General features: G+C 37.0%; 1 long non-coding RNA gene across 1 annotated transcript; it reads right to left on the bottom strand.

Annotated features, from left to right (window-relative positions):
* Positions 1-14,559: 14,559 nt before the first annotated feature.
* Positions 14,560-56,800, bottom strand: LOC122672999. Its single transcript, XR_006334562.1, has 3 exons — positions 56,439-56,800; positions 21,404-21,496; positions 14,560-15,122 (listed from the first exon to the last, which is right to left on the bottom strand). It is a non-coding gene; the product is annotated as an uncharacterized LOC122672999 (long non-coding RNA).
* Positions 56,801-72,089: the final 15,289 nt, after the last annotated feature.

The following is a 72,089-nucleotide window of genomic DNA, read 5'->3' on the forward strand; positions in this document are numbered from 1 at the left end:
TTTTTGTTTTTTCCCCGCTTTGGTCACAAAATCTGTATATCAGCCTTTCTCCTTGGGTTTACGGCATGCACCACTCCCTTCACGACTCTGGGAATTCATATTGAATAGTGTTGCATGTGCTCATTCTTGCACTTGCTTTTCCAGCTATGAATGTGCTTCCCCTGACATCTCCTTTTGTAGCTCAATGGGTACAAATTGATGTTTGTGATGAGAGTCTACACATTCCTTCACTCAAGCAGGATGTATTGAAAAAAAAAAAAAAAGTCTGTATTTGAATCTGTGCTAGGGTTATAAAAATGGCACCAATTGCTTCCAGAGAGGGTTTAAGTTTACCTTCCTAGAATGGGAGATACTTAACAAATAATATCAATAATGCAATCTTTTTTTTCTGAAATAGTATACAGATGAAAAATTATGTCAGCCCCAAGGACAAAGTGACTTTTGCTTGGAGGAATTTGAAAAGGGAAGATCTAGGGGAATATGGGTTGCCTGCTATCTCCACCAACCTTCTTCATGTCTCCTTCCCATGAACATATTCAGCACCTCCCCCAACTTTACAACAAATAGCTGCCATTAAGATAGAAGTTCTGGAGCTGCTCCAACTTGAAACTTGTCAGAATATGCCAGGTGGTCAAGCAAGGTATTGCATGGTGCAAGGACAGCACATGCAATGATTCTGCTGTCTAGTTGCTAGGAGGGCTAGTAGTGCTTAGTTGCTCAGTAGTATCCAACTCTTGGTGACTCTTTGGACTGTATCCCACCAGGCTCCTCTGTCCATGGGATTTTTTTCAGGCAAGAATACTGGAGTGGGTTATCATTTCCTTCTCCATGGGGTCTTCATGACCCAGGGATTAAGCCCATGTCTCCAGCATTAGCAGGCAGATTCTTTACCCCTGAGCCACCAGGGAAGCCCATGTGTACATATATGTATATACTAAGGTTTGATTCACTGAAACTGTGTATAAAGAAGCAAAAGGTAAATTATAAATCATTACATTTTCACTAAGATTTGAGTAAGATAATGTTGATAATTGAAAGTGTAGTCAGAAAAATAGCTGGTGAAGTGCCATTATTCTGTGCATTATATGCTGAGCAAAGGAGTCCCATCCTATGTGTACTATTTTGGAAAACTCATGTCACATTGCCAAAGTTTCTTTGATCTGTTATGGGAACTAAAATGACCATTGATATAAACTGATGACAATTTGCCATTCACTAAAAATGGCTACTGCCAGAACATGCTCTGAAAAGGAACTGAAAGTGTTTATCCTCTTCACTGTCAATTAGCCAAAAGAATTTCCTTTGTTGGCTTGCCAAGATGTATAAAACTCTAAGTATAGAAAGTCAGTTCTTTATGGCTTTATCTTATTTCTATAAACATTCATTCAGTGTCTTTAGCAGAGCTAACAGATGGTAATTAACTAATGACTTAGTGGATAAATTGATGACTGACCCCTGAAAGAAAATGGCTAAACCTTGGGGTCAGGAAGTACCATGAAAGAACAAAATGGAGATATTGGGAACACTTTGTGATTTGGCCAATGGCCAGATACAATTGCTCTCATTCATCTTGGGAATTATACTTTTGCACTGAAAATGTTCTTTGCAATTTTGTTATTTAATAGTAATTTACGTCATTATCCTTAAGCCGTAACAGAGTGAAATTGCAGTAAATACAAAGATATAAACTATAATGCAAGTCCTATCCTTGACAAGAAGAAAATGAAAACATGCTATCTCTCAATATTAGTACCTTCTTTGTGACCTCTGAAGCTTTAGTCATTCATTTTACAAAAGATGGAAGGCTGCCAGATTCAGAAACAACATGTATGAGTCTGGGCACCATTGCAGAAAACTGAGTCAGTAGCTAGTTTCAGTAAGAAAATATTTACTACAGGAAAATGAATAGCTTAAATATTTATTGGGAGAGCTGGAAGGACAGATTTCAGATGAGAAGTTCTCAATCCTGTCTCTGCATGGGAATCAACTGAAAAGATTTTGAAAATATCCATATCCTAAATTCATTCCCTGAGATGATAATGATTGTCTGGGGTGCAGGTAGTGGAACTTGACAGCCCCTTTAGGTGATTGTTATCTGTGACTAAGTTGAGACTGCTCCAAGTTGAGTAGTCATTGTACCAAGAACCATACTACAGAATCAAGCCACTAAGGGAACTGCTGCTGCTTCTACAACCAGGAAACTTCAGGCTCTGTTATCTCACTGCTATCATCATGATGAGTTCCACGCAGTTCTAAACTTCTGACATTACAGCTGGTGCCAGCATGCTCTTCAGCAGCAGAACAGATTTATTGTGCCTTACCTGCAAAAGTAAACGATACTAGAACTCAATTATTGTTAAAACAGTTAACAAATCAGATGACTCCATGATCAAATTTATAGAAGAAAGAGAAAAACTTGCAGAAATGTGGCTTAATTTTCCCCTCTCAGACCTGGAAGGAATGCATTTTATTGACTAAAACAAAGTTATATGCACTATTCTAGCTGCAAAGAAGCCTAGAATATGCAATTTTTGCTCTCCATTCTTTGCAACACCAGAAGAATCAATAGAAAAAGAGTGACATAGAGGTCAAGGACCAATCTATTTTATCCAAACACAGCATATGCAAGAGAATCAATATTTATATTAGACATTTTAATTTAAAAATTATTATTTATTTAGTCCTGCTACCGCTAACTTGCTTCAGTCATGTCTGACTCTTTTCGACTCTATGGACAGTAGCTCACCAGGCCCCACAGTCCATGGGATTTCCCTGGCAAGAATACTGTAGTGGGTTGCCATTTCCTTCTCCAATTTACTTATATGAATAATCAATATTAATTTAAAACTTGACAAATAGATTTATTTTAGTACATTAGGAAGTAGAATTGTTCAGAAGTATCTGCTTTCCACTCCAACATTAGTTTGGTTGTTGTCACTACCGTCTTCATAACAAGAAAATATGTTAAACAATCAACTGGATCAACTGGAAAAGAGAGGGCAAACTGATGTGTGAAAACATAGAAATAAGTGAATACAGAGTATCATAGCTTACTAGGACCAGAAGCTGCCACTGGAAATAGGATCTGGTAGGAACAATTAAATGGTAACTGAAAAATTATAGGAGGCTAAATGTGAGCTAAATTGGAAGCTAACAATTCCTGAAAACCTAGTCATAGGGAGCCCCACGCTTTCATAAGCTTGGCCAGATCTCATGGTAAAGGTTGTAGAAAAAAACCCCTGTGCTTCAGGAAGGGGAAATAGAAGTAGTTATTTTAAAATGTGACCAAAGAATTTTGTTCTCCATGGCATGAACTTGTTTTTGGTAGAAAATAATTTTGGAGAACTTTGCTTGACACAGCAGAAGGACAACCAGCTGTCTCAAGACCTTTCCTGACTTCCTATCTCACATAACAGAGACAAATATTGCAGCTAAGAAAAACTTCTGAAGGTCACAGCCCAGGAACTCAAGCCCATTAATAAATAGATTTCAACATAAAGATTATGCCATTCTTTTTCTCCTCCCTGATATCTTAACAACATATCAACAGAACTCCAATAACATAATACAACTGAGAGAACTGCAGGACACAGACTCTACTTAAGACAGAAACCTAAAGACAATAAGTAGATGACATTAATAATACTAGAGGAAATAGAAGCCTCTCACATTTATAGCTGCAGCAAACATTAAACACAGCTTAACTCTTATCTAGATAAAAATAAAATGAAAGTGAAAGCAAAAGTCTTAATTGCTCACTCAGTTCAGTCACTCAGTCATGGCCGACTCTTTGTGATCCCATGGAATGCAGCACGCCAGGCTTCCCTGTCCATCACCAACTCCCAGAGCTTGCTCAAACTTATGTCTATTGAGTCAGTGATGCCATCCAACCATCTCATCCTCTCTCGTCTCCTTCTCCTCCTGCCTTCAAAGTTTCTCAACATCAGGGTCTCTTCAAATGAGTCAGTTCTTCACATCAGATGGCAAATTATTGGAGTTTCAGCTTCAGCATCGGTCCTTCCAATAAATATTCAGGACTGATTTCCTTTAGGATGGACTGGTTGGATCTCCTTGCTTTCTAAGGGACTCTCAAGAGTCTTCTCCAACACCACAGCTCAAAAGCATCAATTCTTCGGTGCTCAGCTTTCTTTATAGTCCAACTCTCACATCCATACATGACTACTGTTAAAACCATAGCTTTGACTAGATGGACCTTTTTTGACAAAGTAATGTCTCTGTTTTAATATACTGTCTAGGTTGGTCATAGCTTTTCTTCCAAGGGGCAAGAATCTTTTAATTTCATGACTATAGTCACCATCTGCAGTGATTTTGGAAACCCAAAAAATAAAGTCTCACTGTTTCCATTGTTTCCCCATCGATTTGCCATGAAGTGATGGGACTGGATGTCATGATCTTAGTTTTCAGAATGTTGAGTTTTAAGCCAACATTTTCACTCTCCTTTTTCACTTTCATCAAGAGGCCCTTTAGTTCTTCTTCAGTTTCTGCCATAAGGGTGGTGTTATCTGAATATCTGAGGTTATTATTATATTTCTCCTGGCAATCTTGATTCTAGCTTGTGCTTCATCCAGTCCAGCATTTCTCATGATGTACTCTGTATACAAGTTAAATAAGCAGGGTGACCATATACAGCCTTGACATACTCCTTTCCTGATTTGGAACCAGTCTGTTGTTCCATGTCCAGTTCTAACTGTTGTTTCTTGACCTGCATACAGATTTCTCAGCAGGCAGGTCAGGTGGTCTGATATTCCCATCTCTTGAAGAATTTTCCACAGTTTGTTGTGGTCCACACAGTCAATGGCTTTGGCATAGTCAATAGTGCAAAAGTAGATGTTTTTCTGGAACTCTCTTGCTTTTTCAATGATCCAGTGGATGTTGGCAATTTGATCTCTGTTTCCTCTGCCTTTTCTAAATCCAGCTTGAACATATGGAAGTTCATATACTGTTGAAACCTTGCTTGAAGAATTTTGAGCATTACATTACTAGTGTGTGAGATGAGTGCCATTATGTGGTAGTTTGAGCATTCTTTGGCATTGCCTTAATGCCTTTCTTTGGGATTGGAATGAAAACTGACCTTTTGCAGTTCTGTGGCCACTACTGAATAGTATGGCCACTTAATTGCTCAATAGTGTCCAACTTTTTGCCACCACATGACTATAACTTGCCGGGATCCTCAGTCCATGGAATTTTCCAGGCAAGAATATTGGAGTGGGTTGTCATTCCCCTCTCCAAACTTTACACTATAGGGCCTGTTTCCCTCAGCCTCTATTACTGGATACATCATTTACAATGCTCAAGAAAAATCACAAGGCATGAGAAAAGGCAAGAACAAAAGGGTGTAAAGATCAATACCAAACTCAAACATGGCAGAGATTTTGGAATTATGAGAACAGAAATACAAAATAGCTGATTAATATGGGCTTCCATGCGGCTCAGACAGTAAAGAATGGAAAAACGCAGCAGTGGCCACAGGACTGGAAAAAACACTAAGCCTTCTTTGTTAGAACTGTTGGGATGTATCATGCCAAACAACAAGTTGGGTGGGGAAACAGCCTTACCCATTAACAGAAAGCCTGCCTAAAGACCTCTTGAGCCCACAGTTGCCTCTAGACATGCCCCAAGACAGAGCCTTGCCCACCAGAGGACCAAGACCTGGCTCCACCCACCAGTGGGCAGGCACCAAAGCAGGAAAACTATTGCAAGACTGCAAAGTCAACACACTCAAGGCAGACACTATCCTTGGATCAACTGGTTACTGGCCCTTGAGTGACAAGTAGGAACTGCACTTCTGGGATGCATAAGACATCTATACAGAGGACAACTTCTCCAAGTTGAGAAATATAACTAATCTATCACACACATAAAAATACACATAACAATGGAAATAAAATGAGACAACAGAGAAACACATTGCAGACAAAGAACAAGATAAAACCCTAGAAGAACTAAGTGATGTTTAGATAGGCAATCTACTCAAGGAGCTTAAAAGTTTAGCATAATGCTTATAAAGATGATCAAAGAAATTGGGATGAGAATGATTGCAAAGAGCAAGAAACTAGAAGTTTTAACAAAGAACTAGGAAAGATAAAGAACAACCAAACAGAATTGAAGAATACAATAACAGAAATGTTTTCACTGAAATGACAAATACACTAGAAGTTACCAATATTAGACTAAATGAGACAAAAGGACAGATAAATGATCTGGAAGACAGAGTAGTGATGCTGCCAAAGATAGAAAGAAAAGAAAAAAAAAGAACGAAAATAAATGAGAACAGTTTAAGAGATCTGTGGAACAACAGGAAGAACACTAATATTTGCATTATAAAGATTCCAAAAGGAGAAGAGAGAGGAGAAAGGACCTGAGAAAATATTTGAAGAGATAATATATGAAAAATTTCCTTAACCAGGGAAAGGAAACAGTTACCCAAATCCAGAAAGTACGGAGTTCTATATAAGATTAACCCATAGAGGAACACACCAAAGCACACTGTAATTAAAATGATAAAAATTAAAGATAAACAGAATATTAAAAGCAGCAAGTGTTAGTCACTCAGTCATGTCTTTGCGACCCCGTGGACTGTAGCCCATCAGGCTCCTCTGTCCATGAGATTTTCCAGGCAAGAATATGGCAGTGAGTTGCCTTTTCCTTCTCCAGGGGATCTTCCCAACCCAGGAATCAGGCCCAGGTCTCCTGCATTGCAAGCAGATTCTTTATTCTCTGAGTTACCGGGGAAGCCCCTAAAAGCAGCAAAGGAAAAGCAACAAATAATATACAAGGAACTCCCATAATGCTGCCAGCTGATTATTCTGCATAAACTCTGTAGACTAGAAGAGAGTGGAACAATAAACTTACAGTGATGAAAGGGAAAAACCTACAACCAAGAATATTCTACACAGTAGGGCTCTTGTTCAGATTTGGTAGAGAAATCAAAGCTTTGCAGATAAGCAAGAGCTAAAAGAATCCACCACCATCAATAACCAGCTTTACAAGAAATTCTAAAGGAACTTCTCTAGAAGAAAAAGAAAAGGCCACAACTAGAAACAAGAAAAGTGCAAAATGAAAAACCTCACTGGTAAAGACAAACATACAACAAAGGTAGGAATCATTCATGAACAAAACACATAGGGAAATTAAAAGACAAATTATAAAAATCATTTGTACCCACAATAAGCACTTAAAGGGTACACAAAATACCTAGATGTAAAATCTAACATCAAAACCAGTAACCATGAAGGGATGAGAGTACAAATGCATGGTATCTAACATGCTTTTGAAGTTTAAGAGATCAGCAACTTAAAACAAGCACATATATCTATAGGATCTTATACAAAAACCTCATGGTAACTGCAAATCAAAAATCTATAATAGATAAACACTCAAAAAAGAAAACAGAATCCAAACTTAACACTAAAGATAGTCAACAAATCACAAGAAAACAAAAGAAGAAAGTGGAAATAACATCTATAAAAATGAATTCAAAACAATTAAAATGGAAAAATGATCATGCATACTGATAATTATCTTAAATGTAAACATATTGAATGATCCAACCAAAGGACGCAGATTGGCTGAATGAATACAAAACTAGGTCCATATATTATTTGCTACCTATAAGAGAATCGCTTCAGATATAGAGACACATACACACTGAAAGTGAGGGGATGGAAAAGAGTATTTGACAGACACGGAAATCAAAAGAAAGCCAGAATTACAGAGTTACAATACTTACATCAGATAAAATAGACTTTAAAATAAAGACTGTTACAATAAACAAAGAAGGACACTTTATAATGATCAAAGGATAAATACAAGAAGATAAAATAATTTTAAATATATATGCACCCAACATAGAAGCACCTCAATGTACAAGGCAAATGTTAACAGACATAAAAGGAGAAATTGATAGTAACAAAATAATAATAACACCCTATTTACATCAATGGAAAAAATCATCCAGAGAGAAGGTCAAGAAGGAAACACAGGCCTTAAATAACACATTCGATCAGATGGGCTTAACTGATATTTATAAAGCATTCCATCTGAAAGCAGCAGAATACACATTCTTTTCAAGTGTACATGGAACATTCACCAGCATAGATTACATTCTGGGCCATAATATAAGTCTTGGTAATTTTGGAAATGCTTTGCAAATGCATGGAAATCATATCTAGCATCTTTCTGACCACAGTTCTATGAGGCTACAAGTCAGCTACAAGGAAAAAAAAACTGCAAAAACACAAATACATGAAGGCTAAATAATATGCTGATAAGTCACCAGTGGGTCATTGAAGAAATCAAAGAGGAAATTTTAAAAAAATACCTAGAGACAAATGAAAACCACACAATGATCCAGTCTATGGGACACAGAAAAAGCAGTTCTAAGAACGAAGTTTATAGCAATACAGTCTTACCCCAGAAAACAAGAAAAATCTCAAATAAACAACCTAACCTAATCTTATACTTAAAACAACCAGAGAAAGAACAAGCAAAACATAGATAAACAAACATAAACATAACTGATAAACCTTTAGCCGATAAACATAATTGATAAACCTTTAACGAGATTCATACTGGCACATTAAACAGACATAGATAAATGCAACAGGATAGAAAGCCCAGAAATAAACCAATGCACTTGTTATGATTAAATCTATTGATATAACAAAGGAGGAAGGAATATACAATGGAGAAAAGACAGTCTCTTCAAGAAATGATGCTGGAAAAATTGGGCAGCTGCATGTAAAAGAATGAAATTGGAACATTCTCTAACACTATATAAAGAATAAACTCAAATGGATTAAAGACTTAAATGCAAGTCTGGATACTATAAAAACTCCTAGAGGAAAGGCAAAATGCTCTTTCACATAAATCATAGCAATATTTTTTTTGATCTCTGTCAGAGTAATGGAAAGAAAAACAAAAAATAAACAAATAAAAAAATAAACAAAACTAAACTTAAAATGACCACAGAGGAAACTATAAACAAAACTAGAAGATAACTTATGAACTAGGAAAAAATATTTCCAAACAATGCAACCAACAGGACTTTATTTCTAAAATATACAACAGCTCACTCAGCTTAATATCAAAATACCAACAACCACACCATTAAAAAAAAAAAGGGCAGAAGACCTAAATAGACATTTCTCTAAAGAAGACATACAGATGACCAAGAAGCGTAAGAAGAGATGCTCAGCATTGCTAATTATTAGAGAAATGCAAATCAAAACTATAATGAAGCATCACCTCATACCAGTCAAAATAGCTGCATTAAAATGTCTACAAATAAGAAATACAGGAGAGAATATGGAAGAAAGGTAACCTTCCTACAGTGTTGGTAGGAATATAAATTGGTACAGTCACTATGAAGAACAGAAAGGAGGGTCCTTATAAACTAAAAATAGAGTTGCCGTATGATCCTGCACTCCCAGTCCTGGGCAATATCCAGAGAAAACTCTAATTCAAAAAGTTACACGTACCCCAAAGTTCATTATACCATTACTTCAGTAGCCAAGGTATGGAAACAACGTAAGTGTCCATCAACAGATGAGTGGATAAAGAAAATACATAATGGAATATTACTCAATCATAAAAAATAATGAGATAATGACATTTGCAGCAACACAGATGGGCCTGCTGCTGCTGCTAAGTTGCTTCAGTCGTATCTGATTCTGTGCCACCCCATAGACGGCAACCCACCAGGCTCCTCCATCCCTGGGATTCTCCAGGCAAGAACACTGGAGTGGGTTGCGATTTCCTTCTCCAATGCACGAAAGTGAGAGTGAAGTCACTCAGTCGAGTCCGACTCTTAGCAACCCCATGGACTGCAGCCTACCAGGCTCCTCCATCCATGGGACTCTCCAGGCAAGAGTACTGGAGTGGGGTGCCATTGCCTAGAGACCTAGAGACTATCATATTCAGTGAAGTAAGTCAGAGAGAGAAAGAAAAATATCATATGATATCACTTATATGTGGAATCTAAAATATGACACAAATAAACTTATTTATAAAGCATAAATAGGCTCACAAACATAAAAAAAAGCTTATGGTTAATTAAGGGAATAGTAGAGAGAGGTGGCCAGCAGAGATAAATTAGGATTTCGGAATTAACATATACATACTATCATATATAAATTAGATAAACAACAAGAAACTACTTACAGCACTGTATCTTATATAGAGCTAGCAGAGGAAATAATGATGAGTAAAGACTGCTGCAGTAATTACAGAAATAATAATACTATAATAATCACTTCATGGAAAATAGATGGGGAAACAATGGAAGCAGTGAGACTTTAGTTTTGGGGGCTCCAAAATAATTTCAGATGGTGACTGAAGCCATGAAATCAAAAGATTCTTTCTCCTTGGAAGGAAAGCTATGACCAACCTAGAGAGCATATTAAGAAGCAGAGATGTTACTTTGCCAACAAGGGTCCCTCTAGTCAAAGCTATGGTTTTTCCAGTAATCAGGTATGGATATGAGAGTTGGACTATAAATAAAGCTGAGCATCAAAGAATTGATGCATTTGAGCTGTGGTGTTGGAGAAGACTTGAGAGTCCCTTGGACTGCAAGGAAATCCAATAAGTCCATCCTAAAGGAAATTAGTCTTGAATATTCATTGGAAGGACTGATGCTGAAGCTGAAACTCCAATACTTTGGCCACCTGCTGCGAAGAATCAACCCATTGGAGAGACCCTGATGTTGGGAAAGATTGAAGGTGGAGGGAGAAGGGGACGAGAGAGGATGAGATGGTTGGATGGCATCACCTACTCGATGGACATGAGTTTGAGTAAGATCCGGGAGTTGGTGATGGACAGGGAAGCCTGGAGTGCTACAGTCCATGGGGTCACAAAGAGTTGGAAACAACTGAGCGACTCAACTGACTGAGGCAGTTCTCGTGAAGATATGCTATGAGTATAACACACATCCCATCCTATTACATAAAGTTTTGTATTGTTTACATGTTAAGTGATAATATTGAAATATATTAGGCAAAATAGAATTGAAAAATCATTTTCATCTCTTTTGTTTTGTTTTTTACTTTTTTACTCTATCTAGTAGAATGCTTAAAATTATCTGGCTTGCATTATATTTTGTTTGAACATCGAGAGTTCAGAATGTACTTTTCTGTGTGCTGAGACAAATAAATTACCTGTACTTTGGTATTTTATATTCTAAACAAAGGAAACAGACCAAAACAAAGAAAAATGTATAAGCAAGATATTTTTTAACTGTTATGTTTTATAATTAGAGCAAAATTATGTGATGTGAAAGAAAGGAGATGTTGGTGGTTCTTCAGTAGAAAGATTAAGACAAGAAGACTTCACTGAGATGGTACCTTTTTGAATTGTGATAGGAATGGTGATGATCCATCATGCTCTCCAGCACCCAAATATTGATGAAATCTATGAGTAAAACAGACTCGAAGTTTGCATGTCTCTGCCAAATGGCCTTAGGGAATTCCCCATGACTTCTGAGGTCAGGTTGAAGAGTAGCTGGCAGTGCCATGGGGCAAATAGCTCCCACTTTAGGACCAGCATGAGGCAGGTTTTATATATGACACTCTTGGTATGGAATGCTGTTGGGCCTTCTGATGTTACTATTGCTGAATTACACAGAAAGTTGTTCAAGATGACTTCCTCAGTCCCTTGGTGACCTCAGGTCTCAAACACTCAGTCTCTGCTAGATGAATTATCTAGGGACTGTTTCTCAAAGGAAAAATAGTCATAACTGAATAGGTTTTGCTTAAAAGTTGGAAGGCCTCCCCTGACTTGCATCTTTAGAGTGAGTGTCCTATTGTCTGCTATTATTTTCCTGAAGGTCCCACTTGGACCAATGACAGGGTAGCAAAGCAATGCACCTAAGCAGTTTCTTGCTTAGGGAAACACTCAAATCCATCATTTCAGGTCAGAGTATAACACACAAGTTACGCTGCCTGTAAAATCCAAGGAGGCTTCCTTGGCATTAGGAGTGAAGGACCACAAGGACTCTTACCTTTACAAAGGATGTCCTTATAAGCCCTAGATCAGTGATCCCCATCCCCTGGGGCCATGTACTGGTACCCATTCAGGAATCAGGCTGCATAGCAGGAGGTGAGCAGTAGGCAAAGTGGACAAGTGAGCAAAGCTTCATCTGTATTAACAGCCACTCCCCATCACTTGTATTACTGCGTGGGCTCCACCTCTTGTCAGACCAGCGGTGGCATTAGATTTTCATAGGAGCGAGAACCCTACTGTGAACTGTGAACTATGCGTGCAAGGGATCTAGGTTGTGCACTCCTTATGGGAATCTAATGCTTGATGCTCTGAGGAAGAGCTGAACTGGTGATGCTAGTGCTGGGGAGTGGCTGCAAATAAAATTATCATTAGCACAATAAATGTAATGCACTTGAATCATGCAGAAAACATTCCCCATCCCCCTGCCCAAGTTTCAGTCCTTGGAAAAACTGTGTTCCACAAAACCATTCTCTGGTACCAAAAACATTGGAGACCATGGCCCTAGACCATAGTATTTCAGTTAACTTTACTAACTCTTTTCATGGAATTTGCTTCCTCCCTCTTAGAAACCTAGGACTATTCTACACCCCAGATCCTATTAGTGAAGCATCAATATGATAAACTGGAAAGAAGATGTAGTCAAGGTCACACATGGCTTAACTGTTGACAAATAAGTCATGTGGCTATCGATATATAAGATTATGTGTGAAAATCAAGCTGCTGTCCTAGCTCAGTGAAAGTTCTCTGGTTTTGACGTTTTGGGGGCATTTCCGTGGGAAAGAAAATAGTTCTACCAGATTGAGAGATCTATGCCCAGGACCAGAGGCTTTGGAATAAGTAGCTAGAGTAAATGGAGTTGTTTCCTTTCAGAAGCAGTCAGGCTAGGGGTTAGAAGCACAAGTCCTGACTACCTGAGTTCTCTTGCACAGTTTTGTTCAGGCTTACTCCATATATGAAGTTTTTGATGCTTGTATAAATGATCTCTTTACATTAAATTTTATTTTCTAGTATTGTATGGCTAATATAACCAGTTTCCTTGACAATTTTACTTATTAACAATTTTGCTTGTTAATTTAAATAAACTATCTATAGATTATTTTGTATTTTTGACATAGACTAATCATATACAGAATAATAACAATTCTATTTCTTTCTTTTCAATTTATATATAATTTTTCACCATCTTATTGTGCTGACTGAAATCTTCATGACAGGGTTGAATAAAATTGAAGATAGCAGGCATTCTTATCTTGTTTCTGATCTCAGAGAGAAAGTTTTAAACCTCTGATTTTATTATGGTTGCTTGAATTTTTCTGTTTGTAGATCTCCTTTATCAGATTTAGAAAGTTTCCTTCTATTTCTAGTTTGATAAGAGTACCTATCACTAGTACTTAATCACTGCTGCTGCTGCTAAGTTGCTTCAGTCGTGTCCGACTCTGTGCGACCCCATAGACAGCAGCCCACCAGGCTCCCCCATCCCTGGGATTCTCCAGGCAAGATCACTGGAGTGGGTTGCCATTTCCTTCTCCAATGCATGAAAGTGAAAAGTGAAAGTGAAGTCACTCAGTCATGTCCGACTCTTTGCGACTCCATGGACTGCAGCCCACCAGGCTCCTCCGTCCATGGGATTTCCCAGGCAAGAGTACTGGATTGGGCTGCCATTGCCTTCTCCCACTTATCACTAGTGCATGCCAATTTTTGTTACTTTTTTTCTGTGTATATTGAGATGGTCCTTTATTCTATCAATGTGATGGCCCTCATTAGCACGTACTGCAGTCTTATATTTAAAGCATATGTTTCATAACCTGTAGTTAATTAGGTATATTTTTATCCAGTTTGACAATCTCTGAGTTTTAACTGAAGTATTCCATTTTCACTTAATGTATTATCCTCTTTAGAGCTAATGAAATTAGTGATATTTTCAGGTTAAATCTACCATCTACTTGCCTGTTTTCTATTCTCCATGTTAGAGGAAATTGAAAATTGATTTCAAGTCAAATTAGAAGGTATAAAAACTAGTTACAAGAGAGAAAGTTTAATGAATAAAATAATATCAACACACTTTCTTCAATTTCCTGAAATTTAAGATAGTCATAATAAAGAATATTAAAAATTCTTCTATAAACATTCATCTACCACAGGTTGTCCACCTACCACCATCGTGTGAGGAAGCGCCAAAAAATTAGCTTTCCAAACTTTTTCCAAAGTTTTCCTATCATCAGTTCTCCAAGCTACTGTCTCAATTTGATATATGTAAATATGTGTGTATATAAAAACATATTCAGTGTGCATGTGTGTGTGTGCACACATGTGCATGCGCACATGTTCTTTTATGTACTTATCTTCTTGGAAAATACCATATCTTTACTGGCAAAAAGGTATTTTATGCTATGAGGTTCCAAACATTACTGGGTATTAGAATCGAAAGAGGATCGCTTAAAAAAAAAAAAAAAAGACAGCTTCTAGATTCAATTTATTTTAATTTCAGATTCTAGATTTTATTTTAGAATGACTTTGGTTCTTGGTGGTTCTGAGGTTCACTCTACTTTGAAAAACAATGCCTTAAAGGATTCTGAAATAAATTTAAATGTTAATGGTAACAGAAAAGCACACTATGTGTGACTCATATCACTTAAATCTCAGTCAAAGGTTGTTTTTTGTTTTAACCAGAAGAGCTAGAAACTGATTCCAAAAGAGATATACATTTTCCCAAAATTCACTTCTATACAAATATAGAACTACTATATGCATAGTGTAGGTATGGTTAAAGAGATTTAGATCTAAAAAAAAAGGGAACTCCTTTGGTGCCATTAGAATTTCACCCATAGCTTACATTGTCATAAAGTAGACATCATAAACAGTTCTCAGACTGCTTGTGTGGGAGGCCATGAGGATGATGTTTATTTTCCATGTGGGATAAAGGGCAGCCCCCACTCACCTACCACAGAAAAACAAAACAAAACAAACAAACAAACAAAAATCAAACAAAATCTTGATTTAGAAAAACAGAGCAACTGAGACCTTTCCCAGGATACTCAGGATCTTGTGGCAATCCCGAAGATGTGCTCCCTCCTTTTCTAGTTTCCTTGTATCCTCCTTTTCCTCTATGAAAAAAAGAAAATAATTTGGTTATTGCTGTGGGAAGATTTTCAAGTATTGCTTTTTAAAGAGCAATTAAAAGTGAATTGTGGGCAGTATTTGAAAAGAGTGTTTCATTTCTACAGCTATTGAGATAAAAGTTAAATTAAGCCTACAAAAGTTCTCTCAAAAGCTATTTTGGATGAGTGCTATGCAAATTGCAGTCACGAGGGACCCTGCATAAACTCAACATTGAACTCTATTGTTCAGCAACTGTGTTGAACTCATTTTAAAGCTATTCGTGACATTTCGATAATAACAAATCCGAAAAGAATTTCATGACAAAATGCAAATCAGAACAGGTCAGAAACCAGAGGAATTGTAAAAAAAAAAAAAAAAAAAAAGTCAAGTTCACGTGGCAAGTTGGCGCTTGCAACAAACTGTTGGCAGGTGCAACAAATAAGGATCAAAAATGTTCTATCCAGCCAAATATACAATGGAAAAAGACAACCTCTTTAACAAGTGGTGCTGGGAAAACTGGTCAACCACTTGTAAAAGAATGAAACTAGAACACTTTCTAACACCATACACAAAAATAAACTCAAAATGGATTAAAGATCTAAATGTAAGACCAGAAACTATAAAACTCCTAGAGGAGAACATAGGCAAAACACTCTCTGACATAAATCACAGCAGAATCCTCTATGACCCACCTCCCAGAATACTGGAAATAAAAGCAAAAATAAACAAATGGGACCTAATTTAACTTAAAAGCTTTTGCACAACAAAGGAAACTATAAGCAAGGTGTTTACTTCATCTTCCAAATTCAGATTGTTATTCAGCTCTCTGCTCCAGGAGGCTACCCCAGTGGGCTCCTCTATCTATGTAGCTCCCATTGGATTTTTCCAGTGGGAAGTTCCAGCAGGAAGTCAGAGCGAGGGCAGACAGAAGTCAGATAGTCACAAGGTAAGGCCAAGCTGGAAGGACTGAGTTCCTTCCCTGGGCATTACTGCTCTTCCTAAGCACGCATCTCAGTTTTTATTGGCCAGACCTCCCAGTCTTGTTACCTCTAAGGTTGGTAATAATACTTATGTTGTGCTATCCCTGTGGCATCTCTACAAACTTCCTGTATATTATCAGTCCTTTAAAAAAAAATTCTCTTCAATTTATCCTAGTTTGGAATCTGACTGTTTTTTATCAAGAGAGATAAATAGTTAAGTATAGACATTAATTACAGGAAATAAAAAGAATGGAAACTGAGTGGAAAATAATTTACAAGCATATAAAGAGAAGAAAAAGATACTTTGATTCCCCCTTATTTTCCTTTCTTATAGTGAAAACTCTACCTTCTTCAAACTCATATTTATAATTAAGTTCAAGTAAGGTTTTTCTGTTTGTTTGTTTGTTTGTTTTTATGTATTTATTTATTATTTATTTATTTATTTATTTATTTTTCTTTTTTCTTTTTTTTTTTATTAGTTGGAGGCTAATTACTTCACAACATTTCAGTGGGTTTTGTCATACATTGATATGAATCAGCCATGGTGTTTGTTTGCTTTTTTATGAAAGCCATTTATGCAGACAGCAGCAGTTCATGCTTAGCTGACCAAAAGGACACTGAACAAATGACAGATATTTTACCTCCTCATTCTCAAGCACTTGACAGTTTTAGGTAACTATTTATCTATTTATTGATTGTTCATCATTCAAAAGATACAGAAATATATTTTTATCCTAAAAGATTCCAGTGATCTCAGATTATTTAAAATAAAACTTAAAAGAGTTCGTATATCCTGCAAATCTCATATCCTTTTTTCTACCCCCTATTCTCTAAAAACAATGTTGGCTATTGAATATGTGGTTTTTTATTTTTTACTACTTTTGCACAAATTAAAAGAAACACTTTAAATAAAAAATGATAGTATGGTATGTATTGTTGTTGCTCCGTCACTCAGTTGTGTCTGACTCTTTGTGACCCCAAGGACTGCAGTATGCCAGGCTTCCCTGCCCTTCACTATCTTGCAGAGTTTGCTTAAACTTTAGCCCATTGAGTCAATGATGTCATCCAATCATCTCATCCTCTGTCGCCCCTTTCTCCTCCTGATCTCAATTGTTCCCAGCATCAGGGTCTTTTTAAATTAATTAATTCTTCCTATTAGAGTTTCATCTTCAGCATCTGTCCTTCCAGTGAATATTCAGGACTGAATTCTTCTAGGATTGACTGGTTTGATCTCCTTGCAGTCCAAGGGACTCTCAACTCTTCTCCAACACCACAGCTCAAACGCATTCATACTTCAGCATTCAGCATTCTTTATGGTTCAACATTCACATCCATACATGACTAATGGAAAAACCATAGCTTTGAACATACAGACCTTTGTCAGCAAAGCGATGTCTCTGCTTTTTAAGATACTGTCTAGGCTTGTCATAGCTTTTCTTCCAAGAAGCAAGTGTCTTTTAATTTCATGGCTGCAATTACCATCCACAGTGATTTTGGAGCCCAATAAAATGAAGTCTGTCACTGTTTCCATTTTTTTCCCCATCTATTTGCTATGAAGTGATGGGACCAGATGTCATGATCTTAGTTTTTTGAATGTTGAATTTTAAGCCAGCTTTTCACTCAAATATATATGGTAAGTATATATTTGTATAAAACTGACTTTTCATTTAATCACTGTATTTCAGAGATTGCTCCTAATCAGTAAATATACAGAGATTTTTACTGTATTCTTTTGAGGAATATATATTAAGTATATAAGAATGTATAGAAGGATACAAGCAGTATAGAAGGATGCCATTTAATTTAGTTGGTACTGACATATTTTATTGGTTTTACATTTTTCCTCAATTCAGCTGTGAAAATTTTCATATATAATTTTTTCATAAAATAGTTTTGCTGAAATTAATTCACATAACACGTGTTCATCTATTTTTAGTATATTTACAGAGTTGTGTGACTATCACTACAACTGATTTTAAAACATTTTTACCATCCACAAAATAAACATAATAACCTAAGCAGTCACTCCTTAGCTTCAAGCCCATAAGATGTAGGTAACCTTAATTTACTTTCTATTTCTATCAATGTGTCTATTCTCTACATTTAAAGTAAGTGGAATCAAATAATATGTAGCTTGCTTTCCTTTTCATTGTTTACTTCACATAATGTTTTCAAGTTTCATCCATATTATAGCATGTATCAGTACCTCCTTTTTATTGCTAAATAATATTTTGATATATGAATATACTGCATTTTAAAAATCCATCCTTTGATGGAATTTTGGGTTGTTTCAACTTTTCTACTATGAATAATAATACTATGAACATATATGTATAAGTTTCCAAATCTTGCATATAAACCTAGGAAAGGAATTGTTAAGTCATATATTAACTCTATATTAACTTTTTGAAGAAGTGCTAAACTGTTTTCCAAAATGATTGTGCTATTTAGATTCCCATCAAAATTAGTCATTTTCTTTTAAAAATAGCCATCCTATTGGGTATAAAGTGTATTTAATTGTGACTTTGATTTGTATTTTCCTGATGACTAATGCTGTAGAGCATCTTTTCACAGACAATTTGACCATTCGTATATTTTATCTGGGAAAATATTTGTTTAGATTCTTTGCCCATTTTTAATTGGGTCATACATTCTTGTATCACTGAACTATTTATAAACACTAGAAATAAAACACTCATCTGATGTATGATTTTCAAATATATTTTTCCCATTTTCTAGTTTTTTTTCACTTGCTTGATGGTATTCTTTAAACATTAAATTTTTAAGAATTTTGATAAAGATAAGTTAAATTTTTAATAATTTTGTAAAGTCCACTTTATATTTTCTTGCTTGTGTTTCTAGCATTATATCTCAGAATGCTCTGTCTAACCTAAGGTCACAAAGATTTAGACTTATACTTTTCCTGTAAGTTTTATAGTTTTAGGTCTATAATTTGAGTTATTTTGAAAGTTCAAATATAATTTTGTTTCTTCTAAACAGATTCTTTAAAAGAGAATTGCTCATCCAAAGGTCACGTGGATTTTTTTAAACTTTGAAATACAAATAAACTTCCAATGCAGTTTGCTAATTTATCCTCACAAAAAGTAACCATGAGAGTAAAATGCCTGGCTAAGACCAATAGTAGAAGTGTTCTACTTTAAATTTTCTGTTTTTGTTTTTTTTTTGCCAATGTGAGAAAGTTTACCTCATTTTAATTTGACTCTTGCTAATTACAGATGAGCAAGATATTTCCAACTGCTTCTAAGACATTTAATTTTAGTCTTCTAAAAATTGTCTACTAATTTTTTACCATTCTTTTCTACCAGAAAATTAGTATTTTGTTTCATCTATAGCTTCTTTTTAACATTTTATCAATGTAAGATCTCTGATTGTTAAGACTAAACTATAAGATAAATAAGGAAAAAATAAAACATATTCATCAAAAATTTGAAGTATAAGTATAGAAAGAATTAAGAGAGTTTTATGAGGTTAAAACTAACTAAATAAATAAAAGGATTCAGACTGACATCAGAACTCTCAACAGCAATATGGCATACAAAGAGAAAATACATGGCCATTAAAAATATCCTTGAGAGAAGTATTTCAGGAAGAAGATAAACACATTATTGAAGACATAATGAAATATGAATAATATAATATAGAATAAGGATACATAAATAACCTAGGGAATAAAATTCCAGCCCTTTAAAGTGGACTCTACCTTGGAGTGGCATAGAAAAAGCTATTGAATTTAAAAGGAAAAACTAATTCACAATTATAACCTGATTTTCCTATTTTGGTAAAGTTATTTTATATATTATATTATTAAAAGTAGTAGCATTTATATACATAATAATAGTGATTTCTACACTGATAGGTATTTACAATCAAACAAGCTTTTGTATGACACAGGAATATCTAAGAGATATTAGAGGTTTAGTTCCAGACCACCACAATAGACCAAATATCACAATAAAATGATTCACATAAATTTTTTGGTCTCCTAGGTTATACAAAAGTTTTATTTACACTATAATCTATTAAGTGTGTAATATCATTATGTCTAAAAAGCAATATATATGCCTTAATTAAAAAACGTTTTGCTACAAAAAAATGCTAGCCATCATCTGAGCCTTTGGTGAGTTATAATCTCTTTGTTGGTGGAGGATCTTGCCTTGAAAAGGTTTAAAATATTGCAAAAATTATTAAGATGTGGTACATGAACATGAAGTGAGCTAATGCTATTGAAAAAACTGCACTGATAGGCTTGCTCAACATAAAGTTGTCACAAAATTTCAATTTGTAAAAAATGCAATATCTGCAAAACACGATGAAATGAGTTGTAATAAAATGAGGCATGCCTGTATTCTAAAATGACAAAGTCATCCTGAACTCTAAGATACATCTATAGCAATCCAGAATGAAAATTTTGGAATATAGCAATAGAGTAGTTCGGTGGTAACAAGAGAGAGAAAAAAAGTATGGGCATACAAAACTAATCACTTAATTAAGGGTAAAAATATAGATACTAATACACATTTGAGGTCATTAGAAAAATAATAACCCATTGAGAAAGTTAGAAATAATTATGAGAAAAATAAAAATAGAATTACTATTTTTCATAAATGTAGACAAATAAATATAACCAGTGTAAAATGGAAAAAAAAAATCTTAGCAGAATTTATAAAATAAGAAAAAATTTCCAGTTGGGTAATCTATAATAAACACAAAGCAATAAAGACCTTTACTAAATAAAAGTGTAGTCTGACAAGCAAGATGGTGGAATAGGAAGTCCCAGGCCCTCATTCCCCCATGGAGATAGAAACTTAAAAACAATACCTGGACTCACATTTATTTGTGAGAACTTCAGATAAAAGGTGACAGCTTCCCAGGCAAGCAAGCAAAAGTCAATAAGAGTCACATGGAAATAAGTAAGAAACTTTGCTGCATTTTTCCACATTAGTCTCTCCTCTACTAAGCCACTGTGGCAAATTGGGAAAACACTCCCAACTCCTGGCTTTTAATTGGGAGGAAAAGAGAAGAGTAGAATGTGCAGCAATGTTTTGGACTTTGGGGACCTATGAAGGGACTGGTTTCTGTATCCCTTGACTGTGTTAAGGGAAGAGAGGTATAATTTGTACACGAGGTTGGGGGCGTTGAGAACAAAGGTTAGTTCCAAGCTTGTTAAAGCACCAGAGGAACTGCAGTACCGCAGGTAGGCACCAGGTGGAGCAAGAGATAATGGGACACTAAAAGGAAAAAAACAAAACAAAACACATTTTTAACTGCAATTTACATGCACTAACCAAGAAAGGATACCTCCTTGGAAAAGGCCAGAGAGGGTCTGGTAATCTCTAGCCATGATTATTCGTGAAGGCATTTCTTTGGATGAATCCAGCCTGTAAGGACAGAGAGAGGTAGTTTTTTGTTTTTTTGTTTTTTAAAGATTCAACAAAAGATCACAAGACATACAAAGAAACAACTTTATATTTTCATGAAACAAATAAAGGACATTAAAGAAATGGAGATCTACTAATTACTTGACAAAGAATTCAAAATATTTGTCTTAAAGATGATCAGTGAGCTAAAAGAGAACACAGATAAACACATAAATAAACTCAGGAAAAAGACGCATGAACAAAATGAGAATATCAGTGAGATAGAAACTATGAAAAAGAACTAAACAAAAAAGTATGAACTAAAAAATACAATAACTGAATTGAAAAATTCACTAGGGATTCAAAAGACTTCAAGCAGAAGAAAGAATCAGCAAACTTGAAGACAAATCACTTTAAATAGCCAAATGGAAGAGAAAAAAATGGATTAAAAAGTGAGATAGCCTAAAAAAAAAAAGTGAGATAGCCTAAAGAATTTATGAAATACTATTATGTAGATCAGTTGTGCATTATAGGAGTCCCAAAGGGAGAAGAATGAGAGAAAAGGGCATAGAGCCAGATCGTAGAAATAATGTCCACAATCTCAATAACCTCAGATATGCAGATGAAATCACCCTAATGGTAGAAAGTGAAGAGGAACTATGGAGCCTGTTGATGAAAGTGAAAGAGTAAAATGAAAAAGGTGGCTTAAAAGTCAACATTCAAAAAACTAAGATCATGGCATCCCATCCCATCACTTCATGGCAAATAGATAGGGAAAAAGTGGAAACAGTGACAGACTTTGTCTTCTTGGGCTCCAAAATCACTGCAGATGGTGACTGTAATTCTCATAAGGACACTAATCCCATTCATAAGGGATCTTGGCTTATCACCTCATCTATTCCTTATCACCTTTCAAACGCATCATCTCCTAATACCATCATATTGAGAGGTGGGTTTTCAACATATGAATTTGGGGGTGGAGACACACATTTTTGATCCATAACATTTTTACCTTGCTCCCCCAATTTATGTCCATCTCACATGCAAAATACATCCATCAAAACAACTCCCCAAAACCTTAACTCATTCTAGCATCAACCCTAGACTCTAAAATTCAATGTTCCATGGAAATAACACCTAAATCAAGTGTGGGTGAGGCACAAGATACTTGAGGAAAAATTCCGCTTCAGTTGTGAACTTGTGTAACCAAACACTATTTTTTTAAATACAATGATAGGATCAGCATAGGATAGACATTCCCTTTCAAAAATGGAGGAATGGGAAAGGAGGAAAGAGTGATGGGTCCCAAGCATATACAAAATGTAGCAAAGCAAACTTTATGAGATTTAAAGCTCAAGAATAATCCTGTGGGCTTTATACTCTATCCTACAGGCCCACTGGAGTGTTAGTCCCATCTTTCAGATACAGAAAGATATGACCTTCTGGACTCACCAAGGTGGCAACCCATCCCTGTAGTCTATGCTGTTGCTTTCTGCCGTGGCTTCTCCCATGCTGTGTCTCTCTGTGGTATCTGTCCATGCCATCACGGACTTCTTCTGGATTAAGAGTGCACTCCCAGGTCCCTGCATGGCTCTCTACTAGGGTTCGATCCATGCCTCTGAAATTAAGGGGGAGGCAAATCTGCCCCAAGCCTACACACACACTGATCCTGTGGTAGGTCTGGCAACCTGATGATTTCTGAATTGCCACCAAGTGTCCTTTCCCCCTAGCCTTAAAGAATACTATAGGTTCACAGCTTACTTCTAGGGTTCAGCCCTGTAGAGTCTAGGAAGTCCAATAGTTTCCATTCATTTCATCCCATTTTCCTTAGTTACAATTGGTTAAACTGAGAATTTTCCAAATCTTTTAGTTCTGCTTCCTTTTTGCTTAAAATTTTCATTTTAAATCATCTCTCTTCTCTTTTATTTTACTATAAGGAGGCAAACTATACCTTCAACAAACTGCTTGGAAATTTCCTTAGCTAAATATTCATTTTGTTGCTCACAAGTTCTACTTTTCACAAAACACTAAAATGTAATTAGACCAAGTTTTGCCATTTTGTGACAAGGGTCACCTTTTCTCCATTCTCCAGTAACATATTTTTATTTCCATCTGAGACCTCATCATGATAACTTTCACTACCATATTTTTTACCCACATGATTACTTATTTATTCACTAAGAAGACTGAAGCTTTCTCTACAGCTATTCATTTTTCCAGCTTCCCTGTTTGTTGTTGCTCAGTTTTGTTTGATTCTTTGTGACACCATGGACTGCAGCGTGCCAGCCTTCCCTGTCCTTCATCATCTCCTGGAGCTTGCTCATGTCCATTGAATCAATGATGCCATCCAACCATCTCATCCTCTGTTGTTCCCTTCTCCTCCTGCCTTCAATCTTTCCCAGCATCAGGGTCTTTTCCAATGAGTTGGCTTTTTGCATCAGGTGACCAAAGTATTGGAGCTTCAGCTTCAGCATCAGTTCTTCCAATGAATATTCAAGATTGACGTCCTTTCTAGTTGACTGGTTTGATCTCCTTGCAGGCCAAGGGACTCTCAAGAGTCTTCAACACCACCATTCAAAAGCATCAATTCTTTGGCACTCAGCTTTCTTTATAGTCCAATTCACACATCCATACATAACCACTGGAAAAACCATAGCCTTGACTACATGGACCTTTGTTGACAAAGCAATGTCTCTGCTTTTTAATATGCTGTCTAGGTTGGTCATAACTTTCCTTCCAAGGAGTAAGCATTTTTTAATTTCATGGCTGCAGTCACCATCTACAGTGATTTTGGAGCCCAAAAACATAAAGTCAGCCACTGTTTCCCCATCTATTTGCCATGAAGTGATGGGACCAGATGCCATGATGCTAGTTTTCTGAATGTTGAGCTTTAAGCCAACTTTTTCACTCTCCTCTTTCACTTTCATCAAGAGACTCTTTAGTTCTTCTTCACTTTCTGCCATAAAGGTGGTGTCAACTGCATATCTGAGGTTATTGATATTTCTCCCAGCAATCTTGATCCTAGCTTGTGCTTCCTCCAGCCCAGCATTTCTCATGATGTACTCTGCATATAAGTTAAATAAGTGGGATGACAATATACAGCCTTGACATACTCCTTTTCCTATTTGGAACCAGTCTGCTGTTCCATGTCCAGTTATAACTGTTGCTTCCTTACCTGCATACAGGTTTCTCAAGAAGCAGGTCAGGTGGTCTGCTATTCTCATCTCTTTCCGAATTTTCCATAATTTATTGTGATCCACACAGTCAAAGGCTTTGGCATAGTCAATAAAGCAGAAATAAACATTTTTCTGGAACTCTCTTGCTTTTTCAATGATCCAGCAGATGTTGGCAATTTGATCTCTAGTTCCTCTGCCTTTTCTAAAACCAGCCTGAACATCTGGAAGTTCATGGTTCATGTATTGCTGAAGTCAGACTTGGAAAATTTTGAGCATTACGTTACCAGTGTGTGAGATGAGCGCAATTGTGTGGTAGTTTGAGCATTCTTTGGCATTGCCTTTCTTTGGGATTGGAATGAAAAAACTGACCTTTTCCAGTCCTGTGGCCACTGCTGTGTTTTCCTAATTTGCTGATGTATTAAGTGCAGCACTTTCATAGCATCATCTTTCAGGATTTGAAATAGCTCAACTGGAATTCCATCACCTCCACTAACTTTGTTCATAGTGATGCTTCCTAAGGCCCACTAGATTTCACATTCCAGGATGTCTGGCTCTAGGTGAGTGATCACACTATTGTGATTATCTGGGTCATAAAGATCTTTTTTGTACAGTTCTTCTGTGTATTCTTGCCACTTCTTCTTAATATCTTCTACTTCTGTTAGGTCCCTAACATTTCTGTCCTTTATTGGGCCCATTTTCACATGAAGTGTTCCCTTGGTATCTCTAAATTTCTTGAAGAGATCTCTAGTCTTTCCCATTCTATTGTTTTCCTTTATTTCTTTGCATTGATCACTGAGGAAGGATTTCTTATCTCTCCTTGCTATTCTTTGGAACTCTGCATTCAAACCCTAACCATTATCCTGTCCCAAACCCACATTCACATATTTGGGTATTTGTTATAGAAGCATCCCTATTTCTCAGAACCAATTTCTGCATTAATGTGTTCAGGCTGCTATTTTAGCAATACCATTAACTGGATGGCTTATAAAAAACAGAAATTTATTATTTAGATTCCTGGAGACAGCATCCTTTCTCAAAGTCTTTCAAAAATTTGAAAAGGAGGAAAGATTTCCAAGCTCATTATGAGGCCAGTATTATTTCAACACAAAAGCCAGACAAAGACACAACAGGAAGAAATGAACACATCACTAAAGAAAAAAAACCATCAATAAAACAGTAGTAAATCAAATTCAAAAGCACGTCAAAAGAATTATATATAATAATCAATTGAGATTTATTCTTGGAATGAAAAGGTGGTTCAACATAAGAAAATTAGTCAATAAACCTTGTCATATCAACAGAATAAAGGACAAGAAACACATGATTATCTCTTGATGCATAAAAGATACTTGATAACACCCTTGTATGACAAAAACACTTAATAAGCTAAGAATAGAAGGCAACTACCTTAACAAAATGAAGATTATACATGAAAAAATATTACAACTGACATTGTACTTTATGATAATAGGCTGAAAAATCCTTTTCTCCAACATCAGAAAAAAGGCCAGGATGTCAGCTCTTACCACTTCTCCCCTACATGCCCCTGAAAGTTCAGGCAATCAGTTAGAAAAAAGTGATATCCAAACTAACAAGAAATAATCAATTTATCTCTGTTTACATATGACATTATTTTTTTATGTATAAAACCCAAAGATACACACACGCACAAACTGTTAGAACTAATAAATTAATTCAGCAAATTTGCAGGATACAAAGTCATTATGCCCCATTATTTCCCCCAAATCAGTTACATTTCTATACATTAACAATCCAAAAGTAGAATTAAAAAAGCAATTTCATTTACAATATTATCTAAAGAATAAAATACTTAGGAAAAAACCTAACCAAGGAAGTGAAAGAATTGTACTTTGAAAACTATAAATCATTGCTGAAAGAACCTGAAGAAGACACTGATGAGTCGTTTTGTAGGAAAAGAATGGAGATGCAGATGTAGAGAATGGAGGTGTGGACACAGCGGGGGAAGGAGAGAGTAGGACGAATGGAGAAAGTAGCACTGACGTATATAATCTGTCATGTGTAAAATAGATAGCTAGTGGGAAGCCAAAGAAAGGCAATGCCAAAGAATGTTCAAACTACTGCGCGCTTGCACTCACCACAAATACTAGCAAAGTAATCCTCAAAATTCTCCAAGCCAGGCTTCAACAGTACATGAACCCTGAACTTCCAGATGTTCAAGCTGGATTAGAAAAGGCAGAGTAAACAGAGATCAAATTGCCAACATCCCCTGGATCATCAAAAAAGAAATAAAGTTCCAGAAAAACATCTACTTTTGCTTTATTGACTATGCCAAAACCTTTGACTGTGTGGACCACAACAAACTGTGGAAAATTCTGAAAGAGATGGGAATAGCAGACCAGTTGACCTGCCTCCTGAGAAATCTGTATGAGAGAGAAAGTGTGCTATATACATATGATGGAATATTTTTCAGCCCTAAAAATGAAGGAATTCCTGTCACATTTTGCCACATGGGTGAACTTTGAGGACATTATGTTAAGTGAAATGAACAAGTCATATTGCATACTTTCATGTATATAATATATCTAAAATAGCCAAATTTATAGAAACACAAAATAAAGTGATGGTTTCCAGGAGTTTTGGAGGAAAATAAAAGGGGAGTTGTTGTCAATGGGCATAGAGTATAAGATGAAAAACATGTGCTAGAAATTTGTTATATAACAGTGTAAATATACTTAGAACCACTGAACTGTGCCTTAAAGATAGTTAAGATTATAAATTTTATCTTATTTGTTTTTCACTACAATTTGAAAAATGAGTCACAAACCTGAAAAAAAAGGAGTATTCACTAATTCTGCTTCATTGTTAGCTGAAAGGAAAATACTTGTCATTTGAGATTTTTTTTTTTTCTTTTTTGGAAGAGATGTGGTATTCAAAATTCAAAAACAAAAACACAAACGTCCTTTGTGGAATTACATAAAAGGTGTGTTCTCTTATGTTTTATATGTAGAAGTGAAGAGGGTGAATATGTTTTCAGTTTTAATGTTCTGTTGTTAGAAGAATATAAGAAATCAAACCTTATCATCAGTACTTAAAGGTCATCTTATTTGACTTCTAAAGCAATTGAAAAATATCTACAAATTTTGATAACTATGCAATTTCTATTGAAATCACTTCATTGTAACTAATTTCTTTTAGAACTAGTCTAATATTTAAAGTTTTTAAAATGTTTGATATTCAATATCTACCTACATTTCTATCCATCAGTTCTAAGTCTTCATAATTACATAATGAAAGTTTAATCTCCATGTTATGACAATATTTCAAATGTGTAAAGGTAGACTATACATCCTCTCTGCCCCAAACCAACGCTTATTTAACCTGAGGAATACACTGACTCATCGACTGGCATTCACTGGCATCACTGACTCGATGGTCATGTGTTTGAGCAAGCTCCGGGAGTTGGTGACGGACAGGGAGACCTGGTGTGCTGCAGTCCATGGGGTCGCAAAGAGTCAGACACAACTGAGTGACTGAACTGAACTGATACACTGAGGCTCCTTATTTATATAATGTCCACATATTTTGTCTTATCAGCTGAGTCCTCTTTTTGTAACTGTCCAGTTTGTAAAATTAAGAATGCTATTAATCATAAAGAAGACTGTTGCCTTAACTTTCCCTTGGTCTGTAGGACTTCAGCAGGCTGTCCCTCCATTTCAGTTCTAGGGTCACCATAATCAAAGGGCCAGTGCCATAGGTTTCCATGAGTCAGACTTTCTGATTACAATTTTGGCTTCATTGTTCATTGTAGCTCCCAGCCCATCTCATCTTTGGGGACTAAGTGTGGGTCCCTGTTTCCCAGGAATTCCATTATCCTCACTGAGTTTTGGGAAATCCAGTTTGATAGCAACAGTTCCCAATGTGATTTTCTACAAATATGAGCCACCATAAAGCTTTTCAAGGATGGTGGACTCCCCTCTCAAGTCATGGTAAAGGTTTCTCTGGATTCTGGAGATACAAATTTTAATCTGTACAAGAGTTCATTAACAATGCAGATTCCTAACTTGAGTCTTAAAGATAGAAAATCAGAACTGGGGGGGGTGGGGCACTCTGGAATCTCCCTGAGTGATTCTAATACACATCCGTTGTGAAGTGCCTCCCATTTTTTGTCTCATTTCAATATAACGGCAAGCATGGACCCATGGATAAGTGATTCCCTAGAATGCTGATGGTCATTGACATTTCCCTATTGCAAATTGCTACTTATCTCCTTTTGAGGTAACCACAGTCTAGAAATATGTCTGCTGCTTTTGTAAAATATAATTTTACTATAAAAACATTTTTTAAATCTTTTTTTAATTTATTTTTTTTTGCTTTTTTTATCTTCTTTATTTTAATTTTTTTTAAAATTTATTTCCATGGATTTACATGTGTTCCCCATTCCAATACCCCCTCCCACCTCCCTCTCCCATTTTAAAAATCTTAAGTAAACTTTTTTTCAGTGGTTGTTTTATTTATCATTATATGCATGGATATAACCTTGTGGGACTAGCCTGTACAAACTATATTGCCAAGATTGATCCATATGGTTTGATATACTTGTTTTGACTATTACCTAATGTTCTATTGTGTGAATACACCACAGTTAATTTACCTTTTCTTCAGTGATAGACATTTTAATTGTTTCCAAGATCTTTCTAATAAAAACAGGAATCTATTAAACTTTTAAATACATGATTTCTGTTGAACATTTATAGAGTTTTCTTGGATATGTTCCTGGAAATGGAACTTTCTAGTCATAGTGAGATATGCAAATATTCAATTTTATAACATAATTTTAAATTGTTTCCTAAAGTCATTATACCAGCTTACATTTCTACCTATAATGAATAAGAGATTCTTCATTCATATCATCTACAAATCTTTGTATTTGAAAGATTAAGTAATGGTAATTTAATAGGTGCAAAATATTATTTCTTTAGAATTTCATTTACGTACCTCATTAAAGTGGTTAAAGATATCTTTTACATATTTACTAACCATGTATGTGTTCTCCTTTATGGAATGCCATTCTTACCGTTGGAGGATTTTTGTCCTGTAACTATTTATATCTTACTCTTTATTACTTTACTGTATTACATTTGTATTTGTCACATGGCAAATTACCACAAACTCAGTGGCTTAAAGCATCAGAAACTTATCGCCTCCCAGTTTCTGTAAGTCCAAAGAGTAGTAGGGTGTGGCTGGATTCTTTGCCCAGGGTCTTAATAGTTGAAATCCAGGTATCAACCTTCTCAGAGACAGAGTCCTCTCTTTCAACCTCACTTGTTGGCAGAATTCACTTCTTTCTGCCTGTGTGATGGATATTCCCATTATCGTGTTAGTTGTTGGCCAGAGAACACTCAGCCAGAGGCTGCTCACAGATCCTTCTTATTACACTCATGGACAGCTCACAGAGTGGGTGTACACTTTTGTCCAGGACAGCTGGTGTGCATGACTATTTCCCTATATTCTACAACTAGCTGGAAACTGAATGAGCTCACCAGGTCAGGTGAGGTTCACCTGGATAATCTCCTCAAAATTAGGGAGACTGGGGACCTTAGTCACATCAAAACAGTTCCTTCATAGCAGCACATAGGTTAGTGTTTGGCTAAATGAAGAAGTGTGTCTACTAGGGACTGGGAATTTTAGGGTCATTATAGATTTCTGGCCACTTCAACATCATAGATACCATCTAACAGTTTTAAAGTCAAATTATTGTTTTTCTTAAAGTTTATTATTTTTTTCAATGAATTCCTTTTTTATTATTAATCTTCATTCTTTAATCACAATTTTACTAGTTTTTTATTTATTTATTTTCCCCTAATGTCCTTTTTTTGTACCAAGATTCCATCCAGAATGCTATGTTACCATGTTTAGTTACCATGTTTCCTTGGGCTCTTCCTAGGCATGACAGTTTCTCAGACTTTCCTTTTTTTTTTTTTTTTTGGATGATTTTGACACTTTTGAGGATTACTGGTTACATATTTTGTAGCATGTCCCTCAATTTGAGTTTGTCCCACATTTTCCTGTGGTGAGGCTGGGGTTACGGATTTTGAGGAGGAAGATCCTAGAAGTTGAGAACCATTCTCAACACATTCTCTCAAGGGTATATGCTCTCAATATGACTTATTACAGAGTATGTTGACTTTAATCATTTGGCTAAATTAGTGTTGACCAAGTTTTTCTGCTTTAGTCCCAAGGTACTGTGTATCACCATTTTTATGCACTGTAGGATTTAGGCTGTTATATTAAGATAATTACAATCTATCTATAATTATATGTAGTTATTTGAGTCAAATCAGCCTATAATGTTCTTTTCATGTACTGTACTTATATTTTGCTCCATGATTGTACTGTTCTTACAAAATAAATTGACAAGTCATTCTTTTCTATTCTATGTAAAAGCCTGTATAAACTAGGATTATCTATCAGGTGAGAACTTGGTAGAACTCTCTTAGAAAACCATATGGCAATAGTATTTGTCTTGGTCAAAAGTTTTGACCTTTGTTTAAGTTTCTTTTTTAGTCTCAATATTCTTCGTGGAATCTAATTTTACCTGTTAGATTAGGTTACATATGAAAAGAATTGTCCATTTCTTCAAAGTTTTTAAATGTTGCACTAAGTTACTAATATCATTATCACAGAATATTATTAATGACTGCTCTATCTGTGGACATGTGTTTTTTCATTCATAATAATATTTGTGTCTTCTCTTTACTTCTTTATCAATCTTACCAGAATTTTTGCTCTTTGATACAGGATGATTGGAAAAATTATCTTTCAAACCAGGAGAGTGAAAGGATAACCATAAGGTAATTAAAATTATAGAAAATATGACAATATAAAAGATGTGTTTTATATTATAAACTAAAAGACTTAGTTTTAAAAACTCTTTAAAATAGCATATTTCCTTTAAAAATATATGAATACTAGAGCAAATTTAAAAGCAAATGTGCCTGTTGGTAATGAATATCCAAACATTAAAAATTATGAGTGGTTATTCTTGTATTATTTATATATTGTCATTTCTTAGTTGTAATATTCCCTGTCCAATGTCATTTACATTGTTCAGAATAACATATTTTTAAATATATGGTCTTTATTATGTAAAATTTTAAACATAAAATCCATAGAAGTCTCCTTCAAAGTTCAGTTCAATTCAGTTCAATTGCTCAAGAGTATCTAACTCTTTGTGACCCCATGGACTGCAGCACGCCAGGCTTCCCTGTCCATCACCAACTCCCGGGGCTTACTCAACCTCATGTCCATCGAGTAGGTGTTGCCATCCAACCATCTCATCGTCTGTCATCTCCTTCTTCTGCCTTCTATCTTTCCCAGTATCAGGGTCTTATCCAACGAGTCAGTTCTTCACATCAGGTGGCCAAATTATTGGAGTTTCAGCTTTAGCAATCAGTCCTTCCAATGAATATTCAGGACTGATTTCCTTTAGAATGGACTGGTTGAATCTCCTTGTTGTCCAAGGGACTCTTGAGTCTTCTCCAATGCCACAGTTCAAAAGCATCAGTTCTTCAGTGCTCAGCTTTTTTTATAGTCTAACTCTCACATCCATACACGACTACTGGAAAAAAAACATAGCTTTGACTAGATGGACCTTTGTTGGCAAAGTAATGTCTCTGCTTTTTAAAATGCTGTCTAGGTTGCTCATAGCTTTTCTTCAAGGAGCAAGTGTCTTTTAATTTCATGGCCCTAGTCACTATCTGCAGTGATTTTGGAGGCCCCAAAATATAGTCTCTCACTGTTTCCATTGTTTCCCCATCTATCTGCCATGAAGTGATGGGGCCAGATGCCATGATCTTAGTTTTCTGAATGTTGAGTTTGTAGCCAACTTTTTCACTCTCCTCTTTCACTTTCATCAAGAGGCTCTTTAGTTCTTCTTCACTTTCTGCCATAAGTGTTATATATAACCTTCAAAGTTGTACTTTATGATTAAATTTAGCACTTCCTTTGTGGAATTTAGCACTTCCTTTGTGGAAAATGTTTTTTCATTGTGAAATAACTCAATGGAGCTAAAGCACCTTGACAGGGCAGAACTTGATGGAAACTACTTCTGCTTTTAATTTTTTTGGACTGAAATTGTAAATATTTTAGGCAAATTGTTTTCACAGGAGCTACTTTTTCACTATAATTTAAAATGCATGTCATTGACAAATATTTTAAAAAGGCAAAACTTGTCAAATAGTCAGTCTGTTTTTCTAGTATTTTGGAATATTTTGCCAAATTTAGATTCTGAAACATTGTTAGTCATCCTATTTTCATTCAGCATTTTCTTAGATATTCTTCTGCTTTCAAGACTTTTCATTTATTTGACATAAAACACAAAACTAAATTTAGAAGGGTCATGAAAATCAACATTATTGTTGATAACATGGATTACTTTACACAGTTGTTCTTCAAAGTTTCAAACATCTAAAATAGGATTTGTGAGAGACAAAGAGATTTAAAACACATTCCATTATTCTATTTAAAATTATGTAGATTTTCCACAAAATTTTGTAGTTCAGTTACTTAGCTGTGTATATTTAAAATATTTGCAAATTTGGGATACTATATTTAACTTATATGCAGAGTACATCATGCGAAATGCTGGGCTGGTTGAAGCATAAGCTGAAATCAAGATTACCAGGAGAATTATCAATAATTTCAGATACCCAGATGACACCACCCTTATGGCAGAAGGTGAAGAAGAACTAAAGAGTCTCTTGATGAAAGTGAAAGAGGAGAGTGAAAAAGTTGGCTTAAAACTCAACATTAAGAAAATCGTGGCTTAGTTTTGCCTTCACTTCATAGCAAATAGATGGAGAAGCAATGGAAAGAGCGAGAGACTATTTTTGGGGGGCTCCAAAATCACTGCAACTGGTGACTGCAGCCATGAAATTAAAAGACTCTTGCTCCTTGGAAGAAAAGCTATGACCAACCTAGACAGCATATTAAAAAGCAGAGACATTACTTTGCCAACAAAAGTCTGTCTAGTCAAAGCTATGGTTTTTCCTGTAGTCATGTATAGATGTGAGAGTTAGACTATAGAGAAAGCTGAACGCCGAAGAATTGATGCTTTTGAACGGTGGTGTTGGAGAAGACTTGAGAGTCCCTTGGACTACAAGAAGATCCCACCAACCCATCCTCAAGGAAATCAGTCTTGAATATTCATTCTAAATACTGATGCCGAAGCTGAAACTCTGATACCTGATGTGAAGAACTGACTCATTTGAAAAGACCCTGATGCGGGAAATGAATGATTGAAGGTAGAAGGAGAAGGGGATGACAGAGGATGAGATGGTTGGATGGCATCACCGACACGATGGACATGAGTTTGAGTAAACTCTGGGAGTTGGTGATAGACAAGGAAGCCTGGTGTGCTGCAGTCCGTGGGGTCACAAACAGTCAGACTCGACTGAATGACTGAACTGAACTGAACTGAACTGATTTTTATTCCAATTGGCAGAACAATGCAGTTTATTTGGATAAAACTATGAATTATGTGTGCCCTCCAATTACTTTTTAATATTTTTTGCTCACAGTTTTTTTTTTAACTTATGAAAAAAAGTTTTTTTGTTATCATGAACTTTGGCACCACTAAAAATTTTGTTATAATTACAAATACAAATACTTGTATCTTTCTGGCTGAACATTTAAGTTGAAATCCTGGTAACATTCACATATCAGGTACTTCACTTCCAAGAGACTAAAATTCCAAAGACCTACATTAATTATCTGAATGAAATGAAAATATCAAATCAGTATGGGAATTAAATAATTTTCTGTTTCAAGTCAAATCACTGATGGAAATCCGATATCATTTACTTCTTTTCTATGCTTGTCTGCTAACTGAAGCCCAATAATGAAAAATCAAATAGCAATCAAGCTAAGAAGGAAGAAAAAATAATTTTATTTGAGCTAAACTGAGGATTATAACTCAGGAGATAGACCTCTAGAAGCCCTGAGAACTGTTCTATGGGTCAAGAGCTAGAGATGCCACATAATACATTCTTGAGGACTTTCCAGGTGCCTCAGTGGTAAAGAACCCACCTGCCAATGCAGGAGATGTGGGTTTGATCCCTGGGTTGGGACGATCCCCTGGAAGAGGAAATGGCCAACCACTCCTGTATTCTTGCCTGGAAAATTCCAGGGACAGCAGAGTTGGGCCTGTTGCAGTCCATGGGGTCTCAATGAGTAGGACACAACTGAGCACACAGTCATGCATTCTTGAGACCAAGAATTATGTATCATAGCTAATATATAAAGATCATCCAAGATGTTTTGGTCAGGTTTGCAAGTTCAGAGTGAGTTTTCATGTCATTGTGATCCCAAGTAGGGATGAAAAAGAAAATATTAACCTTAAAACTACAATTCTGGAGTCTGAGGAAAGGGACTATTCTTTGTAAAAGTTAATTATAGTCTCCTGCTTTGAAGTCTGGTTAATGTACAATGAAGATGCACATTGCACATCGGGAAAGGCCTGTCACAAGTGGAGATGTGTTGAGACACTGTTACTTGTCTTTATAATTCGAACTTAGTTTGATCATCCTGTCATAAAGAAATTTATAATTATTCCTCAATAACTATTGCCTCAATTTTTATATATGCCACAAAAATGTGAAGTTCAAAGTGGATTTATTTGATCTAAATGAATTTTTTTTTTCACAGCATGTGATGAAAACACATTTTTCTCAAGATGTGTTCAGTTTTTACTTTTAGGCATAGTCTTCTTATGATAACTGCTTACCTGATTCCCCATGTCACTTCTCATTTCCATGTGATCACTACAGTCCCCATTGTAGATGATCAATGCTAACAAACATTGATCTTGAGAAATACAATTTCTGTTTATAACTTTAATTAAACATGAACTTTTAAACTTTGTAGTTTCATTGCTGCAAAATAATTGCAAACAAAACAGTTAACTGTAAAACTAAAGTGTTACTAAACAATACAATAAATAATTGCAGGTTTGCATGTATTAAAAATGAAAAATGTTGTAACCAGAATGTTCAGACTATATACATGCCACAGAAGGATTGGTCGTACATATTTGTCATACCTATTTCAAGTATAAAATAAGCTGTAATTTCCCATGTTTAATCATTGACCCCATTGACAGGTAGCCTTGTGGCCATAGCACAACTAGCTGTTGTTCAGTTGCTAAATCATGTTTGATTCTTTTGCAACCCTATGGACTGTACCCAGCAAGCTCCTCTGTTCATGGAATTCCCAGGCAAGAAATGCTGGAGTGGGTTGCCATTTCCTTCTCCAAGGGATCTTCCTGACCCAGGAATCAAACCCAAGTTTCCTGCTTGGCAGGCAGGCTCTTTACCACTGAGCCACCAGAGAAGGCTGTACCATGGCTAGCTGGTATACCAAATGTATGGCAGGAGCATAGTGCCAAGTATCTCTTCCATGATCAGAAGATGTTAGCTGACCCTATTGCTTGTGTCAGGCACACTTCAATTTATCAGAAAACACTGCATGTTGTTTCTCTGAAGGAGGAATTAGTCATGCATATCTGGAAAGATAGTCAAAGAGAAGCAAGTTATCACAGATCATATTTCAGATTTAAATATATGTTAAAATGAGAATTCTGTTCAGTTGCACACACTGCTAGGTGAGACCATGGAAGAAGGTAGAAAAGCAAAGTAATGGTTTGCTAAATTTATGCTAAATTAACAGAGTTCAACTATTTATAACTATATTTAATTAACAATTAATAATCTGAGACACAAGCTAAATGGAAGGTGACCCCAGAGAGCTGAGGGGAACTAGGTCTATCTTAGATAAGTCAGGTATACAATAATCCATGTTTTGTACATATTTTCTAAGAAGTAACTTTTTACTTTGATGATTCTGTTCAATCATTTTGTTTCCATGCTTTTTATCTCCTTCTTTATACTTTCTTAGGGATTGTTTATTAAGGGTCTAAATTTCACTGAAAACCCTGCCCTACTGTCTTCATAAATTTTAATCAATCCAGCTAGTTTTGATAAACTCAATTTGGTTATCACAAGTGCCTGGAGTGAGCAATCACACTAGTGACTATTTCTAACTTTGAGGGAAAAAAAAATGATGAGAAGCTGGCAATGATTTAACTAGTTATTGAGCAGAGTGAATGAGCATTTAAGATACATTATACATAAAAACTTATTTAAGATGTCTTATATTGTAAAACAAAGGCATCAATTACACCTCCTTGGCACACATAGGAAGCACATATGCAATCCAGATAGAATTATGTGACTAGTGTCAGCTCACAATTATTAAAGTACAGAAATGCAGATACATTCTGGAAAATATCAGAGGCTAGAAAAAATTTATAAAGCTCTTAGTTGTCATGGAAACAGATAAAATATTATATCAGCAATTGGAAAAGTCAGAAATTGGGCATTTGTATGACCATTACATTTTTTAATATTTTTTCAAGGGATAGAGAAATTTTTCTAATCAGGTAGTTCGTCTGATACCAGAGCATTATTTAGCAGATGGTTTTGGAAGAAGGTATTAGCCGAGATTGTAGGTTACCCAGAAAGAGTAAGCAAGTATAAAGACAGAGACTGGCTTGCGGGTTATGTGCCAGGCTTCCCAGGTGGTGTTAGTAGTAAAGAATCTGCCTGCCAATGCAGGAGACAAGAGACACAGCTTTGATCTCTGGGTCAAGAAGATCCCCTGGAGGAGGGCATGGTAACCCACTCCCACACCCATTCTTGCCTGGAGAATCCCACAGACAGAGGAACCTGGCAGAGTCACAAATAGTCAGACATGCTAGAAGCAACTTAGCATGCACACATGAACAAAGCACGTGCCATCCATCCTTGTCTACCATGCTCCTATAAAAATGACAGAAACACTGAGAGGCTCACTGCAAAGTTGCTTTGAGATTCCCATTTTCATGAATTGCTTACAACTTGCTTACATGTATCAAGGGTGTTGTCGCGCCCTCCCTTGCCCTTTTCTCTCACAAACTGTAGCTTTGCTAGTCTACCAATCAGGAAGCTTTAGTTTCCTTTTTTCCTATCAGGATCTTCTTCAGTACACTGTGAGTGACGAACCCCTGCTGATGATCTGCTCCAAAAATGTGTTAAGAAAAGCATAAAGAGGAAGGGTTGAAGTTTGAAGTTCTAGTGGAGGCATTTGTTTTCTCCAACCACCACAAATCCCCTTAAAATTTGGGTCTTAGGTAGGATCCCTTCTGTAAATTCCTTGGTCAGGTAATCATCCTCCCCATGGACACAGTCTCTATGCTGCCTGGGAGTCAGCTTCACTTCTTGGTTCCACTCTGTGTCTTCATGTCAAGCAGCTCCCATGGTTCTTCCAGGTGAGTGGTGGTATCCGCCTCCATCCTGACTCAGAGTCTCCAGCAGAAGAAAAGACTACAGTCACTGTGAGATGCTGGAAAGAAGTCTCCAAGTTCAGGTTGATATCTCAAAACTGATTATCAAGTATGTGAAAGAAAAAAAAAAATGCTGAAACTTAGGACAAGAGGCAAGGCTCATTATTTGATGTTTTGAGAGAGAGCATTTCCTATGAGGCCTGTTTAACTCCTAGAGGGCTTCCTCTATGACTCAATGAGTAAAGAATCTGCCTTCAATGCAGGAGACACAGGAGAGGTGAATTCAATCCCTGGGTCAGGAAGATTCCCTGGAGGAGGAAATGGAAACCCACACTAGTATTCTTGCCTGAAAAATCCCATGGACAGAGGAGCCTGGAGGGCTACAGTCAAAAGGGTTGTGAAGAATTGGACATGACTGAGCAGCTAAATATGAGCACACTTAGGAAAGGTGTCTGTGTTGTCAGAGCACATAGAATTCTTCTGAAAATTGACTGAGTTATATTAACCATGTTTTGGCATAATAGTTTTTGAAAAACTACACTTTTCTTAGGATGACTATTTTAGGGGTATACGGTGCTATTTTCACACAATCACACCAAATCACTACTCTACATGAACCAATATTTTGATATTATTTCAGGTGAGGATTTACTTACTATAAGGATACTACAGCTTACTATAGCTTACTAGAAGTAGTTCTCTAGTTTTCTAGTTTTCTAGCTGGAACACTCTGTGTGAAACCAAGTTGAGTTTCTGCTATGTTCAGATGAACACAAGGTGATTTGCTCTGCTTAGGTAAGCTCAGAGAGTGATGAAGAGGCGGAATCTTCTAGGACCTTTAGTCTGTATGCAAAGTGTAGAATTGACAGAGTTTTCAGGCACTGAAAACATTTTCTTTTGCTATAACTTTAATTCAGTCTGAGTGTAAGACAATCACAAACTGCATGAAAAAGGAAAAGTATTAAGAAAGGGTGCAGGAAGAAAAATATGCCCTCTAAAGGATGTCTCCCCACACACCATTCACCATCCACTCTCTAGTCTTCTTATGGTAGTGAGCTTAAGAAACCTTCATTACATTCCAACACTGTGAATAAAAGAACTTCATGTTCATGTTTACTCTTCCCAATTGTTTATTAAATTCATGAGCTTTCATTGTTCAACCAATATATGTTTGAATCTCTGTGGAAATGGTTTAGGATGCTTCACTAATTTTTCCTGTTAAAATTAGTGGAACTCTTTTCTCACTGAATGGCTTTCACTTAGCAGAAGGATTTCTGGGAAGATAATTGAAGTATAAATGTATTTGACTACAATTAACAACAAGAAAACACAGTTGGATTACAGCCTGTCAGATTAGTGGTTGACCCGAGGAGATTGGTGAGGTTTGGCATTTTCACAGCCTGGAAGGTGAGTTATCCCAATGTTGTTAGGGGGTCTGTGTCCTGTGAAACTTAACCAGCCTCACAAGTGGTTTAGCATTCTTAGTTAGGACTTTCTTTCCTTGACTGAGTATTTCTTTTTGTCTTCTTTTTGTTTTCTGCTGGTTCCCTCCCAAATGAGTTCATAAAACTTATACTTCATCATGATTAATGTGTTTGTAAATTTTGTCATTAACAGTCACAACTCAAATGAAGCACATATTGAGGAAGAAACAGTGTTTTATCTTTCATCTTTGTCCTGGCAGCTAGGAACAATGAAGCTTCCTTTTGTGCTGTGACATGGATCCTTGTAGCCCTACCTACCATTCTCAGATGGAGCTTCCACTGATCACGAGGTGGTGAGGACCACAACCCAGAATGTGGACATTCTTGGGCACTGTCCTTGCTCTCAGTGGGAAAACGGCTTTTATAGGGTCTTTGTAACTTCCTGTGTGCTGTGTGTTAGCTGCTCAGTAGTGTCCAACTCTTTGCCCTCCTTGGACTGTGGCCCCCCAGTCTCCTCTGTTAATGGAATTTTCCAGGCAAGAACACTGGAGTGGGTTACCATTTCCTACTCCAGGAGATCTTCCTGAGCCAGGGATCGAACCCAGGCCTCCTGCACTGCAGGCCAGAATCTTTACCATCTAGGTCACCTGGGATAGAATTAAGTGCGACAAGCCTTCTGAATCTGACCCAATGCTGCATCAGCTCTCTAGTTTCTCCCAAAAAATTGTTGTTCTATGACCACTAAGCTCCTGTCATTAACAAAATCTCCTATGTTCCCAACACTTTCTCCCAGGGTTCACCTCCTGGCCTTCGTGGGTCCTGACTATCCTCCAGGACATACTTCTCCTGCAGTTTTTTTCAGAAGAGGCAGACCTGATTCTCCCCCAATTTCCCTACTTCTGGAACAGGAAATGAAGTTGAGGTTTACTTTTCCTCCATGATTCTCCTGCACCATAAAACAATGCTGTTTTTCAGGTTCAGGCCATTCCCCTCTGCTGCCTACTGCCTTAATGTGTGGCTTTCCTGTTGTCCTCATAGACACTCCCTTCCACATCATGTCATTTGAGCGTCAATATTGATGACATCCAGCATGTGGCCTGTCTTTCCTGGACCTCCTTGTTGTCAATGACAGTTGCTTCCATGTGGCATCATTTGCCCACACCCATAGTCCACACTACCTTGCTAAAGGCCTATGCAGCCAGGAAGCCAGTGTAACTGGGGCACAGGGGCCTATTCTGAGTCAGGCACAGCAGGGTCAGTACAGTCATCACTAAACAGAACTTTGTGCAACACAGGCAGAACACACGAGTCAGCTTCAGGGAAGACCTTCCCTTCCCAGCACTGGCAATTTGCTGCTAGTGTCAGAAATCCTTCCCACAATCAACAAATGATTTAATCAGAGACTGGAGGGGACACATCCCCAGGATGGCTAGCTGGGAGATAGTGACCAGACCCCTGATGTTTCTTTCTTGGGGACATTTCTTCAACCCCAGACTCTAGGAGCAGCTGAAGAAATGATGAGCTAACACCTCCACAGTGGAAAAGATTTCTCCCATCCTTCTTACTAATAGCCTCTGAGAAGGCTGATGCATCAAGAACCCCTCATTAAAATCAAACCCCCACGGATATATTGTACTCGCAAGTCATTTCTGCAGGCTTTGACTATCTATGGAGTTTTGAAAAGTACACATCAGTAATTTAAAAAGTTAACTTGGTAGCTAATAAAAAATAAAAATATAGTAGTGTCTGACAGGGGCTTGACAATCTGTATTATGAGTAGGCTGCATGATTCATCACTCATTATAAGTTACACCTCAGAACAAATTTTCTACTATAATCAGAGACTCTAAAATGAACTGCAGGCAGAGAATGTGCTTAGAACTACATTTTAAAGCATGTCTCTCTCTTTTCAAAGTTCCTATTCCCACACATAATGTTTACTGGAAACAAAAGCATATTCAGGTAGAAATGTGTTTTGTTTTTTTTTTAAACAAACAAAAAATTGCTAGTAATGGCTGGAAATAGATGGAAAACATTTTTCTTCTCCCTGTAAGAGTTAGATGAAAGTAATTTAAACTCCCATTAGAGTGTCCAGATATTTATGCCTCTTCATCCCCTAGAAGGAGTACATCAAGGCTGTATATTGTCACACTGCTTCTTTAACTTAAATGCAGTGTACCTCATGTGAAATGCTAGACTGGATGAAGCACAAGCTGGAATCAGGATTCCCAGGAGAAATATCAATAACCTCAGATGTACAGATGACACCACACTTATGGCAGAAAGTGAAGAGGAACTAAAAAGCCTCTTGATGAAAGTTAAAGAGGAGAGTGAAAAAGTTGGCTTAAAGTTCAACATTCAGAAAATGAAGATCATGGCATCTGGTTCTATCACTTCATGGAAAATAGATGGGGAAATGATGGAAACAGTGAGAGACTTCATTTTTGGGGGCTCCAACATCACTGCAGATGGTGACTGCAGCCAGGAAATTAAAAGACTCTTGCTCCTTAGAAGAAAAACTATGACCAACCTAGACAGCATATTAAAAAGCAGAGACATTACTTTGCCAGCAAAGGTCCATCTAGTCAAAGCTATGGTTTTTCCAGTAATCAGGTGTGGATGTGAGAGCTGGACTATAAAGAAAACTGAGGGCTGAAGAATTGATGCTTTTGAACTGTGGTGTTGGAGAAGACTTTTGCGAGTCCCTTGGACTGCAAGGAGACCCAACCAGTCCATTCTAAAGGAAAAAAGCCCTGAATGTTTATTGGAAGGACTGATGCTGAAGCTGAAACTCTAATAATTTGGCCACCTGATGTGAAGAACTGACTCATTTGAAAAGACCCTGATGCTGGGAAAGATAGAAGGCAGGAGGAGAAGGGGATGACAGAGGATGAGATGGTTGGATGGCATCACCAACTCAATGGACATGAGTTTGAATAAGCTCCAGTAGTTGGTGATTAACAGGGAAGCCTGGTGTGCTGCAGTCCATGAGGGTCACAAAGAGTCAGACATGACTAAGCAACTGAACTGAACTGATCCCCTAGAAATCTTTATTTTCTCTATAGGAAGGTTATGAATCTTCCTTAATAAACAATGGTGTGAAAATGTAGACCAGATAATTGTGTGTAGCTTCAAAAGGAATCTAGTGTGGAAAAGAGTAGAGACCAATGACCAATCCCAGTTTTGTTTTCAGAAATGAATCACTGCACAGAAGAGGGTTCACTGCTCTGTTCTGTTCCTGGCTTGGCTGCTTCCTGTTGGTAAGCAAGTTGCATAATCTGTTCATCCCTATTTCATAGGGTGTTATAAGGATAACAGACTGTGCCTAAGCTGTGTGAAACACAGCTTCAAGTACACAGTGTGAAGGCTTTCTGAAGTGTCTCTCTGGCTCCGATGAAGTACAATCTCCAGAACTACATTGTTAGTATGATTCTGGTTAGGGTGCTCTGTGACGGCTACTCCCTGGTGGGAACTGGAGGATAGAGGGAAGTAGTGCCGTTATGTGTCCTGCACCCATGTCCTAGTCATTCAACCAAACATTAAAGTCAATGTTGCTGTGAGGGGCTTCCTTGGCAGCTCAGAAGTTGAAGAATCCACCTGCAATGTGGGAGACCTGGGTTTGATCCCAGGTTGAGGAAGATCCCGTAGAGAAGGAAATGGCTACTCACTTCAGTATTCTTGGAGAATTCTATGAACAGAGAAGGCTGGCAGGCTGCAGTCCATGGAGTTGCAAAGAGTCAAAACAACTGAGCAACTACCTGGTGGTTGTGAAAGGACTTTGCAAATGTGATTAAAAGCCCTAATTACTTTACTGTAAATTAATTCAAAATGAGATTACCCTAGGTGGTTCTGACTTAATCAATTAAAAGATCTTTGAAAGAGAGTTTTGGCTTCCCTGATGTAGAAACAAATGAACAAAGCTACGAACAAAGCTAGTGGAGGTGATGGAATTCCAGTTGAGCTATTTCAAATCCTGAAAGATGGTGCTGTGAAAGTGCTGCACTCAATATGCCAGCAAATTTGGAAAACTTAGCAGTGACCACAGGAGTGGAAAAGGTCAGTTTTCACTCCAATCCCAAAGAAAGGCAAAGCCAAAGAATTCTCAAACTACCACACAATTGCACTCATCTCACACACTAGTAAAGTAATGCTCAAAATTCTCCAAGTCAGGCTTCAGCAATATGTGAACTGTGAACTTCCAGATGTTCAAGCTGGTTTTAGAAAAGGCAGAGGAACCAGCGATCAAATTGCCAACATCCGCTGGATCATCAAAAAAGCAAGACAGTTCCAGAAAAACAGCTATTTCTGCTTTATTGACTATGCCAAAGCCTTTGACTGTGTGGATCACAATAAACTGGAAAATTCTGAAAGAGATGGGATATCAGACTACCTGATCTGCCTCTTGAGAAACCTGTATGCATGTAGCAACAGTTAAAACTGGACATGGAAAAACAGACCAGTTCCAAATAGGAAAAGGAGTATGTCAAGGCTGTATATTGTCACCCTGCTTATTTAACTTATATGCAGGGTACATTATCAGAAACGCTGGGCTGGATGAAGCACAAGCTGGAATCAAGATTGCCGGGAGAAGTATTAATAACCTCAGATATGCAGATGACACCACCCTTATGGCAGAAAGTGAAGAAGAACCAAAGAGCCTCTTGATGAAAGTGAAATAGGAGAGTGACAAAGTTGGTTTAAAGCTCAACATTCAAAAAACTAAGATCATGGCATCCGGTCCCATCACTTCATGGAAAATAGATGGGGAAACAGTGGAAACAGTGGCTGACTTTATTTTTCTGGGCTCTAAAATCACTGCACATGGTGATTGTAGCCATGAAATTAAAAGACACTTAATTCTTGGAAGGAAAGTTCTGACCAACCTAGACAGCACATTTAAAAGCAGAGACACTACTTTGCCAACAAAGGTCCATCTAATCAAGGTTATGGTTTTTCCAGTGGCCATGTATGGATGTGAGAGTTGGACTATAAAGAAAGCTGAGGGCTGAAGAATTGATGTGTTTGTGCTGTGGTGTTGGAGAAGACTCTTGAGAGTTCTTTGGACTGCAAGGAGATCCAATCAGTTCATTGGAAGGACTGATGTTGAAGCAGAAACTCCAGTACTTTGACCACCTGATGGGAAGAGCTGACTCATTTGAAAACACCCTGATGCTGGGAAAGATTGAGGACAGGAGGAGAAGGGGATGACAGAGGATGAGACGGTTGGATGGCATCACCGACTCGATGGACATGGGTTTGGGTGGACTCCGGGAGTTGGTGATGGACCGGGAGGCCTGGCGTGCTGCGGTTCATGGGGTCGCAAAGAGTCAGACATGACTGAGTGACTGAACTGAACTGAACTGATGTAGAAATTCAATACTATAGCTGGGTCTGCAATCCTTCCTCCTCCTCTGAACTTCCTTTCTGATTTCTGACTGGGCAACATTAGCTCAAATCTGCAGGGTCCAGACTGGCAGTGACCTTCCTCTCCTGCTTTCTGCTCTTTGACTTAGGATTGCACAGGCCATTTCCTTGGAATAAGTTCCCTTCTGTAATAAATTCCTTTACTTTTTATCATATATCTGTACATGTATATGTGAATATGTTACCGGTTCCACTTCTCTGGATGAACCATTTGATACACATGATACATGGCAAATTGCACCCAATAAGTGATATATATATGTGTATATATATATATATATATATATATTTTCTGCTGACCTATAGCTACCTCTTCTCCTTTAGCTCTTATGTTTCTTATATCCAGATGTCCTAATGCAAGTGCAGACAGCCTATGGGAGTATGAATTTATAGTCAGTTCTATGAAATGGGTTCTCTTGACCCAAAGTTCCCAGAGGCCCACAGCATCATGTGTAAGTCATACAGTCTCATCATTCTAGAGACTCAAATAACATTCCAGGATCTGTACCTTATTAATTGTGTGGATTTGGCAAGTTCTTAATTTTTGTGTAATGGAGATAATAAAATCGACATGATAGTGTTGTCATGAGCATGGAATGAAACAGTACATGTAAAACATCAACAAGATGTGTGACACAAAGTTCTTGGAACAGTAATTATTGTTGGCACTGCTGCTACTTCTGGTTCCCTCAATTCCCTGGTGGAAGTAGAAGTCACCCTTTGCTTGGTAAATGTTTGATTGTTTATTTCTCTTTCTGTGGACTAGACAAAGGGATGAAATTTCATCTTCAGCATCTGTGTGTGTGCATTACATGTCAACAAACGACAGGGCCAAGTTTACTGTTTTAAAATGTAGGTTTTTATCCAGGTATAACAAAGCTAACATATCATGAAACAACTGATGCTAAAGAGATGGTTGATTAGTCACAGTTCCCAAGAGGAGGGTCCATGTTACACTCCAGAAAGCTGCAGGGAAAGCACTGGGGTGGATGAGAAAGAGAGGGTGGAGGTAACATGGGCCAGAACCTTCACTGTGGATTCTTCAGGAAGCAACGTGTGAGGCAGGATGAGTAGACCTAGGATAAGCTAGTTTGAATAATTTCAGCAGGCCCTGGGGCATAGGGGTGATGGTGATTAGGGCAGGTGATAGTGGTCTGAGTTTTAGACCCACATAAAGAAGGTGGGTCGGGTGGGCTCTGGACTGGTTTGTTTTCAAATGAAAGGTATGCTTTCTGGGAAGTCCCTTACTGTGGCATGCATGCTCAGTCGTGTCTGACTCTTTGCCACCCCATGGACTGTAGCCTGCCAAGTTTCTCTGTCCATGAAATGTTTCAGGTAAGAATACTGGAGTGAGTTGCCATGATTACTCCAGGGGATCTTTCCAACCCTGGAAAGATTACTCCACATGGGATCAAACCCATGTCTCCTGCATCTCTGGCATTGGCAGGCGTATTCTTTACCACTCTACCACCTGGACACTCCCTCCAGAGTCAGCAAGGCCTCAATTTTCAAAGAATCAAAAATACAGGAAATAAAAAGGCATAATAAATTCTTGTATCAATGAGAAGGAAATAGAAACATAATTAATAATAAAACCCCAAGGCCAAAACACACATAAAGTTAAACCATATTCGGGAAGGCCATTACAGTCATCACTGCCAAGTAAACCAAGGTCAAGTTCATGGATTCATTGCAGTACAAGCATTGATGGATTTGACCTATTTCATCTGGGCAGTGTCAGCTGTGCACACTTGTCTTGGTGACAGCGGATTTGTCATCTACAGTTGTTCAGACTCTCTGAAACCTAATCTGGGAAGAGCTAAACTTCACTTCTCTGGAGATAAAAGAATGAACATGAATTTGGGACATAAATTCCGGGAGGACAGAGAACAGATTTAGTAATCACCTTTCCCTCTATAAATGTAGCCATTTTCCACTAGGTTGCCCCCAAATGGAGGAACCACTGAGGGTGTTGTTTTCTGGCACAAGATTCTGGATTCCACTGCTTGTAGTTCATGGCATCCTTCCTGTTTGCTCCCTAATAAATTCTGTCCAACACTGGAGAGAGTTGGGGTAATATACTTCAGTGTTATCAGCATTATCTAAAAGCCACATTTCTACTTTTGAACAAATCCTTTTGTCTTGTTCTAAAGTTGAAGATACAAAAGATCAGTAGTTTAACAATTAAAAAAAATATTCATTCTTGGAGATATAAACATCATTTGCAATGAAAAACTGATATGTCAGGGTTGAATATAAGCACTGAAGAGGTTTAGGCAAAATGTCAAGAACACTCCTGGGGTTTTTCTTTCTGGCATACTTCACTCTGTATAATGGGCTCCAGTCTCATCCACCTCACTAGAACTGATTCAAATGAGTTTTTTTAATGGCTGAGTATATTCCATTGTGTATATGTACCACAACTGTCTTATCCATTCGTCTGCTAATGGACATCTAGGTTGCTTCCATGTCCTGGCTATTATAAGCAGTGCTGCGATGAACACTGGGGTACACGTGTCTCTTTCAGATCTGGTTTCCTCGGTGTGTATGCCCAGGAGTGGGATTGCTGGGTCATATGGCAGTTTTATTTCCAGTTTTTTAAGGAATTGCCACACTGTTCTCCATAGTGGCTGTACTAGTTTGCATTCCCACCAACAGTGTAAGAGGGTTCCCTTTTCTCCACACCCTCCCCAGCATTTATTGCTTGTACACTTTTTTTTCCATTTATTTTTATTTGTTGGAGGCTAATTACTTTACAATATTGTAGTGGTTTTTGCCATACATTGACATGAATCAGCCATGGATTTACATGTGTTCCCCATCCTGATCCCCCCTCCCACCTCCCTCTCCATCCCATCTCTCTGGGTCTTCCCAGTGCACCAGCCCTGAGCACCCATCTCATGCATCCAACCTGGCTGGTGATATGTTTCACCCTTGATAATATACTTGTTTCAATGCTGTTGTCTCTGAACATCCCACCCTCGCCTTCTCCCACAGAGTCTAAAAGTCTGTTCTGTACATCTGTGTCTCTTTTTCTGTTTTGCATATAGGGTTATCATTACCATCTTTCTAAATTCCATATATATGCATTAGTATACTGTATTGGTCTTTATCTTTCTGGCTTACTTCACTCTGTATAATGGGCTCCAGTTTCATCCATCTCATTAGAACTGATTCAAATGAATTCTTTTTAATGGTTGAGTAATATTGCATAGTGTATATGTACCATAGCTTCCTTATCCATTCATCTGCTGATGGGCATCTAGGTTGCTTCCACGTCCTGGCTATTATAAACAGTGCTGCGATGAACATTGGGGTGCACGTGTCTCTTTCAGATCTGGTTTCCTCGGTGTGTATGCCCAGGAGTGGGATTGCTGGGTCATATGGCAGTTCTATTTCCAGTTTTTTAAGGAATCTCCACACTGTTCTCCATAGTGGCTGTACTAGTTTGCATTCCCACCAACAGTGTAAGAGGGTTCCCTTTTCTCCACACCCTCCCCAGCATTTATTGCTTGTAGACTTTTGGATAGCAGCCATTCTGACTGGTGTGTAATGGTACCTCATTGAGGTTTTGATTTGCATTACTCTGATAATGAGTGATGTTGAGCATCTTTTCATGTGTTTGTTAGCCATCTGTATGTCTTCTTTGGAGAAATGTCTGTTTAGATCTTTGGCCCATTTTTTGATTGGGTCATTTATTTTTCTGGAATTGAGCTTCAGGAGTTGCTTGTATATTTTCGAGATTAATCCTTTGTCCGTTTCTTCATTTGCTATTATTTTCTCCCATTCTGAAGGCTGTCTTTTCACCTTGCTTATAGTTTCCTTTGTTGTGCAAAAGCTTTTAAGTTTAATTAGGTCCCATTTGTGTATTTTTGCTTTTATTTCCAATATTCTGGGAGGTGGGTCATAGAGGATCCTGCTGTGATTCATGTCAGAGAGTGTCTTGCCTATGTTCTCCTCTAGGAGTTTTATATATGGAATTTAGAAAGATGGTAACGATAACCCTATATGCAAGACAGAAAAAGAGACACAGATGTATAGAACAGACTTTTGGACTCTATGGGAGAAGGCGAGGGTGGGATTATCTGAGAGAACAGTATTAAAACATGTATATTATCAAGTGTGAAACAGATCGCCAGTCCAGGTTGGATGCATGAGATGGGTGCTCAGGGCTGGTGCACTGGGATGACCCAGAGGGGTGGGATGGGGAGGCAGGTGGGGGGGGTTCGGGATGGGGAACACATGTAAATCCATGGCTGATTCATGTCAATGTATGGCAAAAACCACTACAATATTGTAAAGTAATTAGCCTCCAACTAATAAAAATAATTGGGGGGGGGGAAGAACACTCATGTGTACATATTTGAAAAAAAAAGTGAAAACAATTTTAAAAGATACATGTGCCTCAAGTTTCCTACAGCATTATTTATAATTATCAAGACATGATTATGTAACTTGTGTCCATCAGTAAATGAATAGATACAAATGTGGTGTGTATGTATATATATATATATATATGCAATAATGCATATATATATAATGCAATAATGCAATAATACTCAGCCATAAAAAAGAATGGGATTTCCCAGGTGGTTCAGTTCAAAGAACCCACCTGCCAATGCAGGAGACACAGGAGATACAGGTTGGATCCCTAGGTTGGGAAGATCCCCTGGAGAAGGAAATGGCAATTTGCTCCAGTATTCTTGCCTGGAAAATCCCATGAACACAGAAACCTGGTGGGGTATAGTCCATGGGGTCAGAAAAGAGTCTGACATGACTTAGCAACTGAGCAAGCACGCATGCATAAAAAAAGAATGCAATTTTGCCATTTGCAGCACATATATGAACTTGGAGGGCATTATGTTAAGTGAAATAAGTCATAAAAAAGCAAATACGATATGATATCACTTACATATGGTTTCCAAAAAATACAACAAACTAGTGAATGTAACAAAAAAGAAGCACACAAATGTAGAGAACAAACTTGTGTTTACCAGTGTGGAGAAGGATGGGGCAGGGGCAATACAGGGTGGAGGAATGGGAGGTAAAAACTGTTAAGTGTAAAATAAACTAAAAGGATTATGGTACAATGCATGGAATATAGCCAATATTTTATAATAACTATAAAAGGAATATAACCTTTAAAAATTGTGAATCACTATATTGTACACCTGTAACATAATATTCTATAGCAACTATACCTGGTGTTGAAGAAATAAGTGAAATGGTGAAAAGCTTAGCTAATGTTAATGGTATTTTGTTAATAGATTTTGAGTCTTTTCTCAAATATCAAATTACATTAGTAAAGTATGATATCTAAATGGTTTTGTTCACAAATCAGTAAGTCAAATATTTTAACATTCTGAGAATCTTTTCCTTCCATACTATGAGATATATATATATTATAACCCCACATGGGGTTATTATATATATACATATATATAATATATATAATTATAACCCCACATGGCAATGTATATATATATATATTCCTTCTTTCTTTCTTCTTACTCAAACTTGTGTGGCTGATATGATAGTGCGAAGAGTTTGACACTTAATTAACATTTTAAAATTTGCTGATGGAAGGGTATAATTTTACCATAAATTGTTTCCCTCATCCCAGTGCCTCTCCCATTGTGGAGACTTATGCACTAATGTGATACTCCTCAACTGAAATATTGCAATGTAGGTCAATTTGGTCAAGAGTTCACAAACTCTGCATTTCCCTTCGCCCAACCCCTACCCTGATTTCCCAGAAACAAACCATCTTAGGTGTTTTCTCTGGTATTTTCTTTGTTGTTTCATCATTTCCTGTGTTTGAGTTGTAGTGTTTTGGCTGTTTTTTTTTAAATTTATATTGGAGTATAGTTGATTAATAATGTTGTGTTAGTTTCAGATATACAGCAAAGTGATTCAGTTATACATATACACATACTATCTGCTGATTTCCTGATATTAAAACTAAGTTTTTTGCTTTCTTACACTGTTCATTCCTTTACACCTCAAAACCCACACTCTTCCTTTGACCCAACCCTTTTCATTTCTTGAGAATGAGAGCTCTGCATTGGATGAGCGGGCTTCCATCTGTGGAGAGCAGGGGAAGAATTCTTTTTTCTTTTTGCTACACTGTACAGCATTAGGGGCTTCCCCAGCGGCTCAGCAGTAAAGAATCTGCCTGCGATGCAGGAGACAAGGAAACACTTGTTTGATCCCTGGGTCAGGAAGATCATCTGCCAAAGGGCACAGCAACCCACTCCAGTATTTTGTGCCTGGGAAATCCCAAGGACAGAGGAGCCTGGAAGGCTATAGTCCATGGGGTCGCAAAGAATCAGACACGACTTAGCGATTAAACAACAACAGCATGCGGAATCTTAGTTCCCTGATCAGGGATTGAACCCATGCCCTCTGCATTGGGAGGATGGAGTCTTATCCACTGGGAAATCCTGGGAAGAATTCTTCATACTCTCATCACTGTCCTTCACCCCACATGGCAATTTACTCCTATCTATTCCTTGATGAAATCTAAAGTAACCACAAGATAGTGCATGTCTTTCTTAGATAATAAAATGCATTCTTGTTATTCCTTATAACCAAACAAAATTCACAATTAAAACATTCAGTTCTGTACAGAATTCCTACCTCTTAAACTCTCTGTCCCAGGACAGCACGCCTGTAGTGGAAAAGGAAGCAGATCTGATCCTTCCTTGTTCTTTCCCAAGGGTTAGACCCCCTACACTAGGATGGAATTTGACTCCCCTGAGGATTAAAGGATTAAAGGATTACTTAATCAGTTGGGGGGTGGGGGAGGATTGATGTGTAAGAGGAGGGAACTGAGAGGCAGGCCTTGCTGACAAACAGCAAAATGGTGTGGCTGCTTTGTAGGGATGCCATGGCTCTCTGTTTTTCTATCTCTGTTGCTCTCTATCCCTGTCTCTCTCTCTCCTCTGAGGTAATGCTTCCCTAACTCTGTCCTTGGTAATACCCTTCCCCTTGGCAGTGCTTCTAGTCTATTCTAATAAAATCATCTTCCTCTTGGATTGGTCCCACTTGAAACCTCCGTTCCACTGGCTTCTGCCTGAGAAGACCACATCGAGTCCAAGGGAAACATACACTCATTAAGGGGAAAAAAAAAAAAAGTTAAACTTGGAAATTAGTTGTTTTTTTTTGTTTTTAAAGAAGGCTGGCATGCTGCAGTACATGGGGTCGCAGAGTCAGACACATCTGAGTGACGGAACTGACTGACGAGGTCGGTAGCATATTTTCTTTAATGTCACATTGGGAGCACAGTCCTAACTGAGAATTACTTAATCTCTTAGGAGGATGTGCCCTGATTGATTTAGTTAGTTATTTTCTAAAGGTGCCAGATTTACTGAATTTACATGTATATCTGTAGATTTTTATACAATAGAGATGATTTCTAAATGGTAGCCAGAACAGTTCGAGCTTATTGCCCTGTCAATCATTAACAAGTGTTTTGACCAACAGCCTTACCCACACATTCGTATATCATGTTAGCCGTATGGATCAGCTGTTTAAAAGTTCTTTAAATCAGCTATATCATCTTAGCGATTCCCTCAGGAATTAAATCATTGCCATTTGGTCACTAATGTATTTGTGTAAGCCCAGCTATTTGACAGTATCTAGGTAAGACTAAGGAGGCCAATCAAAGCTTATGCCTGAACTCTTCATACCCCTTCCTCTCTCTTCTCACATGAAGGGTCCAATTCCTGTTCTCAAAAAACATCTCCACAAAATTGTTTCTTCAATACCCTTTATATCTAAGTGTTGAGATTCTAAGTTATCATCACTTCATATATACTTTTTTGTTGTTGGGTAAATATACGGGACTTAGAGTACAAAGATTTAATAAATGCTATTAAGCTATATATGATTATGTTGAACTATTGTCTTTTTGAGTGGTTGAGAAGACCTACATCATTCAGATTCTCAAAAGTTTATCTACATGATCTTTTTTTCTTATAACAATAATTATAACCTAATCATCTTTGTTAATATTCTGAAGTTTTACATCGAGTGCTTTGTAGGAAGCATTTTTAAACTCCTTGCTCTACATTTTCCAGTGATGTTAGGGGAAGCACGCTGACTGAAACCACCCACCCTGGCCAGGCAACATAGTAACCATTTACATGAGTTGTTTTATGATAGGAGGTCCTGGTAAGGAACATGGAGCTAATAAGCCACCACCAACCAGAAGAGTTCAGAAAAGGTCAAGAGGAGACACCACATGTCCGGCCAACTCCCAGAATCCTTCTCTTTTGCATCTGTCTTGGCTGAATAAGGCGTGCACCACCAGGAAGGACTCTGAGTCAGAATGACTGTCTAAAGACAACCCATAAACTAATCCCATCACCATAAAACCCGAGACTGCAAGCCATGTGGCAGAGCAGTTCTCCTGGGCTCCCTTACCCCCCTGTTCTCTACCCGGGTGCCCTTTCCCAGTAAAATCTCTTGTTTTGTCAGCACATGTGTCTCCTCAGACAATTCATTTCCCAGTGTTAGACAAGAGCCCAGTTTCGGACCCTGGAAGGGGTCCCCCTTCCTGCAACAGTGGTATTTTTAAATATGAAAAAATCAGAAACATACATGTTTCCATTATAAACAAAAAATTTCTTCAACTTTTGTTTTTCATTTTTTTTCTATAAAATATAGATTGTTTGTTTAGAGGTTTTAGAAAGATTACTTATTATTATTACTTTTCTCATGTTCTTTATGCCTGTTTCTTTTAGCCTACACTTCTGATAAATTTCCTTAACTTTGGCTGGCAATCATTCAATTAGACTTTTTTAAACTCCTGGGTAATTAAAAATTAATTTTTATTCCTTCAATGTTTACTTTCATAGCCACATGTTCTTGCTTCATGAATGCAATCTGTTCTTATTCCTTTGAAGATATCCATTACAGTTAAAATATATCACTTTGTTCTGTTCTGTGCACAAACGTTTTTCTGAGTTTCCTCTACGCTGTTACCTTGTATGGCCTGTCTTTGTGCTGGGTCATTCCTCCAAATGTCTAGTGATCTAATATTATTCTCTTGTGCCTAAATGTAGGTGTGGAAAACCTGGGGCCTCCACTGCCGAACCATCTTGGGTTTCATCGCTTGAGTCAACTTTATTCCAAGCTCTTCTTGACAAGCATGAACTCTAGTTTTCTGTCAGTTAAATTGTCCCTATGATTTCTAACTTCCAAACATTTTTCAGATATAGTCACCTCCCCCATTACGATTTCTCCTCTTATGTTGCCTAAACAGATTATAAGTTAAGGAGCTGGGCTCCAGTCTGCCAAGTTTAAGCAGAAACATCACACATTCATTCTTCTCTCTCCACAGTGATTGTCCTACTACTGCAAAATTTAGATTCCTCATATTTCAATCCAAAATAACAGCAGTTCCAAAAGAAGTTAATTCCAGAATTACAGTGGTAACTTTTAAAAATACCCTAAGTAATAAAGTCTTATGACTCTTGGCCCTATTGTGTCAGTGTTATAATTAAATGATTAAATATAGATTTCTGAAGCGAGCACTAAATATAGATTTCAATTCTTAGCTGTTAAATATAGATTTCAATTCTTTCCTGTTATCATTGTTTTCACAGTCCACCTGATTGATTAGGGAGCCACTTTTATCAGCAGATTGTCAATCATACTATTGAATCATAATTCTTTTCTCAGACCTAGTTCAGTACACTTTAAAAAAGAATCAGTCTTTCTGGTGTGCCCTGCAACATCGCTCTGAAATCTCACTGCCCTAAACCCCCTACATCGCATTGTACTACATGCTAAAATGTGGAACCATGAAGTTTCTTTCGTTTCTGATATATTCTCTTACCTTTTCATATCTTTTGTTTTTTAAGTCCCTAAGTTATCCAAAGAGTGACAAACTGGGTTTCCTTTATATACCTGCAGGCAGTATTTAAAATTATCCTTAAATTTCTGCTCCATCTGCTAGTCAGCTGTGCCTGCTTCCTTCTTCTTTGGGCTTCAGAGTGTTCTCCCAACTCCTCCTCAAAAGCTGCTCCCTGTTCCCACCCCCGTCTTCGTTACCTCTTCAGTTCTTCCTATACACAACTTACACCCCATGCAGGAGCAATGATTGTGACTGAGGGATCTCCATTTTCTTTCTTTCTACATATTTTATTTTGCACTGGAGTATAACTGATGAACAGTGTTGTGATAGTTTCAGATGGACGGTAAAGGGATTCAGCCATACATATATGTGTATCCATTCTCCCCCAAACTCTCCTCCCATCCAGGCTGCCACATAACATTGAACAGAATTCCCTGTGCTATACAGTAGGGGCCTTGTTGGTTATCCATTTTAAATAGAGAAGCATGTACCTTTTCATTCCAAATTCCGTAACGATCACTCCCCCCATTCTTTCCCCGTAGTAGCCATGAGGTCATTCTCTAAGTCCGAGTCTGTTTCTGTTTTGCAGATACAGAAGTTTATGTGCATCATTTCTTTTCAGATTCTACATATATCTCCTTCTCTGTCTTATTTCATTCTGCATGACAGTCTCTAGGTCCATCTACATTGCTGCAGACGGCATTGTTTCCTTTTCTTTTTTTTAATGACGGAGTAATATTCTATTACATTTTCATACATCCCTCTGTGTTTGGGAATGCATTATTTGTATCACTAATAGCCCTTGCATGCATGGAAAAGCGTCTATGATAGTTATTCAAAACTTGTTAATTCAATGATTTCAGATGTAAATTTCTTATTGTCAGTGATTCTAACAAGACTCTTAACATATTGCTTGCTAATTCTTTATCTTTTTCAATATCAAAATCATTGTAGAAACTCAAGTGGTACAAAAGTTGAGCATCCTTCAGCACAAGTTGACTGGTGACCAGAAGGAAATGCTATGATTATATTCATTCTCTCATATTGAGATGTGCATAGAATGTCCACCTGCTGAAATAAGATGAGCTAAAACACACACAGAGGAAATGACTCTCTTAGCACAGTGTAAAGTAAAGAAGTAAATAATATAGAATTTTAAATAAAATATATGCTTGTTGAAATCAAAATAGATAAGACTATGGGAACAGTATTATGGCATAGGAAGAAATTCTGCTTCTGGTCAGACCAAAGCTGAGTCACATTTATGGGACTCACTGCTAAACAAAGAAATCTCATAGCATGTTCTCCTGCTGCTGGGACTCTCTTTCTCTCTCTCTCCACACATACATAATTTCTCTTTTTTCATTAAAAAATAGATGGCATGTCCTTTTACTTTTTTGCTAAAAAAAAGGGAAGATCTTGATCCTTCAAATACGTAAGCTCACTCAGCTATTAATGAAATGATTTATCATAGCTTAATAGTAGCATTTTAAAAATGAGCCAGCCAAAAAATTTGGAGGAAATGTAATTAGTTTTATCCATTTTATTTTTAATGCACATTTTAGAAAATTGCATAACTGACCTGAGTGTTAATTATTTCTCTGGTAAGAAAGCAAATGCAATGTTCTTGTCTTTGAGTAAGAACACTGTCTCTTCATTCTGAGCAGATACAATTGAAATTAGTTGGGGTCAGGATTTAGTACAGAGTCCTACCTACCTGTCAGGCTTCCTGTGACCAAGGTCCTCACTGGCCGTGGGAGGATGTAAGCTGTGTTTCTCAGCTGCTAACGTTCAGGTGACATTCCTGACAGCCTCTGCTTAACGGTGCCCCCAGTGGTCAGATGCTAATGAGGTCTGTTGAAACGTGGAAAGCATGGTTCAGAGCTGAGCAGGTGGGCACAGGTTGCTCTAGGTTAAAGGTGAACAGTACCCATTTAAGAAGCAGAAGAGAAACTCTGGTCAGAATCGGCTTTCCCAGAAGCCAGCAGCCCACAGTGATCCTTGATAAACTCCCTCCGGACCATCAGGGCATGGTGTTGGCCCCTTGCTCCAACTTCTTTACACACTGTCAGCCCTTGATTCTTCTCCTTTGGACCACAAACTCCTGGTTACCAGAGTATACTCACTGTGATCTGAGCAGTGAATTACCTGCACACAGCAGTAGCTCAGAAAGCCCATCTAAAGTCAAAGGGCTGCCCTAGAGGGCTTTCACACTGGGCTCAATCTGCCCCATTATAATCACGACATGTTGATAAAAGTAATCTCAGTGTCAGGATCCTCTATTTCTGATGTCAGGAAGCAGGTGGGAGGCATCAGGGAATGGAAGGCACCCTGCTCTAAGCCCACAGGATGAAGCAGGGCCAGATCAGAAAAGCAGCATACCATCTGGACCTGACAAAACCTCACTCCCGGGAGGGCCCTGGCTGCCTGCCCCTTCAGCTTCACCACAGGTCCCTGCTATTTTTATGACGCTGTCATGAAAACATCAGAGTCATCTCAAAAAATCAAATAATAGTACCGTACGTAACACAGGCATGCCCTGTGGAGTCACACTAATTCAGAGGTGGTTTCCACAGATGGTTCCAGAACACTCGATGCGAAACTCCTGAACCCAGATACAACAATCGGATATTACTTTGTCTAATCCACTGCCACATTTAAAGCTGGACAAGGAATGCATTAACATTTGAATCAATCTCAATAGAGCAGAATAGAATAACCATGAAAACCCCTGCTTAATCTTTTTGTTTGTTTTTCTCATCAATAAATGACAGCTTTCATTATCCTGGAAAGTGGCAATGGAATTTGTCACTGACCCACTATTTCCATGCATTGCAAGTATAAACTTGTACATAAAGACCTGAGAAAAATGCAAACCCATAAATAAATTTAGGAATAGATAGTTCAGGGCATTTACAGGCTGTTTAAAATGTGCTTCTATGAGATTTTTATTAAAGAACAGCTGCTGTTGTAAGTTGACTTGCTTTATGCTTTCTGTGTAATTTAAAAATTTCCTTTATAACTAAAAAAAAATTCCCTTTTAATCTTAAAGAAATCTACAGATGAAAAATCTAAGGCCCAGAAAGTGAAAAGAAAGTTATTGGCCAAATTTGCTCCATCAAAGTTTAACCAGCAGCTCTTACATTTGGCTTGGTGGTGGTGGTGGTTTAGTGGCGAAGTCATGTCTGACTCTTGCATCCCCATGGACCGTAGCCTGCCAGGCTTCTCTGTCCATTGGATTCTCCAGGCAAGAATACTGGAGTGGGTTGCCATTTCCTTCTCCAGGGGATCTCCCCAACCCAGGAATTGAACCTGGGTCTCCTGCATTGCAGGAGGATTCTTTACCGACTGAGCTACTAGGGAAGCTGTATTTGGCCTAGGACCTGGTATAAGGTCTCCCAGATGATGCTAGTGGTGAAGAATCTGCCTATCAATGTAAGAGACAGGGGTTCGATCCCTGGGTCAGGAAGATCCCCTGGAGGAGGGCGTGGAAGCCCACTCCAGTATTCTTGCCTGGAGAATCCCACAGACAGGAGCCTGGGTGACTACAGTCCATAAGATGGCAAAGATTTGGACACGGCTGTAGGGACTTAGCGCACATGTACTGCTGTGCTAGTAGACACAGAATTACTCCTCTGAAGTTTGAATTATATCCTTTCAATCAACTTATCAAGAGTTTTTTGTTTTTTTAATTTTTAATCTTTCTTTTTTCAATTTATTTTTGATATTATACAAACAATTATTTTGAAGTCAAGTGTTTGAGATGAAATGCTTGTTCTCACCTCTGCCCCTCTCTGCTCTTCACAGGTTTGGGGACAGACAGATCCAGTGGATCCACACTCAGGATGGCACCTCACCTGGGTGATGAGGTTGGTGCTCATCCTTCTCTGGAAGCTTTTCTCCTAGAGCCCTTGATTTCTTTTTCAAGTGGCTGCTTGGGCTTCCTCAGAGTGGTCATAGTGATCCAAAAGCATGTTTCAGGAGACAGAAATTTGGAGCTATCTGTATATTAAATCCTCAGTCTGGAAACTGTCTTTTCTGCTTTATTCTATTGAGCAAAGCAGGTACAGAGATTGCCTAGATTTATGGTGACAAAATTTAAACCTTGTCTTTTCAAGAGAGAAACAGCAAAAAAATTTGCAGATATCTTTGATGAAGGAAGTGGAAGTGAAGGGAAGTGAGTCAGTAAGTCGTGTCCAACTCTTTGTGACCCCACAAACTATACAGTCCATGGAATTCTCTAGGACAGAATACTGGAGTGGGTAGCCTTCCCCTTCTCCAGGGGATCTTCCTAACCCAGGGATCGAATCCAGGTCTCCCACATTGCAGGCAGATTCTTTACCAGCTGAGCCACAAGGGAAGCCCAAGAATACTGGAGTGGGTAGCCTATCCCTTCTCCAGTGGATCTTCCTGACCCAGAGAACCAACCAGGGTCTCCTGCATTGCAGGCAGATTTTTTACCAACTGAGCTATCAGGGAAGCCTTTGTCTTTGATGTATGTAATGTAATGTTACTGGCAAACTTTCAGATTCCAGTTCAGACAAAGCCCCAGCGACATGATATCTTTAGAAGTAAGTCCTTTCACACCCATATTTTATTTAAATGTGTTTGGGTCTCACATTAATCCAGGGAAGCAAACATTACTTGTTATTTCTAGTTAAGAAAGGACAAAACAGGCTCAGAATGATTAAGCAATATATATATATTCACTTACTGGATTTCATCTACTTTGCCTTCTCAGAAGGACAGTGGTTAGTTCTCTCAAGTAGGCAGTCTATTTAAAGCATTTCTTATGCTTTAGGAAATAAACAATGAAAAGAGTTGTCCTTTTCATAAACTTAGCAACACATAAAAGGGAAATAAAAACTGGCTGTTGTTCAGTAGCTAAGTCGTGTCTGACTCTTTGCGACCCCATAGACTGCAGCACACCAGATTTTCCTGTCCTTCACTATCTCCCAGAGTTTGCTCAAATTCATGTCCAATGAGTTGGTGATGCTACCCAACTATCTCATTCTCTGTCACCCCCTTCTGTCCTCAACCTTTCCCACCATCATGGTCTTTTCCAATAGGTCAGCTGTTTGCATCAGGTGGCCAAAGGATTGGAGCTTCAGCTTCAGCATCAGTCCTTCTGATGAATATTCAGGGTTTATTTCCTTTAGGATTGACTGGTTTGATCTCCTTGCAGTCCAAGGGACTCTCCAGAGTCTTCTCCAGCACCATAGTTTGAAAGCATCAATTCTTTGGCACTCAGCCTGCTTTATGATCCAACTCACATCTGTACATGACTACTGGAAAAACTATAGCTTTGATTATATGGACATTTGTTGGCAAAATGATAGCTCTGCTTTTTAATATGCTGTATAGGTTTGTCACAGCTTTCTTTCCATGGACCAAAAAGCTTTTAATTTCATGGCTGCATTAAAAATGGCTGAGGTCCCAAGAACACCTGAGCCAGAAGTACTTTTCTGTGGGTGGTAGATGGATCTGTGTCAGGAAGCGTGAGCTCTCTGTTCATAGGCACTAAAAGCTACAGTAACCCCGCTTTCAGAGCTGGGAAAGAAGATATGTGAATGAAACTGTTTCTTAGAAAGACTTTCACCTTATCCTCTTTGTTTTTAGCCTCATCTAAGTCCCTATCACAAATACATCATTCCAGGGTACTAATATGTAAATGGAGCTGCCTACAGAATTTCTGTGGGGTGTTTGTTATTTCCTATCCATCTGCTTACAGCTACCCAAATTAGTTCAGTGTTATCTTTTGTCCTATTTTTTGCTTTACTTATTTACAATTGAAAATCACAGAACAAATCTTTACTGTTTTAGTGAGGTTTCTGGAGAGACTGAAAGTTAATGCATGTATTAATCTTGCCATTTCTAACTAGACATCTATTCTCTGTGTTAATACCTATAGTGTCCTACATAGTTTAGAATTAATTTGCTTCTTGATCCTGAAGTGCTGGAAATACTCCTGAGTCCTTCTCCTAGAACAGGATCATACAGGGCAGTTTATGATGGCAGAGAATGACAGGTTACTCCTCATCCTAGCATTAGACTAGAGGCTTATTAACTGCAGCAGGATGAAGCAAACGACTTTGAACTGATATCCACCAGGTACATGAGAGCAGGGAACCGTATCAATTCAGTGAAAGATCATATACTGTATGGTGATGTATCCAGCCCTTTTCTTCCAAATTAAATCACTAAGCCATGAGTATTATACAAAGTGAATAGGAGCCTGGAAGATCCTTCTCTGTAGTACTGACCAGCCTGAGGGAAGAGACTCTAAAAATAAGGGCCCCGCCAAACTTATCCATACTCTAGACTCTAAAAAGAAAGTCACAATTTGATGGCTAGCCGCCCATCACTGGACAATCACGGAAGTCTCTCATTTGAAAGTCAGGCTAAAACAAACCAACAAAGGTAAAATCAACTTGAAGGAAACAGACTATTTACAAAACAAAAAAGAAGCTTCAAAAATCTATAGTTAATATTCTTTAAAAAGAAAAATATTGCAAACAAAAAGCAAAGCACAGACTACATACTATGAAAATACAAAGTCTCAGGCAATATAATGTCATTGAACAGCTAAACAAAATTACTGGAAACTAGAATATAACAGAGCAATATTTTCATATTATAAGGAAATAAGTCCATGCCCATTCAATATATTAATTAAGTGTAAAGGTAGAACTACAAAATGTTTGCTATCATCTGAATGTTCATATCCTCTCAAAATTAATATTTTAAATACTATCGTCCTATGCCACGGGAGGTATGGCCTTTAGGAGGTTATTAGGTCATGAAGGTGGGGTCTCCCTGAAATGGATTTCTGCTCTTATAAAAGAGACCGCAGAGGGTTACCTTACCTCTTTATGTGAGGACATGGTGAGAAAATGGCCATCTATAAACCAGAAAGTGGGTTCTCACTAGACACTGAATATGCTGGCACCTTTATCTTGGACTTTGCAACCTCCAGAACAGTTAGAAATAAATTTCTGTTATTGACAACTGGCCCAATCTATGATATTCTGTTTATAGCATCCCAAACAGATTTGGTCAATGCTTAAATTATTTACCCTCCCATGCACCTTCTTTTCTTACAAATTATTGAAAAATGGATTTCTCTAAAACAATAGTGCTCCGAGCTGGTGCACTGGGATGACCCAGAGGGATGGGATGGGGAAGGAGGTGGGGGGTGGTTCAGGATGGGGAACACATGTACATCCGTGGCGGATTCATGTCAATGTATGGCAAAATCAATACAATATTGTAAAGTAATTAGCCTCCAATTAAAATAAATAAATTTATATTAAAAAGTAAATAATAAATAAATAAAAGTTCACCACAAAAAAATAGAGCAAATTGACATTTATATTTATTGAGTACTTAGTATGCATTTTCCTAACCAATATATATCTATTACATATCTTTTATATAATTAATCTTTCTATAACAATCCAGCTTATGTGCACAATGATCACTCTAATTACGTCTGAAGATAGCAAGGCCCAGAGAAGGGCCTTGTAAGTAAAAGATAGTACAGTCAAGGAATCTCTCTTCTCTTTCTTCTCTTGAAATTATTTAGAATAAAAGAAGGACAGGCATTAAAAACCAAATCAGTTGTATGTTCAAAGAAATGAAAAAGTCACAAACAACCTATTGTGAACCATACTTACCAAGACCCATGACATCTAGACTGAGACAAGAGAATCCTAAGAATGCATGCACCCTCGGAGCTCAAGCAGGACACACAGATTTCCCTCAGTGTGTTTCAGAGTACTTAAAACCATAGTCATAATTATTATTGTTTCAGGTTTACTATTTTCAAAACTAAAATCTTGAGTTTCCCTCAAAAGCAGTTTCTCTGCTTCTGAAACTGTAAGCTGGAAATCTGGGAGTCATTTTGTCTGTTGGTTATGGAGATCTGAAAGCATCTAAGGCTTTGTCTGCGTCTCTTCTCAGCCCCAATATCATAGCTGAATGCTCTAAAAATTTGATTTACATTTTTACCTGTCACTCATGCCAGCAGTGGACGTTCTATAGAGAAAGGAATGTATAGTACTTAATTCTTGAACCAGTTATTCTACAGTAGCCATTTCATTTAATTACTGTCATAAATGTTCCATAGCATTTCTCCATGATCTTGCTTACTTTTTAAGCAAATTTATCGACACATTATTTATGTACCATGAAACTTACTCATTTTAAATGTATAATTCAATAATTCTTCATAAATTTTCAGAATTGTGGTACCATAATCCAATTTTAGAATATTTACACTATTCCACAAAAAAATTTATATCCATTAACAATTACTCTACATTCTTACCTCTAGGCCCAGATATTTATTATGCTAAATTCTGTATCTGTTGATTTTTCTCTTTCATAAATTTTTTATAAATGGAATCATACAGTTTGTGATGTTTTATGTCTGGCTTTTTTATCTTAGCATAATGATTTTGAAAGTCTTTCATGGTTTAACTTATATGAGTATTTTATTTTCTTTTATTGCCAAATATTAGTATTCCAGCATATAGATATACTGCATTTGTTAATCCATTTAACAGTTTCTTTTTCCAGTTAATGACAATTATTAATACTGCCTCCATGATCAGACCTCCATATGCAGGTCATTTTGTAAGCTTATCCTTTCATTCCTCTTGTGGAGAGTCCTAGACATGGACTTAGTTTGTATGGTTAATTCATACTTAATCTTTTAAGAAACTGCCAAAGTATTTTCCATTTTACCTTCACACTAGCAATGTTCATAGAATTCCATTTTTATTATTTTACATTTGTCAACATTTGGTCTAATTTGTCTTCTGATTACAATCATGCTAGAGGTTGTGAGTTATGCTTCATAGTGGTTTAATGCACTTTCCCCTAATGACTAATGAACATCTTTTCTTGTGCTTTTTGCATTTTGTACATATTATTTACATAAATGTCTTTTCTGTTAATTGTCCCTTTTATTACTATTATTGTGTTATAAGATTTTTTTATATATTCTGGATGCATGCATGCATGCTAAGGCACTTCAGTCAAGTCCAACTCTGTGCGACCCCATGGACAGCAGCTCACCAGGCTCCTCTGTCCATGGGATTCTCTAGGCAAGACTACTGCAGTGGGTTGCCATTTCCTTCTCCAAATATATTCTAGATGCAAGTTCTTTAACAGATATATGACTCATTAATGTTCCAGTCTGTGCATTATCTTTTCATTTTGTTAGTGATGTCTTTGAAGCAGAAAATACTAATTTTGAAGAAATTTAATTAATATATTTTTAAATAAATTGTGCTTTTGGTGGTCTCATTTTGTGATCAAAAAAATGTTTCTTTTGTTTAAATAAGGAATATTTCTTAACCCAAGATCACTAAGACAGTTGAATTTTCTTCTAATAATTTTATAGTTTTAGCTTTTACATTTAGATTTTGATCCATTTTTAGTTAGTTTTTATACATGGTATGAGGAGGAGTCTAATTTTACTCTTTCTTATGTGAATTTATAGTTGTCCAAACACTGTTTGTTGAAAGTCCTCATTAAATGGTCTTGGCAACTTTGTGAAAACTCATTTGGTTATAGAGGTATGGGCTTATTTCTGAACTTTTATTTTTACTCCCATTGTTCTCTATGCCCATCCTTATGCCAATACCAGGCTTCCCAGGTGGTGATGGTAAAGAACCCGCCTGCCAATGTAGGAGATGCAGGTTTGTTCCCTGGGTTGGGAAGATCCCCTGGAGGAATGCACAGCAACCTTTTCCAATATTCTTGCCTGGAGAATCCCATGGACAGAAGAGTCTGGAAGGCTACAGTCCATAGGGTCCCAAAGAGTTGGACATGACTGAAAAGACTTAGCATGCACACAGGCATGTCAATACTATACTTTTTTGATTACTGTAACTTTTGTAGTAACTTATGAAATTGAGAAGTGTGAGCTTCTTTGCTCTTTTGCAAGATTGTTTTAGCTAGGCTTGATCATTTGTATTTCCACTAATTAATATTTGCTGATTATGTACCAACAACTGCACATGATTTTGTTATTTTTGTCTTGAGACACATGATTTCCAGTCAAAACATTTTTTTGAAATTTCCTTTTATTCACTCACTTTTAAATTAAATTGTTCCATATATTTGTAATACAGCTGGATTCATTTGTCACAGTCTGATTTCAAAATCTTGGTATCCCAAGATATACTGCTTGATTTTTAAATTAGCATGTATTAAAATTCCCTTTCCTAGTAAGTATAACCCCTCTATAGTCAATCAATCTCTTTTCCTCCAAGCAGTGTCAATATATAATGTTTTCATACCATAATTTTTCCTTTTCCCAAATATTATATGAATAGAATTGTACAATACATAGCCTTTTGTGGCAGGTTTGTTTAACTTAGCAAAATGCAGTTAAGGTTCATCCACATTGTTGTGTGAATCAATACCTGAATCTGTTTCTTTTTTTTAAATCACAGAAACCCCAGTTTGTTTTTTCATCAACTGTTGAAAGACATTTTGTTTTTTTTCCCTCAATTTTTTTTAGCAATTACAAATAAAGCTGCTATAAAAATTCAAGTACAGAATTTTGTTCTAATTAAAGTTTTATTTTGCTTAAGTAAATATGTAGGATTTCATTTGCTGAATTATATGGTAAATATATATTTGATTTTCAAAAACAAAAAACCTTCCAAATTGTCTTCTAAAGTGGCTGTATCATATTATACTTCCAAAAGCAATGAATGAGAGGTAATATTCATCTGCGTTCATGCCAGCACTTAGCATCATAGGTTTCTATTTTATTTTAGCCTTTCTAATAACTGTGTAGTAATATGTAAACTCCATTGCAGCAGCATCTTTTGTTGATAATTACCATCATCTCCCCATGATATTGGTGACTGTATCTTGGGGTTCCCTGATAAAAATTGATAGGTTAAAACAGATTTCTACATATTTTAATTGATGTTTTTATTTTATCTGGTTTCTATTCCATCTCACATTTTTCAAATTCTCAAGATGTTGCTGCTAATTTTGAAAATATTTTTTCACATTGTTATTATGAGTCCATTCCTTGTCTTATATAATTCCTGCTTTTTCTGAGATTCAGTCAAAAAGAAGGTAACTCATTTGCTCAATCTACCATCTTGTTGCTTTTCAATTAGTTTTTTTTTTTCATTCTATTCCCAATGTCAATTATGTTTTATTTGGTAGCTTCATCTTCTTACCACTCTTTCCTAACTGAATGAAATCCACTAAATTAAAAGCATTAACACAATGATTAACTTATGTGTATATTCTCATCAAGATAGGGCTTCCCTCGTGGCTCAGGATGGTAGAGTCCTTCTGCAATGCAGGAGACTGGGATCCATCCCTGGGTCAGGAAGATCCCCTGGAGAAGGGAATGGCAACCCACTCCAGTATTCTTGCCTAGATGATTCCATGGACAGAGGAGCCTGGTGGGCTACAGTCCATAGGGTTGCAGAGAGTTGGACATGACTGAGCAACTAACACACACACTACTCATCAAAATATTCCTTCAAAACTTTAAATTAGAAAATGTGAAGTGTTTTTAGGGTGAAACCAGCTTATCTGTGTTTTTTTAATGCCAGCTAAAGAAAAGGTTTTGGTTCCTGGGGGAACATGCAGATTCCATTGTGGCACTCCTCAATCCATTTTTTTTTTTTTTTTTTTTTGGCTAAAATCTGTGGAAATTATCTCCAGATTGTGGCATACAACTTTTAGTTTTCTTCCTGTGAGTATAACTGTGAAAGTCTTTTTAAATGTGCTTATATAGATCTATAGTGTGCTTCTATAGTATCCTGGGATGGATTCCTTTGACAAAGTTGACATGCCAACATCTTAATCCATAAATCCTCACACTTAGAGAGAAAAGCCAGAAAAGCACAGTGACACAGCACATTTAACATAAAATCAGTGTTTTTATTTCATAGTCTCTCTGATAGAACTGACAGTAGAAGATGGTACTCACAAAGGGCCTGGGGAATTCATGTTTTAAGCAGCCACAAGGCAAAACACCTCATGGCAAATGTAACTATACATCCTCCATGACAATGGCTAAAGCTTACAAGAATGGGAAACGACAAATATAAGTCAACTTAATCTTCTATTACTGAAATTTTTATGACATCAGTTAAAAGCCAAATTGATTTATTTGATTTCATGGTCTGCTGCCCATCCTCTGGCATAATTCTTTGTTATACAACTGAGACATTGCAGGCAGAGAAACAAAAGATTTTTTTTAAAAATCCCAGAGCGTATAAACCATGGAATAATTAAGAATTGACTATATTCTTTAGAAATGCCCAATTTGACTTAAAGGCTAAAGTGTGTGTGTGTGCCTATGTATGTGAGCACTCACGCTCAGTTGTGCCTGCCTCTTTGCAAACTCATGGACTGTATCCCATTAGACTACTCTGTCCATGGAATTTTGCAGACAAGAATATTGGAGTGGGTTGGCATCTCCTTCTCCAGGGGATCTTCCTGACCCAAGGATCAAACCCAAGTCTCTTGCTGTCTCCTGTATTGAAAAATGGATTCTTTACCACTTTGCAACCTGGGAAGCACTCCCTGTCACCTCCACCCCCACCCCCAGCAAAAATAAAGTGAACAGAAGATAGATGATTTTTTAAATAGTCTAAATTTTTTCTTGTTTCCCAGGAAGACAAAGCTGTACATATCTGACTCAGTTGTTTAGTAACACTCCTTTATTTCTCTTAACCCCAGTAGCCATTTGATTAGAACAAAAGAAACCTATTTCTTTTATTAAGATATAATTCATATGATATAAATTTTACCCATTTAATATATATATTTCAGCGGTTTTAGTATATACACTATGTATCTATCACCACTAATTTCAGAACATTTCATAGCCTCCAGAAGATCCTCACACTTTCCATTATCTGGCAGCTAATCTGCTTTCTATTTCTGTGGATATGATTATTCTGGACATTTCATATACATGGAATTACATAATATGTAATTTTTTTGGTCTTGGTTCTTTTACATGGCATAATTTTTTTTGCAGATTCACTTATGTTATACCTAAGGTTCTGCATGTAACAATACTTAACTCACTTTAATGGAAGAATAGTATTTCTTTATACAAATGTTTTTGTTTATCCACTCATCAGTTGATGGACATTTGGATGGTCTCTACTTTTGGACTATTTTAATAGTATTGCTATAATCATTCACATAAAAAATTTTTGGTGAATGTATGTTTTCAATTTTCTCAGGCATATAATTAGGAGTAGGATTTTTGGATCATATTGTAATTCTATGTTTAATTTTTTGAGGAACTGCCAAGCTGATTTCAACAGTGACTGCACTGTTTTATAATTTAATCATCAATGTATAAGGATCTCATTTGTATCAACATCTTCACCAATACTTATTATTTTCTCTTTTTACATTATTATAACTATCCTAGTGGATGTGAAGTGATACCTCATTGCGCTTTTGACTTACATTTCCCTAATAGCTAATGATTTTGAGCATCTTTTCATGTGATTATTTTTACTTATTTACGTATCTTCTTGGGAGAAAAATCTATTCAAATCCTTGTCCATATTTTAGGTGAGTCATTTGTTCTGTTGAGCTGTAATAGTTCTTTATATATTCTGAACCTTCATCAGAAATAAGATTCACCAATATTTCTGCCATTTTCTAGGTTGTATTTTCAAATATATTTTTAAAATTGGCTATATTTTCCAAGAATCATGATTTAAATATAAATGTTTTTCTTCTTTTATGATTTTGGTTACTTTTTGGCTTTCTGTAAAATAATCAAGTTCTGATAAGAATTTTTAAAATTTTTGTTTTATAGCATGAAAGGAACATTTTTATTAAAATGTGGCATTTATTTTCTCTTTCTGAGTATAACAACTGCCTTCTTAAATGGCTTCTTTTTATCTACTATGACCACACTCTATGAGGCTCTTCCAAAGTCACCAGTTCCCATGGGCTTAGTTCATCTCTAAAAATGTCACCTTGTGAGACATAGTCACCCTTCTTATCAACACCTCTATCTCCAGATTCTTCTCATTATTCATTTTTAGTGCTTTTCCCTGGGAATGCCCTGGACCTTGGATACCACTTTTAGTAGCCTTTTACCATGGATTCCCATACTAGCTCTGCCAATATCATTTCTTGTCACCTTCATTCTGGAAGTTCTCTCAAGTCCAGGAATAATATATCCAGTATGATATACAACAGCCTTTTTATATTGTTCATGTGGTTCTCAAGGCAAGAACACTGACTGAACTGAACTGATGAGAGCAACAAACACATGATTTGGTTACCTTATGCAAGTATTTTTAACTATTCAGTTCAGTTCAGTTCACTCAGTCATGTCCAACTCTTTGCAATCCCACGGACTGCAGCACGCCAGTCTTCCCTGTCCATCACCAACTCCCGGAGCTTACTCAAACTCATGTCCATAGAGTCGGTGATGCCATCCAACTATCTCATCCTCTGTCATCCCCTTCTCCTCCTGTCTTCAGTCTTTCCCAGCATCAGGGTCTTTTCCAAAGAGTCAGCATTTGCATCAGCTGACCAAAGTATTGAAGTTTCAGCTTTAACATCAGTCCTTCCAATGAATATTCAGGACTGATTTCCTTTAGGATCGACTGGTTGGATCTCCTTGCTGGTCAAGGGACACTCAAGGGTCTTCTCCAATACCACAGTTCAAAAGCATCAACTCTTCAGTGCTCAGCTTTCTTTATAGTTCACCTCTCACATCCATATATGACCACTGGAAAAACCATAGTTTTGACTAGATGGACCTTTTTTGGCAAAGTAATGTCTCTGCTTTTCAATATGCTGTCTAGGTTGGTCATAGCTTTTCTTCCAAGGAGCAAGCGTCTTTTAATTTCATGGCTGCAGTCACCATCTGCAGAGATTTTGGAGCCCCCAAAATAAAGTTTTACCTGTTAACTCTTTATAAAGACAGATTAATGGAAATATTGTGTTATATTTTCTGCAAAGAGGAAGCTCAGTGTCCTCTGTGACATAGCAAATGATTTCAATGTTGACATAACGACAGATTGCTGCAAAAATACATAGTCAAATAGTCCCTGTGTGATTTGCCCAGATTTCCCCAATGATAACAATCTTACATAACACTAGTATAATATCAGATTATAAAACTGACTTTGGAGGCTAATTACTTTACAATATTGTAGTGGTTTTTGTCATACCTCCAACTAATAAAAATAAATGGAAAAAAAAAAAAAAGAAAACTGACGTTGGTACAGTCCACAGACCTCATGCAGACTTCACCAATGTGTGTTTGTGTGTGTATATATTTATATAACTACTACCATAATCAAGATACAGAACTACTTTATAATCACACACAAAAAATTACCATGTGTTTTCCTTAACTGGCATCGTTAACCTGTTCTCCACCTCTAAATTTTTATAATTAAGAAAATATTATGTAAATAGAATTTCACATATGTAATCTTTATAATCTTACTTTTGGATTGTCTTTTAGCACAATCCCCTTGAGATTCATCTGATTTGTTGACTGTATCAGTATTTGTTCATTTTTACTGAGAAGTATTATTCTTTATTTTTTTTAATGTGATTTATTTATTTATTTATTTATTTTGCTTTTTTTTTTTTTTCAGTGGGTTTTGTCATACATTGATATGAATCAGCCATAGAGTTACACGTATTCCCCATCCCGATCCCCCCTCCCACCTCCCTCTCCACCCGATTCCTCTGGGTCTTCCCAGTGCACCAGGCCCGAGCACTTGTCTCATGCATCCCACCTGGGCTGGTGATCTGTTTCACCATAGATAATATACATGCTGTTCTTTCGAAACATCCCATGATATTATGTACCAGAATTTTTCATTCACTGTCTAAAGGACATTATTTTCTTTTTTGTTTATTGTGCATAAAGTTGCTCTGAACATTTGTATAAATTTCCTTAGTGGACCCAAATTTTCCTTTTTTTTTTTTTTTTTTTTTTGAGAAAAATGCCCAGAAGTTTGATTCCTGTATCATGTGGTAATTCTATGTTTAATTTTTTTTTTTTTAAAAACTATCAAAATGTTTTCAAGAATGGTATATTATGAATGGCCCTGTTGGCATCTTGCCAACATTTAGCAGTGTCACTCTTTTTTTACTTTACCCATTTTCATAGACATATATTGATTTGGGATATCTTGTTCTTCATTTTCTAGGAATTAATGTCATTAACTCTCTTTGCACATGTTTATTTGACATCCATTTATTCTCTTTGGCTAAAATCTGATCATGTCTTTTGTCAATTTTATATATTTTTTCTGTTGTGTTTTGAGGATTTTTTTGGTATATTCTACATATAAGTACTTTTTCAGATGTGTTTTAAAATTATAGACATTAAGCTGCTTCAGTAGTATTGTCATTTACCTAGATAAGAATACTTTGCCACACATGAATGTTAATTCTATAGCTATTTCTGTAAGAATGTAGCTGATGAAGTCTCTCATCTTCTATAATTTCGAATACTGCTCTAACAGAATATCAATATGGAATTAGTTATTTTACAAGAAGAACTCTTACAACAAGCTCACAGCCTTTCCCCCTCTTCCTTTCACAATTTAGTATCTTGAGCCATTAATGATTTTTTTAATCCAGAAATATATCTATTAAAATTCCTTAGTTTACTTTCCAGATATTTGTTGCACAGGCAGACACTGCTGTATTTAGAATTTTCTATTTCAGTTCACTAAAAACTATAAAACCAAACTGTATCATGCACCAAACTGATTTCCTTTCATTTGCTTACTTTGGATTTTTTTTATTTTTCTCCTCTTCTCCTATTTTCTTAAATTTAAATCTTAGATTATTGGTTTTAGATGAATTCTTTTCAATGTAAGAATTTATGTATATTTTCCTTTGATCATTGTTGTAGCTTTTAAAATAAAAAAAAAATCTGTATTCATTTTGCTTTCTCAAACTGTTCCAGCTTTAGCCATAGGGAGTTCTTTCAGTTGACTCTTATGTCATGCTAGCATTCTTCCATTAATATGGATTTCTCTTTTTTAAGCACTTCCTTACTTTCTGACACAAGATTCTCTAAGCTCATCTTGTATATTTTTTGCCCTAATTCTAGAATCTGCCATTTTCCCAAAGATCCCTGGTTTCTATTACTGGAAAATGGTATTATTAATAAAAACCAAGATCTGAACTCTAGATGTGTTCATTCACTGGAATATTATTGTCTTCAGTCTACCTCAGCTGACAAAGCAAGTATGTATATGTGTGTATATTAGCCTGTGTATTTACACACATCGATGAATATTTCTGGAGAAGGAAATGGCAACCCACTCCAGTATTCTTGCCTAGAGAATCTCATGGACAG

The sequence above is a fragment of the Cervus elaphus genome, chromosome 16, assembly GCF_910594005.1.
Source record: "Cervus elaphus chromosome 16, mCerEla1.1, whole genome shotgun sequence".
Lineage (NCBI taxonomy): Eukaryota > Metazoa > Chordata > Mammalia > Artiodactyla > Cervidae > Cervus > Cervus elaphus.